Consider the following 60,948-nt stretch of genomic DNA (forward strand, 5'->3'; position numbering starts at 1 on the left):
GAAACAATCCACATGTATCTTGGTTATTTTATCCTGCGTACATGCAATCAGAGTTCTAAGAGACCCCAAAACAAGTACGTTGTCATTTCAATAACTTTACGTGATTCGCAAAAAAATAATCAACCTTCTAAAAAGTTAATTTCACAGAACTGAAAGTATTTTAAGTCTTTATAATAGGCAAACTAAAACAATATTAATTTAGCTAAATAACCAAGGTTTATAACATGAATGTTTTGATCGGTGTTCAAATCGAAACAACATAAAGATCATATTGCTTTGAACAGGTTCTTTCTACGCACATTCAAATAATAAATACTCTGACATTTGCCGTAACGCTTTCCTTCGTCGTGACGAGCGCACAATGGTCGATCACAAAGTACAAGTTAAATATTGTAATTTTAGAAAAAAAAGTTGTGGATTCACGCATAGACCTGCTGAAATGTCATGCTACGTCAGCCTTTACATTTAAAAAGATGACTTCCCAACAGAACACACGACACCTGTTTGCGTGATTGCTTATAGTTGGCTATGACTTATATAAAAGAAATATTCATTCCCATTGTAAGATTCAGCATTTTAAGAGTTGATTTGTCACAATCGCCTTCACGCAATGTAAGTATACCAATTTCTGTTTAAATCTTTGGTCAAACCAACTCTTTGTGAAAGGAAAAGGAAACTCGACTTCTTATCAGGATCAACACATATTTCAGTTTTTTTAGTTGATATTCTAAATTGTGAACATGATTTAAAGGACAAGATTACAATTTAGTTTAACCATTTTAAAGGCGTTCCTTTGAATTTGGTTGGCAATCGTAAAAAGGTATATTCACATGTTCAATGTTTACGTGTGCTTATTTCTAAAGGCTTCGAGGTCTTTCTTGTTGTGGTGGCAATTCAGTGGCTACCATTGAAATAGTTTGAATTTCGCCAAGGGTTGAATACCGATTGTCTTTTTACCTTCCGTAAGGAAGGTCTTAGTTTAGCGATGAAGTCTGTGTGTCTGTGTGTGTGTGTGTGTGTGTGTGTGTGTAACAATTTCCGAAAAAAACGGCTGCATCAATTTAAACGAAATTTCATAGACATCTTCCGTAGGGTAATGGCAAGAACTGATTAGGTTTTGGTAATAATCCGATGAATATTAATGACCAATTTGAGTAATTAATCGATCGAACGAGTATAAAGTTGGCGTCAGATTCAGATTCAGATTCAGATTCAGGTATTGTTATCTTATGAACGTTATATTGAGCGTTAGATGGCCTCAGATCCGAAGACACCCAACAGACTCAAACCTAAAATAATACCGTTGAGACTACAGGAAAGGATTCTGCTTCACTGCCGTCGGGTGTATTCGGATCTGAAGCTATCTGACGCTCAATATGACGCTACCTGAATCTGAATCTGACGCCAACTTTATACTCGTGCTCTACATAGCTCTACACTGAGAAAGAGTCTGTTTTCATGGGTTTCGTTTAGTACATGCCAACCTTATTTTGTGTTTCCCTTGGATCTGCAATCTGAATTGGCTGGACAAACACGAGAAAAAAGAAGACTGAGGCAGGGTATTTAAGTGATTCTAACTCACCAGAAAACAATTTTTTTTCTTGGCCTTAAATAGGTTTACAATGAGCACGGAGTCACAAGTTCACAAACAGGTGACATATTTATCATCGTTTCAATTTCGTCAAATATGGACTTATCATTTTCAAATTTCACACACTAATGCGCAGATGAATAAAGAGAAATCGCGTCTTTTTAGATTTTCGATTAGAAGTTTAGGAAGTATTATATTGACCTCGAACCGTCTCCTCTTTACCGTGTTCTTTTCCGATTTCTCTCGATAACAAACTACCGCTGTTTGTTGCAAGGCTTGTACATAATCATTTATCTAGCTCTGTATCACAGGATATAAATACACTCTCACATATTTATCAAGTGTAATAATCTATAATTTATACCCAAATCATGTGTGTGGTCAAAATATGGAAAATAGACCAAGCCTCACCTAGCCTACGAAGAAAATTTCGCGGCAATGTATCAATAATGGTGACCTATACATTGACCTCTATATAATTAGTGTACAGTGAAGGCGCGCCACTCAACAAAATCTTGACAATTTTCCCATAGTGATTAAAGGAATGTGTAAACTCGTGGTGGGACAGAAGGAAGTTCAACACGCACATGTCATATCCCGGTTATGTAGGGATCACGAAAGCCAAGTGAAATCGAAGATGGCAAGCTTTCCTGTGCTGAGAATAGGAGGCGTGGCGGGCATTTCAACTAACTTTCATTGGGACTTGACGAATCACAGATAAGCTTAAAGAGCTAGATTTCTTGCATAAATCATGAAATTTCTTACGGAAGGCATTCAGTTTAAATCTGGTTAAGTATAGCTCCAGCTTGTGCCATCTGACTCATTTGCCCATGGTACTGTTAACAACACAAACATTGAATATGTAATTATTGCAATCCGGTCAATATATTTTATGCATACATGAACGCAGTTGCGCACATGCATACATACATACATACATACATACATACATACATACATACATACATACATACATACATACTACGGCATATTCTAAGAAAAGACGCTATGAACCCAATGATTGTTGACAAACGTGTCCCACTTTGCTAGATGTATTGCTTAAAGTGTTGTTCAGTTTCAGATTACTATCAAATATCAGTTTGATTCTTTACATGATGACGTGGGTAACAATTACAAGTATCAGTCCTAGATCAAGTGCAGTGCACGTACGCTGCAGTGAAGGAAATTGAGTAACTTACTTTATCGAATTGCTCTAGGAAAAGACGAAATGATACCAATCTCACATCAGCGAAATACCTGTAAAGAGTCTGTTCACAATCAGTCACCGTTGTACATGCTCTTTACAGATAATAGGTACTGCTCTCTTAGTGACATATAAAAAGATGTCTCTTAAGAGCATTATGTGCTCTGCACAAGAATTAAAGGTTTCCCTCTCATAATATCAGTTAAAGCTCTAAGGCCAAAAAAAGAAAATGGCTATTTATTTGTTTAACAAACATATTCAGGGACAAAACACATCTTTTGTTATCGAAGAAACAAATTTGAAAAATAACCTTTAACAATCTCTGTTGATGTTTGTTGTGAACACTCAATGGCATTATCTTTTATCGCAAAATACCATATATTATAGGGGAAACCCGCTACAGGAAATAAAAGCATTTCGTAACCTTTGGATTTTAGCAACTCTTTTCGTAACTTCAAATAACATAAATTTCGCGCGATTACTACAATGCACCAAATGGAATATTTTTCACATACATTGTTCTGTGACTGTCTTAGCAGTGATCCAGTGTTGCCTCCTGCGAGTCACCAGACATATATGCATTAGATGTAAAATATATATACATATATTGACTCCTGAGTGCTTATTGAACCATATATACGAAACAAGTTTACATTTGGTGTTTCTTGTCAATCGCGCGAATATATGTGATGTTAATTTCAAAAACCAACCAACTGTAAATGTAACCCTAGCAGTGAAACAAGGTTTCAGGTTATCAAACATGTATCCCATAATTGAAGCCACCTGCCTCTATATATTCTCGCCATATGGACAATAATTTACTCGTTATTGTTCCTGCATTGACCGGGTTCGATGGAAATAAATATCAAGGAGGTCGTCAACATGCAAGGCAAAATATAGATAAGTATTTTGTACAACAAGATTTCTCTGAATTTGTCTGTTCAAAAGGATAATTAGACGGTATTTCTTTTATAATTGGCATGTTTATTATAAAGTTACTATGGTTATGAAACACTTAGGTGTAAGTTTGTGCATTGGTACATATTAGGAAATACTGAAGATGTTTCACATTTATAGTGTGGAGATAAATATTTCTCCATTTTCTATGGTTCGATGACTTTGATTTGATGGATTAGATGAAGTAAGCCGGGACTGCAGTCGATGCATTTATGTCGATCGAGTACTAACTCGGGGTGACTGCTAGGGGGGTCAGGTCTCAATCACAAGTAATTACCATAGTAGCAATCATCCTCCTTCTAGGCAATATTTTCCAATTGCTAAGTTAACTTGATGGAAACTGAGTGGGAATATCATCACTGCTCTGACTCGGCATGGCAAGTGAATACTTGCTTTCGAAGGTTGTGACTTCATATTACAACAATTCACAGCTTTCTGAAAACCAATATTAAATAATTACTAATCATTTCCCACTGTCATTTCTGACCCTAACATGACCAACTGTTACCTTTCTGAGAAAGTTCTGAAGAAAATGAGTAACTACCCCTTACAATTTTGCATGACATAACTGTGAGTTTTCTATTCTTCTCGACATCAATATATCAGTTCTAGAGCAAACCTGCATGCAATACTTTCAAAGCTAATCAAGCGTTTGATTGTGTTTATACGAACGTTCTGCCTTGTTAGCCCACTTGAATTTTCTCATGTAGGTATAGCAGCTGATGTTTTGATAGTACGAACGAATTGTAACTAGCGCTTATGTTCCTGCTTTCTGTTTAAAAAAAATCAATAGCAAAATTTACTACTTTGTGGCTTTTCTGGAGTATAGTGTTTATTAGTCGTCTGCTTGTAAGATGTAAATACAATGCTTGCTTGGGTGCTATAAAAGAAAATTTACAAAGTGGTCTTAAATTAAAGTGGCAACATGGATAAAGATTTGATATTTATTTTGGATTTTTAATTTATAAAAAGTATTTTTAGCATGGCTTACTACTTGAAAAATCAACGTGAAACGACATATGCCAAGTCCTTGCTTGTAGCTCATTAAATTACAAAAAGATTAATAAAAGTGTGAAAAGTTTATTGATGTGCGTACAATAACAACATAACATTTTTTTTAGCTATTTGCAATGTATTGAGCTACAAACAAGGACTAAGTCTATGTTGTTCCATATTGATTTTTTTAAGTAGGAGGTCAAAATACCAAATGTGATTCAATTTAAAATGCAAAATAAATACCCACTCCTCATCAATATGGCCACCATATAATAAGTCATTTTCATGTTATATGGTATCACAAAATGTTTAAATTAAAACCCACAATATAGATTTTGTAAACTTAAAAATTCCGGTAATGCTGTTAATGATGTCATATTATTCTTTTGTACAGATGTTTGTCCATTCATAAGTGAAGAACGTATGAGGGCGAAGTTGTATAGAATGTTAAAGGTGGTGATCTGCATCAAAAAGAGAATTTAAACACTTCAAGTCACTTGAATAAAAGAAGACAGCTCACAATAGGAGCACAAGCTTAAGGTTTCAATTTACACAATCTCACCCGACCTACGCACGTACGGACGGACGGATACAGATATATACCTCAAGTGACTCACTCAAATCGGAGGTGAAAAAGTGTAAACCTTGCTGAAGCGAACGGCGAGCTTCTCAACAGATGTTAATGGGCTCGGCACTGCGTCGGTTGATTTGTAATTTGCCTCTTAGTGTAATGGTTTCCATGGTCCAGGGCGTCCAGATTTAAAGTAAGCGACTGATGTATTGCTTTATTTGGATGCAAATGTATATTCAGAATTATAAGACGTGTTTAAATCGAATTCCCGAATCGTTATTTATTGGATCCGAAAGGTATCGGCTAGCAACAGGAGTAGAGATGCAGAGATGCAGAGATGCAGAGATGCAGAGAGTAGATGCACATTCTAAATGTGATGTGAGATCGAGAATAAATTGATGTTGAATTATATTACACAGCGAAAGTCGCAAGCATAGGCAAATCTCACCTCTCGTTAAAAATACTTTAAAATGGCGACAGCGTGTACGCTAGAATACATCTTAAAGGGCAAATGAATCAAATTAGCTTGATCGAGATTGACATTATGGCTAGTTGAAGTAGTAATTGCTTTGCGGTAACATGTTAATATTTACTCTTGTAATTTTCAATTTGATTTCAACAAATTGTATAATCAATTTACAATAATGGTTGTTTTAAGTCAATAGCTAAACTTTGAAATTTGCTTATACTCAGCCTGGCAACGAAGGAGAGTGTTCTTATTCATGTTGTCACAGTGAAATTATGTTTACTACAAGTACTAGCGTGACCTGCATATGTAATCGAATAATCGTAGACTCTTCTATTACTTGAACAAAATGTCAATTTGATTTTCATTCAAGTAGTGCATGAAATGTTTCAACACTCTTTATTACGCCAATTTGTTGAAATGTTCAGCTTTAGCAATTTTCTATTGGAGTGGTTATACTTACTTTGAAATTTCGAGTGTCAACTGTTCGTGATTACATAGACTCAGAATGAATTGAGATAGTAGTAACATTTATTTAAGCATTGTATAATTTGAATAAGTCCACATAGGACAATAACATAACATAACAAGTAACAGACTTTCTTTGTGGAAATTTGCCTAGTCGCGATTTCTTTCTGTGAATGGTTAGCGGTTTTTTCATTTCGTTTCATTGTACACATAGCGCAGTCTCTTGTCGACGATTCGTGCTTTATTAGATACGACAAAAAACCCATGCTAATTCGACTGAACGATACGAGATATTGTGATGTCTACACACTCATATAAGCTTTGCTGAAATATTAACATTTCAGTTGAATGATTCACGTTCGTCTCGGATTTATCTTTATTATTGCATCTTGGTAACCAAGGTTGTTTTTCTTATGTTCTTATAGGAATCCAGACCAATCCGACATTTGATGCCTTTTTAATTATTCGAGATTAAAGCGCAGCGGAAAAGATATTGCAGCTATCATTGCCTCACATGACATTTCCCTATAGAAATTCTACCATGGAGATTCAAAAGTGACGAATACATCTTACAGGATTAACTCGTGCGTCTTATTGACGAGACTCGAGCTATTTGAATCTTTGTATTCGCTTTAAGGAGAAACTACACCGACGTTAGTATTGGAACGATGTTGAAAGGAGCTTACGCAGTCATGGAGTATGAGAGTTATATCGATTACGACCTTATTCTAGAACGAACTAGAATACACGGTGTTAACTTAAGCATCATTGAGCAACTCCTAAATGAACTTAACTTTACGAATATTGAAGACTTTGCGGATCATTTCAACATTAATGTTCCGGTCGTTGTTCACGCGATGTCCTTAAGTTCTAAGATTACTTTAGGTTTTTTCTACGCCTTGGTCTTCGTTCTTGCAGTTGTTGGAAATGTTTTAGTGATTATGGCCGTGGTTTCTAACAAGACCATGCAGACTGTAACAAATGTCTTCATCGTGTCGTTGGCGATTTCGAATTTCATGATCGCTTTATTTTGTGTACCGTTTACTTTCATCGAAGCGACAACTGCCGAGTGGGTACTCGGTTCCGTGATGTGTAAAATATTGCCTTACATTACGACGGTGTCGGTGACATCAAACATTCTCACGCTAACCTGTATCGCCGTAAACAGGTACTATGCCGTCTGCTTTCCACTTCAGAACAAAGTTAAAATGACAAAGAGTCGCGCCGTTTGCATTGCTGTCTTCATCTGGTTAGTTGCTATGGTAGCCATGTCTCCGCAACTTTTTGTTCTGCAAACAAACGTCATCCGAGACACGTTTCGAGAGAAGGAGTATTTAATATGCATGGAGGAGTGGCCACACAAAGAACAGAAGAAGATTTTCACTTTTTTCATCGTTGGAGCATTTTACCTGCTTCAGATCGGTATTATGACAGGTCTGTATGCTAGAATTGGCCATCGCCTTTGGGCCAAAAACGCCGTCGGTCCTTCTCAAATTCAACCGGAATACCTCGCTGCATCGCTGAAGAGAAAACGCCGCGCTACTGTAATGCTCATCTTAGTGGTGGTGCTATTCGCGCTCTGCTGGGCTCCATTTCAAATTGTAAGCGTTCTTCGAGAATACCCACCTCTACCGGATAATGAGACAAACCGCCTGATGCTTGCCATCGTCCAACTCATTGCATTCTGTGATACCTGTATTAACCCGTTCATATATGCGTTCTTGAACGAACATTTCAGAAAGCGATTTCTTGCCTCACTCAGATGCAAACGTCGCAAACGTAAAAAGGTTATTCTGCAAGCCCAGAAACAGCTATACCAGACGAAGAATATCTATATCGCTGAGAGTATAATATGAAATGACCTCTCCCTTCCGCTCATTCCTTCCTCCCTACCATCAACGTACTCGTCATCAAAGAATCGATCTAAACGTCTTCGCAGTAGCAAGGAGATGTGGCATTCGTCCACACACTCTGTCAAAAGACGAAGAAACTCTGACATATCATTCAAATCTCGCCAACCTTCGTCATATACAAACTTGTTCCTGGCCCTTTTAAAACGATTTAAAGAAATTTGGGGTCCATCGTCTTTTTCCTGATATTGTTATACATTTTGGATTGAAAAATAGGCTCATTCTGTCATTTTGACCCTGTTTCAAAATTTATAAACAAATATCATTTACAAACAAATGATATTTATAAATTATCATTCGTGAAAAATTGTAACAACGAAATCATTTAAAATTGTTTGCCTTGCCTAGTATAATTGATACAACTAAAGGGTGCTTATGTGTTGTGAGGACTATACATCTCCCAACCGTCAAACTACAAGTTACTACAATAGTAGCAATCATAAGAGCTGGCTAATAACTGGTCATTTATTTGTATATAGAAAGAGATGTAACAATAGTCTAGTCTATGTTAACAATGTGTTAATGAAGAAGTTTAAAGAAGATTGTACAGTAGCTTTAAGAAGTGATATTGAATTGTATGAGAATTTTAATGCATATAATATTGAGTGGGTTATCATCACCCAAGCGGCTGCTTACACAAATGAGACTAAATATTGTTATCGCTTTTTAACTGAGAAACATGTATAATGTAATGCTATTTAACAAAAAATCAGAATTAGTCACCAAATGCCGCCAGGAAAATAAATATTTCCTCGCCGACTATAGAAGTAAACCTCCATAAGGAATAGTTTAGTGCGACCATCTTGCTTGTTACGCAATGTAAATAGAAACATTTACGTGTACACGTCGACCTTGACAATCTCGAATGATTGTATTATAATATTTCTCTGATGAATAATTCAGATGCGGAAATGTCTCGCTCACTCGAACACAAATTTGGCTTGAGCCAATGCTTCAACATTTGGACAATATTTTTTTACGTGCATCTTGTGTATATCGACAATGTAAAACCTGTGAAGATTAAAGGAGACAGGTTTTTTTTGTTTAGTTTGTCACCGATATCACGTGCTTAACTAATCATGTGACGTGCTACGCGGACCGTGTGACGTTTTACGCTGATCTTATATAGCGCCATAAAAAATTGCCAATAGAAAGTACACAACGTCAAGGTGTCCGCAAATATCTAGAGCAGAATCCGCGGTCCATTATTATTCATTTATTAATCACGTCAATGAATATTTGTTCTGGTATTTACAGTTATTGGTAAATTCATAATCACTCGCATGTACGTGCAGTACTTTGATTCTGCAATATACATGTATATCTATGTCGACGTTCATCTGAAATGCAGAGATTCTGAATTTAAAAAGAGATCACATGACCACGGTTTTTGAGAACGATGTGATGTCTTGCATTACAGCCAACTAATGTCTGAGTTTATATGATATATACGTCAACTTTGTATTTTCAATGTTATTGTATCTCAGGCAAATCTCTGTATCATATCGAATTATACGCATTAAGAACAGTGGTGCTGATGTCTGTGAAATAATGAGTAGGGTACATCTTTCATCCTTTCATTGCAAACTTGCTCCCACTTTTGCTATAGTAGTTTGTTTTAGATTTCTTTAGTTAGTATTGTATTATTCCTCCATGTTTTGAATCTTGTACAAATTTACGATTTGTGGAACCGTTATTTTCTCGTTTAGTTTTTTTGTTTTGTTTTGTTTCACAAAGAATGTCATCAGTTAACGAATTTGTTAATGCCAAACAAGTAAAAACACGATGTTATTCACATATACACATACGAACCGAATTAGTTTGACTTTGCATGCGACTTGATTAGTACTCACACAAAAAACACCCTGACCCAAACAATCGACAATTTCTTGCTAAAGTTGTTCGCTAACGTTAATGTTGCTAATGCATCCGAGTCCTACTACCGTAGTTATGTTTTAGCTTTACGGCGACCCTATTTCTGTTTCTGTTTCTCATTACCCGACCAACCCAAATTTTCGCCCGTCATCTACAGTTGGCAGCGATGACGACACCTGTTCACAAACAGAGAATTTCTTTCATGACGGAAGTTATTCAAGTAGAAGGGCTGAGAACATGTGTACTTAGAGAAGCTGGGAAAGGGCTTGTTACCAGGAATCCAATAAAAAGAAGATAGAGAGGGGGAAAAGGAGAGGTAGAGAAATATGAAGAAGATGATATTTTATTGTTATACTCGTGTTTTCAAATCGACCGACCTACCCATAGTTGCCATGAAAAGTAATGAGAAACAAAACAAAAATAGGGGCACCCTTACGACATTTGTGCACTTTTACTTTTCGCATTCCTAGCGTTTATATGCAAATTAGTCGAGTTTCTTACTTGGCAATTTCGTCTGCCAATTTTCCGTTAGAACGGCTTCTAGCTAATTCTGTAATGTGTGCATTTGGGCAATCGACACCCATGGATGTCACTCCGCATATGTACTTCAAGGCGCTGTGTATAGTCATGCAATTATACATACTACCCATCAATTTCTGAAACACTCCAGATTCATTTAAAAAAGTACTTTGAAAAACATTGTGTATTAATGCTACATAGTACAGGCCTAGGGAATAACATACTGTATCCTTTACATATGTATATGTATATGTATCCTAGAGGCAACATATATCTTTCGTTAATTAATGGCTACAGATTACATTTTAAAACAAGACGGTTTAGGTTACCATTACTATAGGGGTCTTCATGGAACGATGCTCGGATCTGGTACTCTGGTATGGTATTGAGAACCACTCTGTGTACCTACTATATAGCCAAAGTTTAGTCTCTGTAGAGGGGATGGATGGTCGATATGAAAAGCGTTCGCTACCTAAAACCCGCAAACTCGGTATTAAATTCAAATTTTGTATATTTAGCCCTGACAAGTGTCCTCCATTTCCTCGTATTATCGGCAACTGTTCATTGTGAGGAAAATTCAGCATAAATTAGCAAATCACCACTTGTTGACATGAAACGTTGTATGGACAAATAAGGTTACATTTGTGTTTACAGCGAACTTGGTCACATCTGGACAACTCCAAACAATCAATAAGTTTTTACCAAGCCTCGTTATCTGCAAATGTTACTCAGTTAGGGAAAATCAGCATACCACCTGTTGACGCTCAGCGTTGTTTTATTTATACAAAGTCACATTTCTGTATACTGCAAACTAGTCCGCACCCAGATAACTTTACACTATCAACATAATATTGGCATCATGTGACCTAATCAACATAATATAAACATCACGTGACTTATTCAACCAATCAGCTTCTACATATAGTATCCATGAAAAAGACTAAATTTGATTTACTGAGTTTGCAGGCTGTATGGAGATAACGCTTGCCAGGTCAACCATTCACTCTGCTATATAGAAGCTAGATATATTTATTTCTCGGTACCAAAACCCATAGTGACATAACATTTTCTTTTGTTCATGATATCCTACCGTTTATATTACCGGTTTATGTCAATCAGTCATAAACTTCTATCAGCGTATACATAAATCGTTACTCTTAGTGCGTTTCTTGAAAAGGTTTTATGACTCTACAACAATTTCATAAACTGCGTGATGAAGCAGTTAGCATGGAAACGCCTAATAGTCGTCCATCAAACGTCCAAATAAATGAGAAGCTAAACACTGAACTCAAACAGCCGCAGGGTATTCGTACCTGTCAAATGTAATCATAGTTCCGCGCGTTCTTTAAGCTGATTATATTCGTATCATGTTCAAATTTAAAGTAGCCTATATAGACATGTACAGTTACAACTAAGATCAGGGTTGTATGGAAAGTGTAGTCTACGCAACATTGTTATAATTGAAGCAACCTTTAGTTTTTACTTTTGAAAACGCCGCTAAGTTAGTACCAGGGCGCCGACGTATTGAGTCTCTAGTATTTTTTTTTGAGACCGTCATTGCAACATTGTATTACTATAGGTCATAACATTTTATACTTTAGTCAAAACAAATGTTGATATCAAATCTCAACTCATAATCTGTTGTGGAGGTTGTGTAATTTATATTAGTGAACGCATGAACAGTGATACACTGTAACTTACTTGTCTCATCATTATTCATACATGCGAAAACTATTGTCAATGACGGTTCCACTAAAGCGGTATACTCAAAGGGGAAAAAATGATGACTGGTGCAACTATATAACGATGTTGCCCCGATCTTGGTTGTAACGGTTGAGCAATGAATTACTTGTAGAATTAATTCGACGGCGACTGTTTGTCTCAGTTAATGGCAGTCCACAGAATACTAGTAGTTCGCTGAGAGAACTCTGACAAGAAAACAACTATAGTTCTGTTGCAATGAATGAGCAAGTCTTGCTAGGGGGCATTTTCATAACTCGTAAACGATATTTCGCAAACCTCAAAATAGATAAGTATCGTTAAATAGTTATGTGATGACTACTGTACATCAGGTTGCAGGTTATAGAGAATTCTTCTAAGCTACATCAGGCAATGGTTTTCATATTATATTTGGGGGCTTGACAGTTTGACCGATTTATATGTACCGGAATAATTGTAATAAATTGAATGTGATAATTGGAAAACAAGTATACAAATGTATATTAAAGTGTATATCTTATACATCATAAGTTCGTTTGTGTCGATCACTTCATTGTTTATAATTAATTAATTGTAAGACTAATAAACAAAACAAGACAGACAGACATTGGGACAGACACTGGGAGGGACAAATAGAGAGACAGACAGACAGACAGACAGACAGACAGACAGACAGACAGACAGACAGACAGACAGACAGGTGTGTGGACAGGCGGTCTGACTGACAGAAAGACAGACATGAACGCATGGCACACATGATAAATTGATGTTTTTACCCTCCCACCCACACAGAAGTCATTTCCGAAGCATTATCGAGAGTGTGGTGTGACTACAAGTATATCGGCCATTGATATACGACAGACTTGTCAGTCTTTACGATACTTGACAGACGTGACGTTATTTGCAGGTTAAATTGAAATACGCAGTGTATGCCCGTTACCGCACTCTAGTAGAATGTCAAATCACTTCCTGTGTGAAAAGACTGATATTTTTTTCCTTTCATAGTAAAACGTGGCCAAGCGTTGGTGTTAGCGCTGTGTTAGTTCCTTCGAACCTGTTTCCCTATATCACTCAGGTACGTAAACAATACTCTGGGTATCACAATAACATCTAGAGGAAAGATCTAGTACTCACTGAAAAGCGCCGTGGATTTGTTGTTGTTTTATTATATTTTTTTCTTCATTTTTTACATTGTGTACTCTATCCCTCTTACTAATGAAAAGAAAATTACAAATATCAGTGGACATATATGTTATACCTGACATCAAGACATGGTGAGCGCGAGTGGAGTATTTAAGTGAAGTACAAATGGCGCTTTAAGTATTATGATTTTACTGGTCAACCAACGAATCTCTGCAATACTACAGGTATATTTCTAGATCTAAAATTCTCTTGTCACTGTTTTGGTCTCTCACCCCCCCCCCCCCCCCCACTCCATAATGCTTATCTTGTTAACTTTATTCTTACGATTCCGGTTTTATGTACTAGTCTATTTACCTCTATCTGTCAGTCAGTCTGTCTGTCTGTCTACCCTTTTCTTTCTATGTGTGTCTATCTAGCTCTCTACCATCAACAGCCTCCCCAGGATCTCTTCCTCCCTCCTATATATCTCTACTCCCCTTTTACTTTCTCTTTCCCCTACCACCATGTTTTGTCCGTCCGTCCGATCGGCGACCCTCCCCCCCCGAGTCTCTCTCTCTCTCTCTCTCTCTCTCTCTCTCTCTCTCTCTCTCTCTCTCTCTCTCTCTCTCTCTCTCTCTCTCTCTCTCTCTCTCTCTCTCTCGCGCTCTCTCTCTCTCTCTCTCTCTCTCTCTCTCTCTCTCTCTCTCTCTCTCTCTCTCTCTCTCTCTCTCTCTCGCTCTCTCTCACTCACACAGCAAGCTCAATAAATGTTCATAAATGCGAATATCCGGATTGCTTTTTTCATACAGAGGGAGAAGGAAGAACCACAGCTATATTTCTATTCTACAATTTCAATTTCTTTCAATTTCCTGGTATAGGATTAGTAAATGACCCGTTTACACATACATATTGAAATTAAATATCCCTAGGGCAATAATGTACTTTCTTTAATGGGAAGAGACTGGTTCTAATCTTTTCTGTATGTGGGAGTTGGCACGTTTGAAGGCATAATTCAACATGAAAGCTATTTGCGCTGAGCATGCAACACTGGGGAAGAGGGTATATTTAGTAATATCGGTTTTACATGCGATGGGAATCGCTTTCCTAACATGGCTCACAAAATATAGATTCTGAAACTTGAAAACCACAACATATCATAACAAAAATCATAGTTAACACGGGTGCACCACACGACTGTTTGCTGACATTAGTTCTTTTTGTATTTTTACGAAAATGATTTGGCATGGGGAAATACTTAGGGCGCACGCGCGATGATCGAGAAATATGCAGATAATACAGCTGTTGTTGACAAATTTTATCGAATGAGTATTTGGCGTGTATTCAGTCTTTTTCAACACCTGGTTTAACGATAACTTTTGATGTTAAAACGAAAGAATTAGTCTGATTTATTTATTTATTTTTTTTGTAAATGTAAGGTTGTTCATTATACATAGAGTAATGATGGCAGTAATAATAATAGGAGGGCATTTTGTATACTCTGTCTTCTCACGTCCAAAACACAGCGCCCTCACAGTCGGAGTAACTCCGCAAGGTTCACTTTGAGCTGAGTTAACCTTCATTTTTTACTAGTTCGACTATATTTTGACTATATATGTTTCTTCAATGTTACCACAATATACTGTAATGGTATTGCATTATGGGGGCTCAACAGGATGCTTTCAACGGTTAAAAAAAATGATATGTTGAGAGACACAGGGGGACAAAACACCGTGACCTCAGAAAACCAAGACATCCGATCCGCGAGCTACACTGATTTACTGAAAGTGTACAAACATTTAATGGCTATTTTTACTCGGGTTGGTTCCGCTGTATTTGCACCAGAGTGCTTTCAACGGTTTAAGAAATTGATGTGATGAGAGACACACGGGACATCGTGACCTTACGAAACCAAGAAATCCGAGCAGCTGATTTACTGAAAGTGTACAAACATTTTATAGGCAGCTTTACTCGGGTTGGTCAAGCTGTATTTTTCGAAGTTTCTACCTCTAAAACGAGACAACATGCATATGGTTTGAAATCACTCAGACTTATTTATTATATGTACATTAGATATGCGTAGAGTAAGGAAAGCTAGAGTCAGAGACATTTGGAGAGGACTACTGTACATAAGGTACTCGCATGAGTACAAGCTTAAGTTTAAGCAATCTCATCAAAATCTTATGTGGTGAAAGCGGCTAGTGCAAAGTACTGTGTGTGTGTGTGTGTGTGGGGGGGGGGGGGGGTACTAGGTTTGTGCATAAGCCTCAGCAGTTAATATCTCCAAACTTTGCCAAATGTAAGTTTGTTCTTTACTGGTCCTTTTGACATAACAAAATAAATTTAAAGGTTCAAAATCTTGTTTATGAGGAAATCAATAACGTTTTATTTTCCCATAACGTGAAAAAAGCGTTTTGGATTCTAAAATTGTTTACTTAATCCTAGCCGGATCCTGCTTTCATTTGATCACTATTTCAAAAAAACTGTTGTTTTTTCTTGTGTTTTCTCGAACAAAGTAACACGACCCGTTTAAAACCTTTATTCTCGAAGCACGTATTCGTTCATCATTTTCAGTTATGTAACGATAACCACTTCAGAATAGCAAGCTTTTTAAGAATCTTGAAACTATGCAATATCTCGTGTAAAATTCACACACTTTTTATCATGCACACTCCATCAGTGGTGGCGCCCTACCAATGATGAAAGAAGAGCGCCGCCACTGTTGGAGTGTGGACATCACTGTGACTGTTTGTACAGACCATGGAAGTATAACTTCCATGTACAGACTATACTATTAAAGTAAAATAACATCAACATTACACAGTATATTTATTTTATCATTACGATTTTGTTTAAAGCTTTAAATACAAACATTGTTAGAATATCTTCTAAAACTTTTAGACTAAAAGCAGTGTGTGATGCTTCAACTACTTTGTTATATTAAAGCATCTGCAGTAGGTAAGAAATGGTTTCCTGTTTGATATGATTTGATTTGAAGATCTGCAAATATTCAGGCCTAAGACAGAGCAAGACTGAAGATACTTTGATTTGCTAACAATAGGGAACTTGCAAACCCGCCATGTTGAATGTTGCATCATGGGAAATGTGATAATAAATACTAATCAAATAGTATTGTAAACAATAATGTTACATTGTTTTTTACCACCAATAACCAATTCATAGTCACCCTGACCATTGTGGGTGGTTTATTTTATTGGTAGCTCCAGATTAGATATTATGATAACCACAGATAATCCCATAGTCCTTTGCGTCTGAGCATGCTCAGTCTGAATTGCAAGTTCCATATTAAGTCTGTATGCAGTGTCCATGATGATGTTTTACATGTAGAACCAACGTGATTTGATATTTGATGGTTAAACAGACACGTCCAACAAAAGCCCCTCTTGGTGACACCATATAGACAATAGAAAGGAAGATATTCTAGTACATCCAAAAAGGATTATCATTACACAGGCATAATGCTGGTTGTGTCCGTTAGATCTCACCTGTGTTCAGGTAAGCATGGTTTTATGAGACCGATGGTATCAGTGCCGGACAGGGCAGGTTTAAAACTGTCTACACTGTATTGCCTTTGCTTGTTGAATGGATAATGGTAATTCTGTAATTGTCAGAGGAATAAGTGAATATTTATAGCAGTTTTTCTTCTCTCTGAAAAACACAAAACTTCACCTTGTACATCCCTTTCAATGTACAGTCTGACAAACACTATTTCATACACAATCCCATGTACATAAGAGGTGAACCCAATTCATTTGTTTTTTTTATAAAGCCACACTTTACTAGCAAATAATAGAGACAAGAGTACATATCTTTTCTTATTTAAAAAACAACCCACGATATGATTATATCACATGACAATGTAGATCACACACTGTTTAAATATATATTATGCAAATTTCACACAAAACAATAGCACTGACATGTAACATGCTGCATTTGACATCATGTCTGTCTTATCTATCCCTGCTAATGTCCCATTCCCTATTGTTCTGTATTTATTGCTACAGAGTATCCATGCTGTCTCACTTTGCTGACTCAAATGCTGCAACAGCTTGGGTTGATGCTGCTTCTTTCTGTCTCTGTTCTCTTCCACCTAGATGCCTGAAATGCATAACATATGTCTTGTAAGATACGCATAACTGCAGACATCCGAAAGGAACTCTATAAACATGTACATCACAGGCCATTATAAAGTAGTGGGTTCTATCCTGAGATTTTGTTCATGGTAAAAATTTTCCCTAGGCCATAACAGACCAATAGACCTGTTGCAAGTTCCCAGATGCATCGTGTGTCTCCCCATACAACACCATGTATTATGTGGATGCAGGGGTGGGGGTGGGGTTGGGGTGGGGGAATGGGTTGCATGCACTACTTAGGGGGATGGTTGTCACCTGACCATACCCTGGCTTTACCATTAAAACCCACCTCTGTCATTGATGGGGGTTTAGTCATTGTTCTATAAAATCACTCACAATCAAAGAAGTCAACATGTCTTTCCATAATTTCACGATTAAAATATTAAATATTATTTGAATTGTAATAAAGACAATACAAGCCTGAACATAACAACATAAATGACATTGTCTCCCACACTGAATCTTTGAACCAGAAAACTGACTATAGGTTCCACTCTGCTGTGATTTTGCCTAGAACAGTTATCTGGTTTTCCCAAATATGGATGTACAGTTATGGCTTCTGTTCTGTTATTTCACTAACATCCTAATCAGTGTTCTCTTTCGATTTACAGGGTTCTTTCCAGGCTACTATCAAGTCATTTCACCTAATAAAATTTCAGGGTTTCATTTGGTTCTACGTCAAAATGTTCAAAATCACTATCCAACTTTTCCTAAATATTGCTTCATTAAAACACTAATGAGAACTGAATGGTCTCAATAAAACTCAACTCAAAGGGTTCCCAAAAGTTATGTCCATCTTTCATCCTGTTAACAGACAATCATTATGTCAGTAAATGAGACTTGAATGATGAAAATTATTACTTTATTAAATGATATTATTCCCCAACATTTTTCTTCACTTAGCCAAAAAATACTTGTGACCTAAGGGGCTTGTCACTTCTAGTCTTCAACATATTGTGACAGGGTCCCTTAAGTTAATCAGATTTTCTTTCGTTGAATGAAGAAGGATATCGGGGAATAATATTTAAATAAGTAAATTGTAAATGAAAAGAACATTCTAGCTACAAGTAGTGTGAAGCCTTAATTAATATTATAGTATCTATACATAAGGTAGTTTTCTACGATGTCTCTGTCCATCGTATAGTCAAATGGCTTTCTTTAGCACAACATTCCATTCTAACCACCGACAGTGGTAATTCACTGCTATTGAAGTGTAGATTTAAACATGGTGGCATTATCGCATTCTCACGTGACTTACTTTAAATTAAGATGGCCGAGTTTGTAGTAAAACTGGATGAAGTCCCCAATTACAACTGCCTGTCTGTGGGTAATGGATTACCACTGACATGTGTTGTTCACCCTTTTCCATCAGAAGATTTAGCTAGATTTGTGGTAGATTATGTTCATTTGACTATAAATGAACAACGAGATCATAGAAAATGACCACACATGTATTTACTAGACTTGTGCACCCTTGACCATTCTACATTTTGAGAAAAAGTAATTAAATTTGAACTCACTCATGATGTATAAGTCGACATCCCTGCGTTATCTGTGCTGTTTCATTGGTAAAATGGCAGGCTAAAAGTAATAGATTTCTAGGTTGAACCTTCCAAGCAAATCTCATAAACAAAGCAGAGTATATACAAAGTGCTGTATAAAATAAAAGGGAAAATACAAACATATTAAATAATACAGAAAGGAATATAATGTTAAGTGATAATAGATAAAGTTAAATGTTACCATACATGTAGAATGCACCTCTGAAATTGAAATCTGTACCATTTGATGTTTTCCTTTGACAGTTATTTACAAATAGTTGACATACAAATCTATCACTATGACATACTGTTGCAAAGCTTTGCAAACAGAATAAAAAAAAGAAATTAATATATATATATATATATATATATATATATATATATATATATATATATATATATATATATATATATATATATATATATATATATATATATATATATATATATATATATATATATATATATATATATATATATATATATATATATATAACTCGGTGAGTATCAATCTGCTAATACAGTGCTCTACACCGCAGTGGCAGAGCGTAATAATTTTGGTAGTACTGGAACTCTTTCTTGGTTGTAACTCGGAGTTTCACACATAGTGCGATCGTCAGACAACATCTTTATGAATGTTGGATTGTTTGACTGACAATCACACTATGTGTGAAACTCCGAGTTACAACCAAGAAAGAGTTCCAGTACTACCAAAACTATATATATATATATATATATATATATATATATATATATATATATATATATATATATATATATATATATATATATATATATATATATATATATATATATATATATATATATATATATATATATATATATAGGAAGTCAGTGGTAAGATTTATCCGTAGTACAGTGCTCGATACGTCTGCACGCAGAGCGGAGTATATGTTGAGGGTAGAAGAAAATCAAGTCGGGTTTTTCGTCTCTACAAGCCTGTTTCGTGAGTAAATCACTCCTGACGAGTGATTTACTCACGAAACAGGCTTGTAGAGACGAAAAACCCGACTTGATTTTCTTCTACCCTCAACATATATATATGTACATCAACATCTCCTGACGAGTGATTTACTCACGAAACAGGCTTGTAGAGACGAAAAACCCGACTTGATTTTCTTCTACCCTCAACATATATATATATATATATATATATATATATATATATATATTATACACATATATATATATATATATATATATATATATATATATATATATATATATATATATATATATAACAAAAAACAAACTCCATCTGTTAAGGAGGGAGGGCGGTCTGACATCAATGTGACTGGTAGTTTTCACTGTTACACTTCTATCAAAACAGGTTCTGTAGTTACTAGTGAGATGTTGATAAGTTGGTTAAAATTTCAACTGGTAAGGTGATATACAGTGCTGGGTTTCAGGTTAGTAATTTAATGTGTTTACCATGTTTTCACTTTGTATCAATTGCTGTGGTATGACTGCTCATGGTTTCCCCATGGTTTATATCATGTTGATGTCACACTTGTGAACATTCGCTCAGGGGGAGAGGGAGGTTTTTAACTTAAAGAAACAAAATTTGTTTATTGAGCTTGTATGAAATTGTGCAATCGTTCCTAAACGTGTCTTTGTCATGTGATATTTCTAAACAAGTGTAAATCTTGCTTACCTAGAGTCATTTTACCACTAATAATTTCTGGATCTTTTTTCATATCTGCTATAGCTGCTAGTGGAATTCCCCAATTTGCCACTGAAAAGGTTATAAACAAATAAACAAATCAACATTCATTAACATAAATGTGGTTCCTTTGAAATATTAACTGAAATTTGGGGTTCTTCATCTTCGTCATAAATATTTTATTTTCCCATTTAATGAACAGAGTAAACAGTAACCATACTGCATTCTAAATATAACTAAATTCTTTTAACAGCTATTTCAAAACTTATATGATAACCCCAGACTTTTTTTTATTGACTTAAAATGAAAATAAGTTAAATCTTCTTAAACAAATTAACAGCAAAAGTTGAAAAAGTCATTGGGGACTCATCCCTACATGTAACTTGAGTTAACAGATTTTGTAATATTACTCACCTGGTCCCCAGAAATGCTGTACAAAGAAAATGAAAAAAAAAAGAAAAAAGATGTAAAATAGTAAATATCAATATATTACATTGTTTTATAACAACAAATAACAACCTGAAAGACTATATGTATAAGCATAATTTGATTAATAGAATTATATACATAGAAATGTAAAAAATGTCACACTTCTCGTTTTGTTGTGGTTACTATACATGTGCATATGTGTGTATGTGTTTGTGTATGCTTACATGTACATACATGTATGTATGTATGTATGTATGTATATATGTATGTATGTATGTATGTATGTATGTATACTGCATGTATGTATGTATGTATGTATGTAATTATGTATGTATGTATGGATGTATGTATGTATGTACGTACGTACGTACATACGTACGTACCAGTGTACTGGGATGGATGGATGGATGGAAGGATGGATGGATACATGCATGCATGTATGTATGTGTATATGTATGTATAAACGTGTGTGTGTGGGGGGATGTATGTGTGTGTCTGTGTGACTACATGATATGCAACAAATATGTAATACTTACAGTACTGATGATAGTCATGGTATGAATAATAAGGTGACCATTGATGCATGGAAGAAAAAAAAAGAAAAAAACAAAGTTAACCCAGCCCAACCAGCTATCAATATCATCATATTTCATTTGACATTGTGAATCAAATCTTACTGTTTTTATTTGGATAGATGGATTTGTAGTACCATGAAACATTGGGGGCGCTATCACTTCAAAACTTCTCATTGACAAGTCTGAAAATACTCTACATGGATGTCACAACATACCAAAGCTTTAGTGTATTAAACACAAATATGTTGCAACTACAATCGATATATAACACTTTTATTCCTTTGTGGCCCCAATGTAAGGGACACACAATACTTAAATGCAGTGTAAGCATTAACAAAAAACAAAGGGAACAATGACAGAAATACCTTGGAAACATGATCGCTTTTACAATATACCTGTACCTGTACAGACATGTACACAAACATTTTCGTTCCCTTAAAAATTTACCATTTGTTCCAGAGGTGCAGTGCTGCACACAAAATATCACATTTTGTACATTTTTGTACATCTTCAAGCTTTGTCTACCATACTACATACATTGCATGTACATTTGTATATTGTACATATTTTTTAATGCCTGTATGTATATTTCATTGCATAGTCACTATCAAAATATCATGAGTACATGTATATTCACCAGAGATAATTTCTGAACAACTGGTGTCTATTTCAATTTGCATTAATTAGCATTCTAATAATAGGTGCCTGTACATAACACATATGCCACATAGAATCACAGTATTCAGATCCACAAACAACCCATCCAATCCACAGCTAAAATTGTAGTAAACAGCCCAGGGCGCCCCCCCCCCCCCACCACCACCCCCCACCACCACCACCACCACTTTTCCCGGTGAGACACGCTACATGTCTGCCAATTGAAAAGCTACAAAGGGCCCTTTTCGAGCATCAGTGTCTGAAACTGGGTGTGTACATGTATTTTTAAATAACTGTTGCATACACCCCAGTGAGCCATTTCCCCTTCCCCTCCCCAAGTAAATGTAGTATTTACTTTAATGTACAATTCTACATGGACAAAGAGCTTGTACAGACATTGTATCTCAGGAATGCAGTACACTGTAATATTATTTACCCTTCAGACATATGACCCTTGACCCCCTCCCCCCCCCCCACACACACACACACTCATCATTCATTCTGCAGTGTAAGTACCACTACATAAATTATGCCTCATGTAGAAGATCAGACTTATACATGCATGTACATGTACGTCAAACCCAAACTCAACCCTCTCCCCCTCCAACCCACACTCCAATTTCATGACTCCCCACAATATGAACCCTCTCCCTACTGACCATACATCATAATTTCAATTTCATGTACATGTAGCATTCATTTGAATGTGAACTACTCATTTTTCTCCTGGGTGCCTGTACATTTATAACAAATGGTGTCCTATGATTTATGAAACACAGTCACCTCTGACCTCCAGCGACTCAGTCAGTTGTTCCAAATGTAACATGAGGCTGTGTCAACACTGTTTTTTGCTCCATCCATGATACCTCAATTCTTGTTTGTTCTGTAAAAAGCTTCTAATTTGGCATACTTTAATTTAATCTTTATAGAATGAAACTAAATTCAACACTAATTGCAAGTTGGCTAAAAATGAACAAAAATAAGGTACCTGTCAGTTCAAAATAAATGCAAAAATTTTTCTTCACATTTTATTCCACAGTGTTGTAGTACAATATCTCTACAAGATTAAATTATTTGGATCACACACATTACATTGTATGTACAAATTACTTTTCCATCACACATTGTGTTTGAAAATGAATTAATGTAATTGATTTACAAATACTTCAACTTGGTTACATCACAATCCCTCTGGGGCTTGTGGTTTCAATTACATGAGTATACATGTATGTATTATGACATCATGCTTTGGCTATCTGACACAAACAACGAAAATCACAAACCCTGAAACAAAATGTCGCCTGGTTCAACAAAAATCTCACTAACATTGCCACTGTTTTGTCTGGCCAGACAAAATATCTCTGTTCTTGTCTGGCTCCACAAAAGTCTAATTAATATTTCCACATTACTGTCTGGCAAGACAAGAACTGAACTACAATTGATACATTTTAGTCAACTGACTGTCTCAAAAATATCAAAAAATGTGCCAAACCAGGCAGGGAATATGAATTTGGCATTGATGTCTCCTAAGATAATGGTAGCTCACAAAGTGTAACAATATCGGTAAAGATGTTTGTCACGCCAAACAATTGACGAAATGCTGTTGATAAGATTTTTGTCTAGCCAGCCGATAAAATGAAGCAATGAAGAGATTTTTGTCTAGCAAGGCGGTTTTGTTTCAGGGTTTATGATTTTCATTGTATTGTATTGCAATACCTGTTTTCCATGCTGAACATTCTACATATTCTGTTTTTAAAATCTCCACAATTTTAGAATTCTATCACTTCTGAATGCCTTATTCCTCATTCGTGTAGAGTTCTCGTGTATATTAAACACAAAAGGTATAGGGGAAAAATTACACATAAAAGAGGAAAAATCAAATGCCACCCATTCTGAACCACATTGTTATATTCAGTTAATAACACCAGCAGTGCTTTTGCTGGGGTTTTGAACACGGGTAATAGAAAAGGGTTAAGTGTAAGTTAAATTGGAATACATGTATTTTCCTATATAATGTAATATAATTTAAAATTTTGTTTCGGAGAAACTGGTCAAGTGACTGGGGAACATGGTAGAATATACATGTATCTACATCCTTAAAAGAGCCAGACCAACATTTTCAATAACTCTGCCAGACAAATGTTTTTCACACCTTTATCTTGATCCTAACACAAATACTGGGCCTCTAACACAAATACTGTACAATGTAAGATGTCAATCAAGGAGTCTTGCCTTCTTACACTTTGTACTTTTAACCTTGAATGACATCGACAGATCACATGATCACTACACAGAATGTGGTCAGCAGCACCTGTTATGATTCTGATATGTTGATTAGGATGGACATATATATATATATATATATATATATATATATATATATATATATATATATATATATATATATATATATATATATATATATATATATATATATATATATATATATATATATATATATATATATAACTCGGTGAGTATCAATGAGCTAAGACAGTGCTCTATACCGCAGTGGCAGAGCGTAATAGTTTTGTAAAATATATATATATATATATATATATATATATATATATATATATATAAATAGACCCTTGAGTGAAGCACTATATATATATATATAGTGCTTCACTCAAGGGTCTTTGGGGGATGACAGCACAGGTTAGCAAAATTTACAACATTTCCAAGGCACTAATTACATTCATCGATGTACTAAAGATAGTGAATTTTATTATCAGATTTCCAAATCACTGTTACAAGAGATTCTTGTAACAGTTGCAAAATCACTGACATACATTGAACATCTGGGGGAGTCATGCTGAGGTTCACTGCACAGTGAAGAGTCAAATATCTGAATTACACAGTGTTGTTTCCTAGTTATGGTAGCAGAAATGACAGCATCTTGAATCATACAATCCAATATGTGTTTTCATCAAAGTCATACAAGTTTGTAACTTTTACTATGTACACTTTTTTCCTGACTACTGATTTGTTGATGAATTTCCATCAAAACTTGTCAATACTCTTGTGTTAACTTGTCTACTATGCTATTATTACATAATCACTAAAATGGCAGTCTCTGGAAAAAGACTATAGATGCAGATGCAGATATCATTCTTTGGTGACAATGTTTCTACGTCTCTACTCAAAAACTTGAAACTATATCGATTTCAGAATGCTGAATACAAAATGACATTACATGTACAAGTATAATAGAAACACAAGTTAAGTAGTTAAGTTTGACATTATTAATGAGTATAAAATTTATGATTTATTTACAATGAATGAAATAGTATTTTGTAGAGAAAAGAACCATTACCAAAAAAGATATTTTTTTTTATTCAGATATGGCCACTGTCTGAAGGAAGCAAGTATAACAAGTCATTCAGATTGCATTATTTCTGACTCCTGTCTGAGTGTGACATGCATACAGTTTCCCTGGTCATTTATATGAACTATGGCTACTGCATGCAATACAGGAGTTCATGGCATTGGCTGTATAGTGACTTGTCTTCATTTACCAGTACCATGACAATGGCAGATATCATTTACACAGAGCCACTGAAAAGTGTGCTGCATAGTGGACCTATCATGATATTTTATAGGTCCACAATGCACCACACTCTTCAATAATAATTTAATACTATCTACCTGGGGTGGGGGTATTTATTTATATATGCAACTAACTACACATTGAGCAGAACAAGATTAAATCATAGATCCTCCACCATGTCTAGACTATGATTAAATACAATAAGAAGTCTGTGATTTATGTATAAAGTGTAAAAAAAATTTATTACTCGACACTGTGTGAGAAGAGCCATTTGGCTCAACAGTCTATCGAGTTGAAATAAAGTGTAATAATAATAATAATATAATTTATGAAACTATGTATTTTGAAAACTTGGACAACATGTGATAAGCACCACACGTCAGCTGACGTCTGACTTTATCAGATTTGAGACTTTGGTCTGCAACTATGTCGATTGTATTTATCATATACCCTGGTAGTACTATAATGCATTACAATTATTCACAGGGTGGTATAGCAATTGCTAGTTCTGTTTGTACACCGAGTTAATTAGGACTTGATTCTGATAATATCTTTTCCTGGAAAGGGAAAGGTCCACAAGACTCCACATATAAGAGTGAAGTCCAGACTTACATGTACCATGTGTACACCGTCTGCACGATTAACCACACACAGACATGTAATGTGTTATGTCAATTGGTATTCACATAGTACATGAACTAGTCCTGCTTGAATATGAAGTAAGTCCTCCCTTCCTTCTCCGCTGTTGAGGGTCATGTCAGTAATCTAGACCATGCACAGTCTGCAAGCAGGACTACATGTATACATGAAGTTGATGAACATGCACTGCACATGGTTGACAATTTTACAATTATACAAATGTCTAGCCCCAGACATTTAGTTCACTTTCAAGGTTTTGACATGACTAATTGGGTCTCAGCACTCGAATCAATGTGTAGAAAAAAAATATGTATGTAAATAAGTCTTATTTACATACATATTTTTTTTCTACACATTGATTCGAGTGCCTGTGAATTGGGTCATATACTTCTAGCCTCCGCACATGCATGTAACAAAAGTTCCCTGGTGGGTCTGTGGTATGATTGACTGGCATAATATGCAATTTGTTAACTGCATGACCGGTCAGTGTCAGGCGATACAGTTCTTTTCGTAATAATAGTACTGTAGGTCATTATCTCACACCCCCCGTTACTTCAAAGAATTTATAAGCCAGTATATATATCACTGTCCTGAAGTAAGGTCATTCTATGAACATTTTTTTTCCAGAAAGAGACTTGGCATCACCTTGGAGTAATTATACTGACAGTATGATTTACTCCAAGGCATCACGAACCAAGTGAGAAATAGAACAGTGGGCAGTTGTCATTGCACATCTATATATATGTCGCCATGCCTGCATGTTCTACAATCAGTCAACCGTTTGAGACGTGAATGCAGAGTACTATCTCTGTTTAGTGGTCTGAGGTACTATACAACTATCAACACAGCCATAGCTAATCATTTATTATACAATCAGTATTAGTACTAGCATGCTATCTGCATGTAACTGTAATGGTTCTTCTGTCTGTTTTTATTGAAGTATTGCATTATGTATGCTGATCGCGATCGGACGAGTCAGTGGAACGTACGACAAGAATATCGCACGAGTTAACAATTCACCAAAATGCGCATGGACAAGAAGCCATATTCATACAATGTTCAACCCCACTAACCTCATCAAATACTCCCTAAACTCCTTGCTTCTCACGCTGTCCCAACCACGACGAAGTAATCTCGACGCCATTTTTCTGTTTTAGTGCCAACCGGTTTCCACATAAACCTCGTTGTTAGCGCCCTCAATGGCCCATTTTCGCAGGATGCACAAACAGCCTGACGTCACGCCAGACGAAGATTCGACGTGACGCACGCGTGATCGTGACCGACCGCCGCCGGTGACCGTGACGAAGACGTGACGATGTATCACTTTTAGGTAAGAATGTCTCTTCTCTATTTAGTGTTCATGCAGAGAGAAGGACTCGTCTTCCGAACGCAATTTTTTGGGGGGATGACACGGAAAGACGGTCAAATTCGACAAGTCAAGTTGTCATTTTGTAAATATGTTTAATTTTCTGTGAAGCACTGTATTTAAAGCTTTCCGTGACACAAACTAAGTTTATAAGCTTTTGGCTGAAGTGAAAATACTTAAATAAATCCATATTCCAGTATTTGATTTGATTTGATTTGATTTGGCAAAAAAATATTCAGGAAACCACAAAAGAAAAACGGAAAGAACACTACAGCTTTCACAAACAAACAAATACAGCACGGAATACCTTTGCCGAGGATAACACAAAAAAAGTTTTAATAACTTATTTCCATTGTGGTCCTCCCACACCAAACATTACATAGCATAAAAAACGACGAAAAAACAGTACATAGCAGACAGAATATACTAAAAAAATGACCGGTTACTACATATGGTGCGAGGCCAGCCTACAGTAAATAAACGAACTCACTTTCTTCCAATTCAGACAATTTCTCGTACATATATAAAAGCTTTAACATTTTTCTTAAAAAGTTGCAAAGAGCTGACATTACGAATACACGAAGGTAGACTGTTCCAGATTTTTGCGCCAGAAAAACGGAATGAATATTGACTCTGAGTATTGAAGGTTGGAATATAAATAGAGGAAGAACTAGATCTGGTGTTGTATGAATGCCTACTACTGGTTAGTCTGAAATGATCGGAAAGATAACTGGGTGCATTACCGCTCAGCACTTTATAAACATGATTTAGTTTTAGCTGTTCAACTCGTTGTTCAATAGGAAGCCATCCTAGTTGTTTGAAGTGTGTGTAGGATATATGAGTTCTTGGATGCAAGTTTAACACAAATCTGATCAGTTTGTTTTGAGAGATTTGTAGTTTAGATTTTGTACGTCGGGTTAGGCTTTTGTACCAGTAGGAGCATACATAGTCATAATGGCAATGAATAAGGGCTGAAGCCACAATTTCCTAGTGTTAAAATCCAAAAATTTAGATTTTCGATACAGAAATTTCAGTCTGGCATATACCTTTTTGAGAACCTTTTCAGTCATACCCTCACCACCAAGCGATTGGTCTAATTCTGCTCCCAGGTAATTGACTGATGTTTTGTGAGTGATTTGGGTATTGTTACATACAACATTAAGTTTAGTGTTGGAATTAAGTTTACGTTTTGAGCCAAACAGAATTGATTCGGTTTTTCCTAGATGTAAAAAAAATGATAATTTGTTGTATAATGCATATTATGTTAATGTCGAAGCTTGCAGCATTACGACCATTTTCTGGCATTGTTATAAGATCTTATTTACAAATTTCCCGAACATTTTCGTCTTGATACGTACGTACGATAAATTACGTCATAGTATCGTTTATGAGATTGCAAGTGATGGTTTAAGTGTGTGTGTGGAACACCACGAGTATCTTTTTGATATGCTGCAAAAACTACGCGCCCACATACAGATACATTCAGTTTGTGTCGTGATCGGTTGAATATTCCAGTTTGATTTAAAAACCAGAAATTATAAGTTTGCAAAAGCTTACTTTTCCTTTCTTTCCATTTTCCTTTTCAACAAAACTATCAAATTAACTTAGCGTTTAGCCCGAAAGTGACATTAAAATACTGGAAGCGCAAAACTACCTCGACTTGTTTGGGAAAATCATATACTGTCACTGTTACCATGGGTATATTTATTATGGCAGGGTTGAGAAAATTTCTAATTTCCTTTTTTCAAGTATAAAAAACCCTCAAAACATGGTTTTTCGACATGGATGACACTGTCGCCGCACGACGTGGGGTCTTTCAAGTTGTTGGCGCCCTCACAACAGCGGGACAATCTGTCAATCATGATAACAAACTGAACAGATTTTATATTAAAATATGGTAACTCCTCGCTTATCGAAGTTACTCTCAATGAATGAATGTATTGTTTGATTGTCATGTATCCTTATTACCTGAAAAATCGTATTGAATCGAAATGGCCAACATTTCATACATCATATATTTAAATTTCGGCAATGAGCTATAATTTTTGCCCAGATAATTAGTGGTTGTGGGTCGCCATCTTACCATCAGCGTTATTATAAAATGATATTTAAATAAAAGGCACCCCTGAGTAGCAGGATAGTCGGTTTTTATATCATTTAGCAAAATTGCAGAAATTTGGGATCGGTAGGATCGTGAAAAACATACAAATGAAAGAGGCCACCCTAAAGTTGTGAAATAAATTGTCATGCATGTGTTTCCTCCTGGACGTCAGTTGTAGAGAAATCGGCCATTGCATACCAGAGCTATGGATATGTACTGACGGACGGACAGACAGACAGACAGACAGACAGACAGACAGACAGACAGACAGACAGACAGACAGACAGACAGACAGACAGGTGGAACTCGTAATATCCCGGGCCCCAACACCACCCGAGTGGGGGGGGGGGGTCTTTCAAACCCTACCTGAACAATGCAGTATATTAATCCAACCAATCTTCACACAAATACTTTCTTGTTTGTTATTCTCGATCATACGTAAAGAGGTTTATCCACATTTCACTATAGGGTAAAGACCAAATAATCAACCGTCCTTTAATAAGTGATGTCAGGATTTTGATGTGGTTTATTTGAAGATATATCGTGTTCACATCGGTTACCCCTTACCCACCACACACACACACACACACACACATACACACACACACACACATACATACATACATACATACATACATACATACACACACACACACACATACATACATACATACATACATACATACATACATACATACATATATACACATACATACACACACACACACACACACACACACACACACAAATGAATGAATAAACGCATACACCCCTAACACGCACGTACATACATACATACACACATGCACGCACACGCAGGCATGCATGCATACCTACGCGCGCGCGCACACACACACACACACACACACATACATAGTATTACATACACACACACACACACACACACACCTCAATGTGATTTTAAAAACCGCTGCTGCTCCAGCCAACATTAATGACAGCCATCAACAGGTCGTTGTTGATTTAGAAATAAACCATATCCCCAGTTCCACGTGTTGCGTCAATATGAAATTACCAGTTCCCTTCGTGATCTCCTACCTCTCGTCGTTAACGCGATGTCAAACCTCTCGTCGTTAACGCGATGTCAAGCCACGAACGGTGTACGTTCCATATTATTGTATATCGATCGGCAGCTTTGTGGCGATAGTAATGGCTGGGACATCAATGCAACTGAAACAAGGACATAGAGCTAGCATAATATGCATATATCGTTTTATTTTAGAATTGAAAAAGGTAGTGCCTACCAGTATAGTAGCTGACGCCAGATACTATATATGCAAAATATGTCTTGTAAAACATCTGATATCTATACATATACAATGGTATTTTGCAAAAGTTGTAAAAATGTATGAATACTGCACTGTACTTACAGCGCAGTGCCTTGGTTACGATCAATGTGATATTGATACCGGCAATATCATTTGATGCCATGGCACCTATTCTAAATCCAAAACAGCTTGCAGTACTGTAGTAGTTTAATCAAGAAAACACAAGGTATCGTGATTCATTTATGATTTTAACGTTGAATGGAAGGAGGGGGGTATCTCTAAATGCTTAAGTACCACTTCTTCTCTTATTTTGTCATTGTGATGACGCAAAACCCAAATGTAAATTATCCAGGAATGTTTAACCAGTGAGGTTTATACCTCCAAGGTTTGACTGGCTCAGACCTCGTACGGTTCTAGTAAGGTAAGCCGTGACGAGGCGCCCTCACACATCGGTGAACCCTCCCATCGATATATAAATACTACAATCATGTGTATATCGATCGAAAATACTAACAGCGTTAGCGGAAACCTATCTCTACATGCATGTATTCGGTGAGAGGACGCCGGTGAAGGCGGAACGACACGACGTATCTTTTTCGCTTAAATTATAAGTGACTCAACTTTTGTTTACAGTTTACAATTAAGCATTATTTAAAAGATCAAACTGAGCTGACAGAGTAGTCGTGTACGATTATTGCTTTGCTGTCATCTGTTTGCGTTGAACATTTAACGTTTAATTCGGTCTCCTTGTTTGTACTACAAGATTGTACACACGATGCTATAACAACGATTGTCCCACTAGTGATCATCAACGTTCCGGCCAAGGAAAATGCTACGTCATAGTGCCCAGCACTGTCGTACAGCCAACCTGAAAGTTGTATAAAAATAATCAACGTTACAAAAACACGTAAAAGGGGAAAGCTACTCCAGGAAGTGAAAGTATTTTAATACACTTTGGGTTCTAAGAGAGCCATTTCATGATTTCACATCACATAATTTTCACTCCGTTGCCGCAAGAACCACCATGGCCAAATTGAAACTGTTTCACAACTATTGTTCTTTCAGAGTGATGCACCATTGCTTCATTGGCATTTAATATTTGTGACTATTTATCTAATGGAAATAAGCTTTTAGGATTCATGAATATTCAGTGTTCACCTAATAAATATTCATATATATTAAGACCCATGCTAAGACCCTTTGTGTATCATATAAAGAATAGGGATGAAGTTTAAATTCGGTGTTTCTTGGCAACGGAGCGAAATTACGTGATGTGAAATTATTTGACTCTTCAGAACATAAAATTTATGAAAATACCTTTATTTAATGGAGTGAGTGTCGCCCTTATTAAGAGTTATAGTAATAATCAATATTGAGTTTAGGCCATAAATTAGTACCATGTTCTAAACTAAAACATAGATAGACACACATTACTTTCACGACACTATTTTCTGATACCTGTGAGACAGGAGTTTATCATTTCCTTCTTGGTCATAAACTCTGTGTATTTACTAACTTCGTTTAGTACAAACTATAACCTGTATGAGATGGGCGAGCTGATAGGGCAAACAATAATATCAACAAATTGAAGTTCATCGATTTTACACGTGGCTTTCCATACATCAATCTGCAATAAGATTAACATGCAAATTTTCCACGACCATTGTAAAAGCATATCAACGTCGTAAACCACGCACAGCCTCTTTTACGGCTCTGCGTCCAAGACGCATTTCGCATGCAGTGTCTCGGAAGGAATATCAACTTTGGTTTGCGACAGTGAAGCATATTACGTGGGTTGCCTAATACCTTACCTGCAACGGGGGGACCAACAAAATATCCAACACCCATAAGGAAATAGTCCCATCCGAAAGCAGCACCCATATCCTTCTCACCAACACATTCCCTCATGCTAACTGGTATCAAAGCTTGGTACATACCACTGCTGATTCCAAGAAATGCCGCCAGTATGGCTAAGACTGCATACTGATTAGTTGCCAGGAATATCAACATCACTATCCCGTACATTGCTATGGCAATACCGAGGAGACGTGTAGGAGATATAATTTTAAGGTCAACTAGGAAACCATGTCCGAGCCGAGCAGTTAAACCTGCTCCTCCCGTTATTGTTAAGAGCAAGCTAGCGTCCATTTTTGAAACTCCTGAGAAAACTACACGTGCAACGAGATGCGCGTTTGTAACGCTGTACCCAAGTCCTTCTAGAAATTGGGCAAAGCAAATAAGTGAGAATGTACGGTTTTCGATAAACAGATTCAACCCAAAGTGAGTGCATGCCGTACGCAGTCTTCTTGACCAAGTTTCTTTGCAACGGTGGCACTCAGAGATTTGTATACTACAAGAATGTCTAAGAGCCCTTGTACTTTTCACGTACTGACAATTTACATTACCATTAAAATCCTCATTTCTTAAGGTCTTCTCCTTTCGATTGGATAACGTTAGTTCATTCTGGATTGGGAGCATCAGGTTTTTCTCTACTTCCTGTTCGTGGACTTCAATCTCGTTCTGTTCATCAGATAAGGTTTTTTTCGATAGTTTTATAGATTTTCGATACTTCGTGGTTTTCAAAGGTCTCATTAGGGCGCCACATACTAATGTGTTAGCATTTATAGAACCGATGACTAACATAGAGCCACGCCATCCATATGTGTCGATCAGGTAACGAAATAGCAGTGGGAATATTAAAAGTCCGCTTGCATATCCTGAAAAGACCAGTCCATTCGCAATAGCGTACCTTTTCCTGAAGTACTTGGTCAGAAGGAGAAGGGATGATATAGACGAGAGTCCGAAGCCTGTACCTGAAAAAAATATGAACAAATTAGAATCAATGGAAGTACGCGAGGAGAATTCAAAGGTGGCCTAGAAGCATTATCATTGCGAAAAGACAAATCTGTTGATTACGCCACAATTAATTTCTAACTGCATCTGTCTGTCTGTCTGTCTGTCTGTCTGTCTTAATATCCTCACACTTCTTACAAAGTTCATGTTTTCGCGCCAGTTTGTACGTCAGAGTATATGCTGTTTGTTTGTCTGTCTGTCTGTCTGTCTGTCTGTCTGTCTGTCTGTCTGTCTGTCTCTCTCTCTCTCTCTCTCTCTCTCTCTCTCTCTCTCTCTCTCTCTCTCTCTCTCTCCCTCTCTCTCTCTTCTGTGAATACCTCTCATGGTAGTCGATATGGCGTCCAATCTGACAGTATATTTCAATATATATTCGTAGACTTGCCATTCAATTAGCTTCAAATCATATAAATATTATAATCATATCCCCCCCTCCCCCTCCCTATCCCCAGTCACTTGGAGTCTTACCAACTAGCAGTCCATAGGTGAAGTACAAAACAACTAAGGACGGGGCAAATGTCGACAGAACGATTCCAGTGGTGGAGAGAACACAGCCCATCGCTAAAATCGGACGTGTTCCAAATTTACGTGTCAAAGCTGATGCCGGTGGACCTGAAATACAATTGAAAATAGAACTAACAAATAAAAAAAAATATGTATATAAAAAAATAGCGCCAATGGTGTTGTAGCACAACTGTATAGTTTGTCTTTTTAAAAAGAATGCAAATAAGAACTTGGTGTTCTTAACAAAACTCAGAAGGGTTTCCAAGTTCTGATTGCTTTTTAATTTTTTATATACACCATGCATAACTGAACTGTTGGTATGTTGAACGTGATGAGATAATGAATTACCTGTAAACATGAACACAGAACCGTAAAGTGCCCCAATCCATGAAGCTTGGGCCGCTCCCTGCTGGAAATACTCTACAAACTCGACCAAAAAAATACTACTTGCATAATACACTCCGCCGATGATGATATGTGCCACCATCCCGGCAATAGCAACCACCCATCCATAGCCACCGTCTATTGGACCACCACCATCATTGCGTGGCTTCTTTTTAGTCATTCTGCAAGAAAGGGCAATGTTTTAGTGAGTGACTGCAGTCGATGCACAGTATTTCAGACCTATAATAAATACGACTTTGTGTACATTTACACAGTACTAGTATTAAGGGGCGAGATCAACAGTTCAATGTTGGATAAAATTATGCTAAATTCTTCTAGTTGGGCATCATATCCCCACCCCCACCCACCCTGACTGCAAATATACGTCGTGTCGTTCCGCCCTCGTTGACCAATGTGTGAGGGCGCCCCGTCACAGCTTGCAGCGTACCTTACAGACTAACCCCACCCGTACCCAACCGCTTTTTTCTTTTAGTTAGGTATTAGACCCATCCCCTCTTTTCAAACTTAATTGGTCTAAATTGATAATTGTTTTTAGACAGCACAATCAATATCGCATGTGTATGTAGCAATGTGTACAAAGCCCTCGATCCAAACATGCATATTTTAGTGCCAAACATTTTTCGATTTTTCGATTTGACGACATTGTTAGAAATATTTGTATCTAGGGGTACAAAACTGATTTCCAACGAAAAACGTTCTCGTCGGATGGGAATTAAGGAATTTTGTTTATTTTAACCGACACTGAAGCATTTTTCTCACCCCTTATAGGAATAACTGCATAGATTTACTAACGAAGAGAATCAAAGGACCACGAGCTTCTAGGACATCCTAGGTTATGGATAACACATCATTCACGATAAGTTACTTCTGTTTTATTTGAACAATTCAACACTGTCTGTAAAGGTAATTTGGCAGTATATGATGACACAGTCTTGTAATGTATGTCATATTCGATATTTGGTGTCAAATCTACTAAGTTACAATGGATTTACTCAACATGTGATAGCTTGGGATGGGGTGGGGGGGATCTGTAATTTTAAATCAATCAACAACATCCCACTTGTATTAAAGCCAGAACAAATATTTCTGCTAAAGCAACGACATATGGCTGTGGTTCACGACGATGAACAAAATGTGATGGGGTCATTCTCTTTTAGAGATTGGTATCAGAGACTTTTTGTTGGACTCTCACCCGCATTCCCCCCCCCCCCCGGTTAAAGACACTGACCTGTCCTACCATATATATACATATATAATATTCTGATTCGTGTGCAAATATCGACGAATAGCTAGGCTATCGGTAAATCATAATTGGTTGGATAGTTTGGTTGCACGGCCAAAAACAACCGAATGCGGCCCGATCGCTCTTTCAGTACTCGTCTTGGTCTAGGTCCTGACAGGGACCGTATTACGTACTACAATCCCGATCTGACGCTGATGACCTCGGTGAGTACCCGATGCTTTTATCCGTTTTATTACCATTTGCGTCATTAGTCTTTCGTTCAAACTATCACTATTTTTTAAAATGACCATTACGAGTGTAATGCAACATGGCAATAGTGTTTTCAGTTTTTATAGTGTGTCTAAAACGAACACGAACTTTGGTACTCGACAAGTCAATGTTATCCATATCTACATTTCTGTGTTTTTCACCTCGGTCGTTTTAACACAAAATTATGTTTTTGTGTATGCTTTTGTCACTTTTCTATTAATTATCGTTGTGAATTTCGTTGCTCTGCAGCGATCTTCCCAATACCCCGTCGTATAATGTGTATAAATTTTCATTACTTTTTGTTGATTTTGGATGTTTTCAAGATGGCGACCCATTGTGCATACGTAGTGGCTTGGCCGTTGACGGCTGTCCTACACTTGCTGGCCGGGTGTGCTTGTTGACACTCCCGTGTCGTGCAATGATCGTTACCCGTAACACTAATTTTCAGCATTTTCTCTTGTATCCTTAAAATTTTGCCCTTTTCACTCTTATCAAGTCATTTTTCTGTTTATTTTCAGATTCGTCGCTATGGCTAGTCGATTTGCTGTGCCAAATCTGGACTTTCTTCTGTTCTTCATGTTACATTTTGTTTCGTATTAAACCATCTCTGTGTTGACTTCTATAAATTTGTCTTGCGTGAGAAAAAGACCTGAATGTAATTTAATGTAAACCCCTTTCCTACCCCCTGATGATAGCTAAAGAAATAATTTAGCTTACATCTTACAAACTAATTGTTAAAAAAATTAATGTACAACAACGTCATCTATTACAAGTATGATAGACAATTGAGACCTCCAAGACCAAGGCCTATTTTATGTCTAAGCTTTAATATGTTCAGTAAACACTCATATTACGGATCCATGTAGTGAATAGTTTCCTCTTCACATGGCTTTCATGCCAGTCACTCGAAATATCAAAGGGTATATGTCAGTATCTACAAATCTCGTCATTCCAGCTCAAAATTACATATATTACATCTACCTTGCTAGTTATATAATATTTCGCAATGCCTACATGATCAAAAATACCTCATCATACGTTACCACAATTTATGTAGCCTGAGCACATTTTGCTACACGTGTTTGTCGCATTGCCAGACAAGGGAGCAAAACCATGTCGGATTAAAATATGCGAAACTGAGAGACTCGCACAATTTATGGCAATAGAAAACTTTATAATAAAAAGTCCGAAGTCTTGTTGTTGTTGTTGTTGTTGTTGTTGTTGTTGTTGTTGTATTTATCTATTCATTTATTATCTTTTGAGCAAATGTGTGTATTTTGGAAGGTAGACATGCATCTACCGTTGTTAGCTACGTAGACTGAGTAAAGTCGAGGTGCTGTACTCAGGACACTGCACTCAAAAATACGACCTGCTTACGCGAGTTGCCTTTATTCTGGTGTCACTATTACACACGATTGCAGGGTGATATCGAATTTGGCAAGTTACATTTAAGCTTGACAATATCTCAACATGTGCGAAAACAGACCCTTTCGTGTAGGGTCAATGGTGAAAATGGGTGTGAACAGTGATATTAATTACTGTAGTAGTTGAGCAAGTTGTGAGAAGCTCGCCTGTCACGTCACGTCACATCACTTGTCAATGGAGGTCACCTTCGACTCTGGGTCGGATGACCCGCTTTCTACCGAAAATCTTGAACAGACCTTGTCTATTTCTAACAATAGCCATTTAAAAGTACACAAGAATACATCTATTTAGCAAAATTTGTAAATTTGGGGCGAAAAACCGGGCCGAAATTTCCGACCTCAGCGGGGTCAAGTATTCTTCACGAAATCGCCGAAAAATCACAGTATTCCTATCAATAATTCCGAAATCGATTCTTCTAGCACGGAGGGAGAAATATCAGTCAAGATTTTCGCTTTAAAGTATCCAAAATCATGAATTGTTGTGAAAGTTACGGCGAGTTGAAAATGCCCCAAAATACAGCTGGCTGGTGAGCACTGAGCCAGCCACCATTGTAAACGTACCACTCATCATAGTCGAAGTGTACACAATAGCGGCTCACTGCGTAAATGAGCTATCACAGTTGTTTTTACACATCATGCTCTGCACCCCTTCCAGCCTCCTCTGGTTCCCTGTCAGGACCTAGACTATGCTCGTCTAGGCAATTTAAATACAATGTATTAAAATAGAAATTGACAAGCGTTGGTATCATGGCATGCAATCAACGAACAGTTCCGTGACCTCCATAATAATTTAGTGTAATGATGAACACATGCGCTAGTTTTTCTATGTACCGGGGTGTACGTACATCATCACTGAAAGTAGAAACGGCTCGTTTCGGTATGGTAACTAGTAGGCAAGGCCCCGGGGCTAGCTAGGCACGATGAGGACACAAAATCATGAAGGTTGTTGATTCGTTTTGAGTCGTTGTTTATCAATAAATCTTAAGACAAAGATGACACTGCTTTAAAAAATATGCAATATTACTAACAACAATAGCTGTTGCTAGTTGCAAAGGATAATCGCGTGTCATATTGTCTGTCTGTTTGTTCGAACGAACGCAGTGACATTGAAAGAGAGGGACTTTGGGTGGTTCGAACATCGCAGTCACCATTCTTATATATATATGTATATCTAGGCCAGTTGTAAACAAAACAACACTACTGTGCTATTGACAACCATTAGTGTAAGTCGTGGTGTGTTTGGGCGGTCTAAACCACTGTTTAAACAACTGGGAATAAAAATGGATATTACAAATATCATGTCATACCTGAAAATGACCACTCTGTAGGCCTGGAAAGTCTCACCTACACACCTACAGAGCTGTTACTTCTTCCACGATACGCATACACTGTGAAATAACGAAAATAACGTCTTGGACGGTGCCGAAAAAGAGGCTAGCGCTGTGGTTTACGACTGTGCGAAAACATACAACTTTTGACGGCCCCTATGATATATGATGACGTTGTTCGTCCGGCCCAAGTCGTATATTTGCTCAGTAAGGAGAGTCACTGGCATAGATCAATAACGGCCAACCTAAATACATATATTCAACGCAAGCCGTAAACTCTCAAGGCCTTTCACTTGAACGCGCTCAGCGTTAAAATGCAACTCGCTCAGTGTTAAATGCGTAGCCGCGGGGTGGCGGGGTGGGGGTGCACGTGGCAACTTCCATAGACGACCATACGGGGAGGGTCCTCTGGAAAGGGGTGGGGTTTTTTTTGTGCTCACAAATATTAATGTATGAGAAACGGTATACTTTTCAGCATGTACAGGTATCGTAAAAAGTATGTGGTTTTAACCCAACCCCCCTAACGAATTTAGATACAACTAGTCCATTGGAAAATTAAAAAATACCCCGGGAAAAGTAAAATCTAATAAAATAAAATGAAATGACCCAAGCACGGTCATATAATGACAGTAACATTTAACGTTATCCAGTGTCAGTACTACAAATTGTAAATTAATAGCAATGATTTAATGGAAACTTCGTTGCAACGTTGTGTTTTGATGTCTTCTTGTGGCACTTGTTTTGAAAATACATTGTATTTTATTAGTCACCTTTGGCGATAATAAGATGAAAACATCACTATATTACCACAGTGTCTCCTGTTCTTACAAATGGGACACTTCAAAGCAATCCATAGTATCTATTTTGTGCGATACAGTTGGTATGAGAAAGGGTCTCTCTCTCTTTTTGGATATGGTACGAAAACAGTTTGGGTTTGGAGGCATCATCAGTGAATCGCCCCCCCCACCCCCCGTGCCCAATCCCCAAACTCCCCTGAAATCAAATGGTTTACCCCCTAATGAGTCAAACACGGACCGAAAAACCTGCTGAGAGACGATGAGTATTTAATCGCAATAAAACCAACTCAAGGGAGACACAGAGAAAAGTAATAACGGTCATAGAACAGTAGTCAATTATATTCTAGTATAAGAATATATTACAACATCATTTTGTGACAAAACGAGGAATTCTTTGCATCCTGAGTGATATATGCCTAATAATTATGTATTGTGAGGGTAATTAAAATTTGTAAAATTTCATCTTTACTGGAAGGAATGAACTCAGTGAACTTTCTTTTGGCCATTGAATCGAGGTAGGGAGTTGTTTCCAGAAAATCGAAGTTCAGCTTCGCAACATCGACACCCCCCCCCCCAGTTAAAAATAAGTTCTATCCCTGACGACATTTCCGATGAACAACACGCGAGCGAGATTCCTGGGTAATACTAGTACAATACTGTAAGCTTAATTATTCTTTGACCGAGAGAGGCGTACCACCACCACTGTCAAACCACAATGATGCGAAGGAAAAGAGCTAATATTGACAGAGATCCACCAGACGGAGGCTATGGCTGGGTGATAGCCTTTACTGGAATGGTCATAAACATGATCATTGGTGTTGTGTTCTTTTCCATAGGACTCATACTTGTAGAATTTGCTGAATATTTCGACAAGGGGACAGAAGAGGTGGCCATGATTGCATCTGTACTCGGGGCGCTAGCCTGTATGTCAGGTAGGTAATGGTACCTGATTAAACTCATATTAATTTGGTGATGCTTACACTTGCCATATGATATTTCTCCTATCCACAAATCACGATTGGGATTATTCGGATGTTTTAAATAATACACGCTCTTATTTCTATGTGCGTTGTGATTCAGGTTTAAGTTCCAAGGTCAAGTTTTGTAAATATGATATCCGGACAGAGTCACTTAAAAGAAGGAATATGTTTACTTGGCTTTCTACACTAAGGTTTGAAACTATTCCGAAAAATGTTGTTCGTAAAATGTTATTCGTACTAAAATGGCTGCTGGCACATCATGTTGTCGCATGTTACTTCGTGATGAGGGCTATATAGTTAGTCGTGTATGTACCACGAAATAATTTACGAGGGCGTTTTTACTTTTTTTTAGAACGAAACCGTTGTCCTTTGTTCAAACACTCAAAAAAAAACCGTGCGTATTCCTGAGTGAAAGGGAATTATTTTAGTCAGTCAATTATTATAATAATCGCTGATGTTTCACCCATGAATCGCAATTAATATAATGCATATTATATCAACGATTCAATACTGCTTGTTTCCAGGTCTACTGGCGGGAAAATTAACCGAAAAATATGGATATCGTATCACAGCGATGATCGGTGGTTTTCTATCCACCACTGGAGTTGTTTTATCTACTATGGCCCGTAATTTGTATATTTTATACATCACATATGCTCTTTTAGTTGGTAAGTACTTTCTCCAAACCTTTCTATTCAGTGTCTGATTCTTGTTCGTGCATGTGCGACAAACAGATAGAGTTTGACCTCATTTCCCTCGGGTTATTTATACTCAACTATTGCTGATGTACACTCGACTCACTCTCAGTTCCCTTGCAATTGCTTCGCTAAATTTAGTATTTAATATTTTGCATTACCTTGAACAAACTAGATGTTGCCAAGTGCAGCCAACGAACCTATTCGTGCAAAAAATGTTCGTACACGATTTTGTGACCTTGAAGGGAAAACAGCCAGTATTTCAGGGGGCAAAACTTACATTTTCAGGAGACTGTCGTGATGAAGGGGCCGGGGGAAAAATAAAGGTACTGACAGTACAACAATTCAATACTAAATGATGTGGAGAGGGTAGTGGAGAGTATTCCGATATGGGGAGAAAGAAAATGAGAGATGCCATGACCACATTTTTAGGAGTGGGCATTATATGTGGATACAGTGGGAAAGCATTTTATGAAATTTTGCAGGGGGAGGGGCATCATACGAACAGTTTCCACTTTACCCTTTAATCGACAATGAAGCCCAAAACTGTGTCAACATAGTCTATCCACGTTTGTTTCACTTTCTAAAAAGAATTCAGAAAATTGACTTGTTGACAGCACTTGTGTAGATTGTGAACAAATTAATAGTTATATATATATATATATATATATATATAGAAATATATATATATATATATATATATATATATATATATATATATATATTATTTAATCATTGAGAGTATACCCTCAATTTGAAATGAAAGTTATTGAACTCACAGCTACACAACATACTAACATTCAATGTCTTTTATAAGTAAATGTCCAATTTCTAGCGAAAATAGTCTTAGTTATGATGAAATAGATGTGTCAGTCTCAATTACAACTTGGGCAGGTTTTAATAACATTACAACCTTTGCAATATATGGTTTTGTAGTTTACTTATTATATTGTATCTCAGATTCTTTCTTTCTTCACCTGTAGGCCTAGGTTTGGGATTGGCCTTTGTCGCAGCAATTTTAGCGATAAACAAGTATTTCAAGAGAAGACAGGGCATTGCAAACGGCATAGCTTTCTCCGGTTCGGCTATCGGCATGCTTGCTTATCCCCCACTCGGACACCTATTAATAGAATTTTATGGTTGGAGAGGAACTCTGTACATAACAGCTGGAATGTGTGCTCAGGTTCTTGTGTGTGGAGCACTAATGAAACCTATGAATTTTGTAAAACCTTACAAAAAGAAGACATCACAAGTTATGACTAAAGTATCTGGAGATGATGATGCTGAACATTGTATTATAATATCTTCAGACGTCTCCACTAATTCTTGTCAACCAAGAAAACCCATCAAGGTTGATGTTTTGAATGAAGAACAAACTTTCACTGAACTTCAGAGTCTAGTCAGCAACAAAGATACTGTAAAACATCAAAATGGAAGCTTACTATTTGCAAATACAAATTCTTCTTCCAAGGTAAACAAAGCTGTTTCAATACTTGGTTTAAACTTGTTTTTTGAAAATACGATCTTTACTGTTATTTGCATCGCCCAATTCCTCGAGGGATTTGGCGTTAGTGCAGTGAATGCACATCTCTTTGCTCGCACAGTTTCTACTGGTGTCTCCAAGATGGATGCTGCATTTCTACTGACTATATTGGGTGCTTGCAGTCTAGCAGGACGTGTATGTCACGGATTCATAGTGGATTCTAAAATCATATCAGCAGCACATTTTCTTGGCATTGCGATTAGTACATTCGGCGTTTTTGTATTGGTTAATCCTTTGACCAATGTCTATACTGTTTTATTGATATTTGCTGGCATGATTGGATTGTCTAGTGGAACGTATCAGTGTCTCATACCAATCGCTATAAAGGAGTGTGTTGGAGAGAAAGACATGCCTGTAGCCTTTGGATGGGACTACTTCGCAATGGGCATTGGATATTTGTGTGGACCTATTTTTACTGGTAAGAAAATTATACAGCTACTTCTATAACCCACACTGATTAGCTTATAATAAATGATTATGTGTTATTATCACCCTTTCTTTTCCCAAGATGTGTAATATTAGTAGGCCTTTCCAAAATGTCCATGGTGTCACTCTACTTCCAGTATGTCTGTACCTTGGGTGTATACATGGGAGAGGTTAAGTTCTGGGTATCATAGAGCACTGCTGCTTTCTTCGATGTCTGATCAATGCGAAAAACATCCCTGATTTACACTTCTGCAGAGTTCCAAGGGAGAGAGCTCTTAAGAAAGTACAAAAAATATAAATTTACCGGTTGAACTTAAAATATATGGCTGTGACTGCATTCATTTTTCTCTCAAACAGACAACAGTTATATAGATTAAGTATAAAAATCTACTTGTTATGTATCACAACAGACACTTGTTAGAAAGTATCTCTATTCATCACCTGCACTGTCATATTCCATTCTAAAAACCCATAAATGAAAATTATAAATTAATTCTTATTCAAACATTAGCCTTGCTGTGTGAGTTCTATTTTGTCCAGCTACTAGGAAACCTTCACTGTTCAAAATAGTGGGTTTGACTGATGAAAAAGCAATTCACTTATTTATTCCATTACCAGACCTTACATTTCCAGTAGTTTAAAAAAAATGAAGATGCCACATACTCTTAACACTCACCATTACTGTTATATCAGAGAGATTAGAGGTATTATCAATTTTATTTAAGCTTTAATACCGTACAAAACACACAGTTTTGTTCTTGTTTATCAAATCCCAATAATGTGGGATCTCGGACAATAATACTAAACGTTCTGTTTGTAATTTTGGATATATTTATGGTAAGTTGATACAGGAAAGTGGAGTTTTGATGTATTGGACTGCACATTAATAATAATAATAATAATAATAATAATAATAATAATAATAATAATAATAATAATAATAATAATAATAATCTTTATTTATACTGGATAGTTCTTTAAGCATTTAAACACTTGTCTCCCAAGAAGTCCAGTGAGGGCCATCCCTCATGGGTTCAGTGTTAATGCAGGAGGAAACCGGAGTACCCGGGGAAAACCTGCGTTGTTCGGTAGAGTCAAACTGAAAGACACTCTTCTCACTTACTGTGTGGTACATTCAAAACATTTTATATTCCAGTAAGACACACGTACATGGGAATCGTTGTCCGTATCTTTTTCTCAAAGACACACAGAGGCTAGTGACATCGTGTTGTCTGTATCTTTTCTCAAAGACACACACAGGCTAGGGGCACCATGCTGTCTGTATCTTTTCTGAAAGACACGCACAGGCTAGGGGCACCATGCTGTCTGTATCTTTTCTGAAAGACACGCACAGGCTAGGGGCACCATGCTGTCTGTATCTTTTCTGAAAGACACACACAGGCTAGGGCTAGGGCACCATGCTGTCTGTATATTTTCTGAAAGACACACACGGGCTACGGGCATCATGCTGTCTGTATCTTTTCTGAAAGACACACAGGCTAGAGGCATCATGCTGTCTGTATCTTTTCTGAAAGACACATGGGCTAGGGGCATCATGCTCTCTGTATCTTTTCTGAAAGACACACACAGGCTAGGGGCATCATGTTGTTTGTATCTTTTCTGAAAGACACACACAGGCTAGGGACATCATGCTGTTTGTATCTTTTCTGAAAGACACACACGGGCTAGAGGCATCATGTTGTTTGTTTCTTTCCTGAAAGACACACATCTGGACAAATTGATTTCAGCGATATAACAGATCACATTGAATGAAATTTGTAATTTATATATTCCAGGTTGGATTTATGGCCAAACACAGAATTTTGATGTCGCATTCTACATCACTGGTGGTGTGTCAATGGTCAGTGGTCTACTAATAGTATTAGCACCTAAAATTGGATCTCGCAAAAGAAAACAAAACGACGAAGAAAACATCTCAATGAATACACTACCTAATAATCATTTAGAGGTTGTTGTAGATTGGACGACATCCCTTTGATTAGTCATTGGAGAGCTGGTTGTCTAATTTTGGTAGCATTATGTTGATAGCTCACCCAACACCGCTATTAACAGCAAAGTCCAAATTTAAGGGAATATAGAAGTATGTGTGTATTTACACTATGTAGTGAGACGGACATTGGTGCATGCCGCTATATTGTTTACAAGTTGTCTCGATCAGGTATCCAATCAGAAAACAAATATGGCAGTTACTGATGGTGGCAATGCTTAGGCGTAAAAACAAATGCATGGTTCCGATTACATTCAATTTTAAAATAGTTGTGGGAGGTAGATTTTTATTTTATTTTATTTTATTTTATTTTTTTTTCATGTGTGAGTGTCTCGTTCAGGTTTTCCATTATTTTCCTATTGGTCTCTGTGTACTTGTTTAGTTCTTAGATGTACAGCCATTACAGATTGGAAGAATAGTTTTACATTGTCTTTCTAAGTTGATGTCAGTGTTCACACCCAGTATTTCTTGTGAAATGTCAAGATTTTCGCGATTTTATTATTATTTTTCTCGAATAAGTAAAAAAAAAGAGTTTAGGGTCGGCTTGAAAAACTAGGTTGGGTCGGGAACCAAACAATTTTTTTTTATTTGGCCTTATCGATATGGATGCTCTGGATGCATTGTGATTGACTAATTACGGTTTTAACCGTAGGCCACCAAACGATGTTTGATGGGGTCTGAGGTTTACCCACAGGGGATTCAGGCTCAGTTAGTTTTGTTTATGAAAACAAATAAAAACAAACAGACACATAAATAAATAAATAAATAAATAAATAAATAAATAAATAAATAAATAAAACATACTAATTCTTGATACTGCGAAACATCATTCTTCTTGATACTTATTTGTGATTACTCTGTTGTTGATGTTTGTCAGTATTTATTTATTTATTTATTTATTTATTCATTTATGTGGGTTTTTTGTTTGTTTCTTTGTTTTCGTAAACAAAACTAACTGAGTCTGAGTCCCCTGTGGTTTCACGCTTGTTCGGGAGTGTCTGCTCTCGTCACCTTTCGACTTCATGATCACAATGATAATGTGATAATAGAGGCTAGCTCAAGTTCACATATAAGATGTATAGGTTATACGTCACTGGAATACATGATAATACATACCAATTGATCATGAATATTTATGTGTATTTTTGACTTTGGAAAATTATTATTAAATACTCATCTTAGCAGTGATTTTTTTATTTTTCAATTATGCATGTGCTTTTACAAAAAATATTTCTTTCTGTTGAATTGACTGCGCTGTAAGGTAAGATTATTCTGATATATATTTGCTTTTCACCACATCAATAAGGTATATTTTCTTATCTCTAATCATTACTATACTAGCACATACTCAAACACCAGATTTAAACTGAATGCCTCCCGTAATGGAATCACTAATTATGCAAATAACTCATTAAAATGAAATAAAAACTATGGTAACAGGCTTTCTTTTTGGACAAACGTGCTTTCTTAAGTTAATGTATGTGCCAAATTATACGGAATTTGAAGAGTGCATGATACTGCTTAATTACTGAATATCGTTCATTATTCAAAATACTCATTAAAAGGTAAACGTTGTAGCAACAAACTTCATAGGACAGGAGCGTATTATTATGGTTGATATATGTGTCATATTTTACGAAATTTGAAGCTTGCATTTTTAAGATATAACGTAGTTACCTAAAATCATTAATTATGCAAATTATTCATTAACACTGTAAGGTACATCAACTAACTTTATAGGATATACACAATTTGTTATGGTTAATGTATGTACTGAATTGTATTGAAATTGAAGTATGCAGTCGTAAGATATAGCCTAATTACCAAGAATGATTAACTATGCAAATTATTAATTAACACTTAAAGGTACATCAACAAGCTTTACAGGACATGTGCGACTGTTATTGTTAACATGTGTACTGAATTATATTGAAATTGAAGTATGTATTCTTATGATATAGCCTAATTGCCGAAAATCATTAATTATGCAAATTATTCATTAACACTGTAAGGTACATCAACTAAATTTATAGGACATATGTGTTTTCTTATGATTAACATATGTACTAAATTATGTTGAATATGAAGAATGCATTCTTAAGATATAGCCTAATTACAAAAAATAATTAATTATGCAAATTATTCGTTAACGCTGTAAGGTACAGAATCAAATTTTATAGGACAAATATATGTTGTTATAACGAATATACAAAATTATATTGAAATTGAAGTATGCAGTCTTAAGATATTGCTTAATTATTTGATTTCATTAATATGCAAATTTCTCTAATTAAACAATAACCGATCTTGCTGAAAACCCAATCAGGTCTAGCTATTACCCAAAAGATTATATATTCCAAATTTCATTACAATTGAGCCAGCCGAATTTTAGAAAATGATGACACAGACACACAGACAGACAGACAGACATTTGTATTTTAATACCTCCCGTACCCTTACGGGAGGTAAAAATGACACTAAAAATGATCACACATTGTCTTAATGAGTTTTATGGGTTAATTACTTACTTTCCAACTGATAACCAACAGGATTACTGACAACTAAGCAAAACGGACAGTCAATTAAATCTCCTAGTAAAAAGAAGTCATATCCCTGACGACATTTCCGCTTCTTGACCTGAACAACGCGCGCGAGACTCATGGGAAACACGACATTGTAAGCTAGTATATGTAGCTTTGACCTAGCGAGGCATACTACTCCAATCAAACCACAATGATGCGAAGGAAAAGAGCTAATATTGACAGCGATCCACCAGACGGAGGCTATGGCTGGGTGATAGCCTTTACTGGAATGGTCATAAACATGATGATTGGTGTTGTGTTCTTTTCCATAGGACTCATACTTGTAGAATTTGCTGAATATTTCGACAAGGGGACAGAAGAGGTGGCCATGATTGCATCTGTACTTGGGGCTGTAAACTGTATGTCGGGTAAGTAATGGTACCTGATCAAATTCATATTAATTTGGTGATACTTGCAATTGGGAATGTTCTATGTTCATTGTGAATAAGGTTCAAAGGTCGAGTTTTGTAAATACATTGTATAGTATCGAGACAGAGTTGCGAAACAATTCGCAGGTCATGACACTACAAAAGAACGAATATATTTACTTGTCTTTATAAATACAGTCAGATTTGAAAGTATTCCGGGTAATTCACCACACATTTGCCTAATTTAAGCTGCAAAATGTTGTTCGTACGACTGCTGACACATCACGCTGTCGCATGTTGCTTCATGATGAAGGCTATACTGTTAGTCATGTATGTAAGTCTTACCACATAATAATTTACGAGGGTGTTTTTACTTCTAGAACGAAACCTTTGCCCTTTGTTCAAACACTCAAAAAAAACGAAAAAAAAAAACGTGCGTATTCCTGAGTGAAAGGGAATTAGGCCACGTTATTTTAGTCATTCAATTATTATAATAATCCCTGATGTTTCACCCATAAATCGCAATTAATATAATGTATATTATATCAACGATTCAATACTGCTTGTTTCCAGGTCTACTGGCGGGAAAATTAACCGAAAAATATGGATATCGTATCACAGCGATGATCGGTGGTTTTCTATCCACCACTGGAGTTGTTTTATCTACTATGGCCCGTAATTTGTATATTTTATACATCACATATGCTCTTTTAGTTGGTAATTACTTTCTCCAATACCTTTCTATTCTGTGTCTGATTCTTGTTCGTGCATGTGCGACAATATGGAGTTTGACCTTATTTCCCTCGAGTTATTTATACTCAACTGTTACTGATGCTCGACTCACTCTCAGTTCCCTTGTTTCGCTAAATTTAGTATTTAATATTTCGTGAACAAAACTAGATGTTGCCAAGTGCAGCCAACGCACCTGTTCGTGCAAAAAATGTTCGTCCACGATTTTGTGACCTTGAGGGGAAAACAGCCAGTATTTCAGTGGGCAAAACCTACAATTTCAGCAGACTGTTCGTGATGAAGGGGACAAGTAAAGGTACCGACACTGACAGTACAACGATTCAATTCTAGATGACGTGGAGAGGGTAGTGGAGAGTATTCCGCTATGGGGAGAAAGAAAATGCGAGATGCCATGGACATGTACACATTTTTAGGAGTGGGCATTACATGTGGTTGCAGTGGGGGGGGGGGCAATTTATGAAATATTACAGTTGGATGTCATATCCACTTTACCCTTTAAATCGACAATAAAGCCCAAAAACTGTGTCAACATAGTTTATTCACATTGTTTCACTTTATAAACAGAATCCAGAAAATTGACTCATTGACAGCTCTTGTGTAGATTGTACCCCCCCCCCCAGGCTGAAGGAATTGACCGGTCCCTTTTGGATAATATTCATTATTTTAACACTTTTCAGTGAATATATTGTGGATGTGCGGTCGAACAATGATACTACAGTTTACAACTAGTACAGTTTTAACATAGCGACAGGTTCTAAGCCTAGCTTTCACTCAAGATTTAAACTTGTCAGTACATGTACACTGCCTACAGATAATATTGACCACCAATTCACAGGTAACTCGGAATCGGCCAATTTTTAGCGAATATAATATTTGTTATTTGATGATCAGAAATAAATGTGACAGTCTCAATTACATCTTGGGCAGGTTTAATAACATTATAACTTTTCCAATATATGGTTTTGTAGTTTACTTATTATATTGTATCTCAGATGTTTTTTCTTTCTTCACCTGCAGGTCTAGGTTTGGGATTGGCCTTTGCAGCAGCAATTTTAGCAACAAGTAAGTATTTCAAGAGAAGACATGGCGTTGCAAATGGAATAGTTTTCTCTGGTTCGGCTATCGGCATGCTTGCTTATCCCCCACTCGGACATCTATTGATAGAATTTTATGGTTGGAGAGGAACTCTGTTCTTAACAGCTGGATTGAGTGCTCAAGTTCTTGTGTGTGGAGCACTAATGAAACCTATGAATTTTGTAAAACCTTACGAAAAGAAGACATCACAAGTTATGACTAAAGTATCTGGAGATGATGATGCTGAACATTGTATTAGAATATCTTCAGACGTCTCCACTAATTCTTGTCAACCAAGAAAACACACCGAGGTTGATGTTTTGAATCAAGGACAAACTTTCACTGAACTTCAGAGTCTAGTCAGCAATAAAGATACTGTAAAACATCAAAATGAAAGCTTACTATTTGAAAACAGAAATTCTGCTTCCAAGGTAAACAAAGCTGTTTCAATACTTGGTTTACGCTTGTTTGTTGAAAATACAATCTTCACTGTTATTTGCATAGCCCAAATCCTCGGGGGATTTGGCTTTAGTGCAGTGAATGCACATCTCTTTGCTCGCACAGTTTCTACTGGTGTCTCCAAGTTGGATGCTGCATATCTACTGACTGTATTTGGTGCTTGCAGTCTAGCAGGACGTATATGTCACGGATACATAGTGGATTCTAAAATCATATCAGCAGTACATTTTCTTGGCATTGCGATTAGTACATTCGGCGTTTTTGTATTGGTTAATCCTTTGACCAATGTCTATACTGTTTTATTGATATTTAATGGCATGATTGGATTGTCTAGTGGAACGTATCAGTGTCTCATACCAATCGCTATAAAGGAGTGTGTTGGAGAGAAAGACATGCCTGTAGCCTTTGGATGGGACTACTTCGCAATGGGCATTGGATTTCTGTGTGGACCTATTTTTACTGGTAAGAAAATTATACAGCTACTTCTATAACCCACACTAATTAGCTTATAATAAATGATTATGTGTTACTATCACCCTTTCTTTTCCCAAGATGTGTAATATTAATAGGCCTTTCCAAAATGTCCATGGTGTCGCTCTACTTCCAGTATGTCTGTACCTTGGGTGTATACATGGGAGAGGTTACTTAGTTATCATAGATCACTGCTGCTTTCTACGATGTCTGATCAATGTGAAAAGCATCCCTGATTTACACTTCTACAGACTTCCAAGCGAGAAAGCTCTTAGGAAACGGTACTATGAGGTGCTGATACGTCACTTTTTGAGTGAGGGCGCTGTATGCTCAATGTATCCTACTACTAAAATGTACATCTTCCAGTAAGAGTGCTTCAGGCCAATGACCTGGTCCCAATTTGAAATCCAGAAAAGGGTAAATTTACCGGTTGAACTTAAAATCTATGACTGTGACTGCATTCATTTTTCTCTCAAACAGACAACAGTGATATAGATTAAGTATAAATACCTACTTGTTATGTATCACGACAGAGACTTATTAGAAAGTATCTCTATTCATCACATGCACTGTCATATTCTATTCTAAAGCCCCATAAATGAAAATCATAAATTAATTCTTGTTCAAACATTAGCCTTTCTGTGTGAGTTCTATTTTGTCCAGCTACAAGGAAACCTTCACTGTTCAAAATAGTGTGTTTCACTGATGAAAAAACAATTTACTTCTTTATTCCTTTACCAGACCTTACATTTTCAGTAGTTTTCGACATAAAATGAAGATGCCACATACTCTTAACACTGAACATTACTGTTATATCAGAGAGATTAGAGATATTATCAATTTTATTTAAGCTTAAATACCGTAGAAAACACACAAAACAGGTTCTACAGCTTTATTCTTGTTTATCAAATCCCAATAATTTGGGATCTCGGACAATAATACTAAATGTTCTGTTTGTAATTTAGGATAAACTTATCGTAAGTTGATACAGGAAAGTGGAATATTGATATATTGGACTGCACGTTACACATTCAAAACATTTTATATTCCAATAAGACACACGTACATTGGAATCGTTGTCCGTATCTTTTCTGAAAGACACACACAGGCTAGGGGCATCATGTTGTCTGTATCTTTTCTGAAAGACACACACAGGCTAGGGGCATCATGCTGTCTGTATCTTTTCTGAAAGACACATACAGGCTAGGGGCATCATGTTGTCTGTATCTTTCCTGAAAGACACACACAGGCTAGGGGCATGATGTTGTTTGTTTCTTTCCTGAAAGACACACATCTGGACATCATGTTGTCTGTATCTTACCGGCAGACACAGGTAGAAGCAGAACTATTGTGCTTCCTCTTTCTTTCCCGCAACACACGGTAGGGGCATTATGTTTTCCTTCTTTCCGGCAAGATCCATATACGCGCAATATGATTTCAGCGATATACCAGATCACATTGAATGAAATTTGTAATTTATATTTTCCAGGTTGGATTTATGGCCAAACACACAATTTTGATGTCGCATTCTATATCACTGGTGGTGTGTCAATGGTCAGTGGTCTACTAATAGTATTAGCACCTAAAATTGGATCTCGCAAAAGAAAGCAAAACGACGAAGAAAACATCTCAAGGAATACACTACCTAATAATCATTTAGAGGTTATTGTCGATTGGACGACATCCCTTTGATTAGTCATTGGAGAGCTGGTTGTCTAATTTTGGTAGCATTATGTTGATAGTCCATCCAATTCCAACACCGCTATTAACAGCAATGTCCAAATTTAGGGGAATATAGAAGTATTTGTGTATTTACTCTATGTAGTGAGACGGACATTGGTGCATGCCGCTATATTGTTTACAAGTTGTCTCGATCAGGTATCCAATCAGAAAACAAATATGGCATCTACTGATGGTGGCAATACTTATGGATATGGATGGATTTGGATGCATTGGTGATTGCCTGAACAGGGTTACGTTTTAAACCGCAGACCACCAAACAATTGTTACGGATGAGAGAATACAACTTTTTGATATTCGCTAAGTTTTGATGTTTTGCGAAGTCACCGTGAACTCTCAGCTGTCATGAATTAATACTTAGAACAAATGTTTGCATTTCGCGAATAGTATTCTTCTGTAAGATGACAACATTAAGTTATTATAAGATCAACAGTGTCAAATAATGACTGATTACAGACAGTTGGAAGAACAATGACATGATCACATTGTTTGGCTAGTTTTCATATTTGTCAATATCATTTGCATTGAATTAAGGCGACGGCAATACTTCCGTTTTAGTCATTTATGGTGCTGATTACTTTATCACCCAATCATTTGAGTATTGTATATTTTATGTTTATAAGAATTTGATGGAATAATAAAATGATGGATTCAGTCTTTGGAAGAGACGGTCTGAGGTCAGGAGCTTCGATCTGCTCCCTGACTGGTCACTTCCACATGATCCAGGTTAACCATGAACATTGTGTGTAGTCTGAGCTAATTCCCTAAAAGTCCAAGTCGATCCCGTGTACAGAGTGGAGAGAGAGAGAGTAACATTGAAGGGGGTTACCTAAACAGAAGAGGTCTCCACCCCCCTAATGTGTTACACAATGTTTGATTGGCCTGAGGTTTCACCACGGAGGACTTATGCACAGTTAGTTCAGTTTAGTTTATGAAAACACACAAACAAAGACATAACTAAATAATAAATACGGACAAATATAAACAATAGAGTAATCGCTAATCAGTAGTAGCAAGCATGAATGTTTCGCAGTATCAAGAATTAGTGTTTTCCTATATGTATACAATTCCATATACACTATTTTGCATTTAGGAAAATATACTAATTCATGATACTGCGAAACAGTCATTATTGTTGATACTGTTTTGTGATTACTCTATTGTGGTGTTTGTTAGTATTCATTTTTTCTAAAAATCGAGTCTGAAGGCATGCAAACAACGTAATGATGTTCTTTTCATTCATGACCTGTGAGAGATCAATCGAAAGGTCAGATTGTACTTCGGGGATTAGATTGGACTGTGGTGTTTCAGCCAAAATATCGGTTTTAGCCTTGTGATGTACATGTGATATTAAATTTTAGTTTTAAAATGTAAGTAAAACTTTTGAAAACATGACATTAACATTGATTAAACATCCAAGGATGAATGTAAAGTAATATGAGCATTTACCAGTCTGACGACTTTTCAAGGAACATAATGTATACGATAATGTGATCGTAGCGTAGAATGACAGGAACACGTCATTCTGAACAGTTGAAAGACCATTTTCCGGTAGAGCAGAGGCTAGGGTGATTCGGGTTCGTGATCTGTGAGTCCTGTTTGACGTCACATGGGTATCTTCACACGTTTATGCGATAACAACCAAACATACTTCACTGTCCATGATTTCCTGTTACTTCAACCATTCTTGAATCTCAGTATTAAATGCTGGCAATAATATTTGATGGAAAATGTTAGATAGCACTCTTACAATTTGTTGTCATATGCTACACTTATAATAGGCCTGACAAAACAAATGTTTGGTTCTGGTTACCCTCCACCCACCTAGTTTTTCACGCTGACCCTAAACTGTTTTACGTATACAAGAAAAAAATAATAAAATAGCGAAAATTATGTAGTCTAGCAAGAATTATGTAGTGGATACAGAAAGTGACATCAACTTAAAAAGATAATAAATTATAATATTGTTCTTCTAATCTGTAATGGCTGTACATCTGCTGGGAAGAAACCAATAACACAGAGACCATATGGAAAACATAACTACCTGAACTAGACACATGTCATACATACATACACACACACACACACACACACACACACACACACACACACACACACACACACACACACATATATATATATATATATATATATATATATATATATATATATATATATATATATATATATATATATATATATATATACACACATTTAACAATCTACCTACCCACCTATTCTAAAATTGAGCATTATCGGAATCACATAATTTTTTTTGTTAGGCCTTACATGAAAGTTTCAAATCAAATTCTTCTCTACTTTTATTCTTCGCCCATCAACCTAAAACAGAACTTCATGTTACTTATCAAATATTTAACATTTAATTTAAAAGATCATAGCTACTATTAACTCTACTGTAATATTTCATCGTCTGGCACAACAAACATGTTTTTACAACCATTGCTACAAATTTTACGTGAAAGGGTGACCCTATTTTTGTTTTATTTCTCATTACCCGACCGACTCTTAGTTCCGACGTTAGTCTCGGTTACCCAGCCTGTCGCCGCTTGGGGCCCTGCCTACGAGACCACTCCAAACGAGAGTCTGAGGAAAACCACGTTTCACCTATCCCGCGCTGGGGTCACACAGTACATTTCTTCAAAGTCATAAAAAAGTGGGCTTACGAGGCTTGTTTGTTGTAGTTTAGATGTATGATATTTGAGATAGAAGTGATAACTTGTCGCGAAAGTATCTAAATCGTTTAGCCTACAATGTTGGAGGTGAAGTATTCCCCAGCATGCACTGCTTCGATCGGTACTTCCTGCGTTGGCGAGTTGGAATCTCGTTTCTCCAGACTCTCGTTTGGGGTGGTGTCGTATAAGAGTCCCCAGCATCGAGAGGCTGGGTAACCGAGACTACTCAGACGTCAAAAAAAATGTTTGGCCCACCCTTAATATTGTGTGGACCAGTACCGCTATGGCAAGAATAAGCAAATGTCTGGACTGTCGACATCATCTACAGTCATGGCGGCAACGACAACACTTATTCACGAACACGGCATTGCTTTCATGACGGAAGTTATTCAAACCACATAATGTTCTGTCCCCTGCGAGCTCACTTTTTATAGTGGAAGCAATGGCAAAGCATGCCATTGTACACTAGGCACTTCAGGAGTAACCAGTTCGATATCGAATGACCTCTTCATTCAGCAATTTATCAAGTGTCCACATTTGACCTTTCCATAAGGTAGTCTTTGGCACGAAACGTCATAGACAGTGTACATTTTGTATCAAGTATTGGCAAATAAAACAGATAGACTTTGACCAACTTGTTTTGCTGTGATATAAAATTGGCAGAATGGTACAGAGAACAAGAGTCGTTGAAACCAAAAGCCCAGATGGAGGCTATGGTTGGGTAGTAGTTCTGGCTACAGTGGTCATAAACATAGTCATTGGTGTTGTATTCTTTTCCATAGGAATGATACTGTTAGAATTTGCTGAATACTTTGACAAGACCATAGAAGAGGTGGCCATGATTGCATCTGTATTTGGTGCAGTAAACTGTATGTCAGGTATGTGTATGGCAGTATGCATGATAAGCTTTAACATACGGTTATGCCACACAGTGGTAATAAAGACAAGCATTTATTGCTCTTTTTCAGGTCTACTGGCTGGAAAATTGACCGAAAAGTATGGATCACGTGTTACTGTCATCTTCGGTGGTTTTCTATGTACCACTGGAGTTCTTCTATCTACTATGGCCCGTAATCTGTATATTTTATACATCACATATGCTCTTTTGGTTGGTGAGTACATGCATGCCACGTTTTTCTTCTGATCACAGCTAGCAATTTATGAAATGATATTGCAATCAATATACATGTAATGATATTGATAAGAGTGAAGTGTAGTAATACGAAGTTAGTACCCGGTCTCAATGTTGTGGTCATACGCGATTTATAACATCAACGTCGAACATCGACCACAATTATTGTTTGTTTATGTTCGGAATCGCTGTGTCTTGTCCAATCAGAAAGCCGTTTTTATCATGACGTTTATGTCACATGTCAAAAGTGATATGTCACGTTAAACGTCATCAAGCATGATTGATCTGGGGCTCTGGGCACAGGTATATAATAATCCATATTAAACGTTTTTATTTCTGAAAGCACCATTTTAAGAAGGGGGGGGGTATTGGATAAAACCATTTGATTTGACAGACGTGTAACTGGTACGCCAATATCCATGCAACATTATTCTCGCAAACCCCTAGACCTGTTATTTCTTCTGCGGCACTGCAAAATAACGAACTCTGGACAGACGGTCTTGCACGGTGCAGTAAAAGAGGCTGTGATTTATGAGAAATAGGAATGCTGTATATGTATGATTCTTATAAAATCCACGAACGAGAATTTTTTCCTTGTAACACTAGCTTTGTGAGCAATGTAGGTTGGATATTTATTATTTAATTATTTATTCACCTTGAGCATTACTGCTCATCAGTAACATACAAAAATGAATAACAGGGCTGCTACAGGTCTAGGATATGATTCCAATATAGGATACTATATGCGATATACACAAGATGAGGGAGTTTTGACCAATGGTAAATCAGTATATGCCGGGCGACCACTCCCAAGGCCGGATTAAAAAGGGTGAACATTCTAACAAGCTGGATGACCTCCTCCTAGTGTTTTCCACCATTCCATATTCTTCAACAAGCCACTTGTCGCATACATGTATGTGCCACGTCTCCAAAGACTTTTGTATATAAACTTATTTTGACCAATCACAATGTTTCCCTGAAAACAAGCAAATGTATGGGTGGATTAGTATAATTCCGTTTTCTACACTACTTTTCATATATAGGCATTGGTTCGGGACTTTCCTTTGTACCGGCCATTTTACTAATAAGCAAGTATTTCGAGAGAAGACATGGCTTCGCGAATGGACTAGCTTACAGTGGGTCGGCTATTGGCATGCTTGCTTATCCACCAGTCGGACATCTATTGATAGAATGTTATGGTTGGAGAGGAACTCTGTTCATAACAGCTGGACTGAGTGCTCAGATTGTTGTATGTGGAGCCCTAATGAAACCTGTAAATTGTGATAAACCATGCAAGAAAAGGGTATCGACACCTCCACCTGCCTTACCTAGGGATGGTCCTAGTTCTACACTATCTTCTGATGAGCCCAGCAGAAGATCTTGTGAGTCAAGAAAAACATTGAAAACGGGTTCGTTGCATCATCATGAGAATTCTAAATTCAAAAGTGTAGTCAGCGATGTACAAGGTGTCCAAAATCGAAAGAGATACATCCACCTTGAAAACAGTAAATCGTATAACTTGAGCAAGGCTGTCTCTATTCTTGGTTTACGCTTATTTGTTGACAATCCGACTTTCACTGTTATCGTTGTTGCCCAATTCCTTGAAGGATTTGGCTTCAGTGCGATTAACGCACATCTCTTTGCCCGTACAGTATCCTCTGGTGTTTCAAAGTTAAACGCTGCATTCCTGATAACTATTTTTGGTGCGTGCAGTCTAGCAGGCCGTATATGTCACGGATTCTTAGTGGATTTCAAAATAATATCAGCAGCACATTTTCTTGGAATCGCCATTGTCACTTTCGGAATCTTTGTATTGCTGAACCCTTTGATCAATGTTTATGCTGTTTTATTGATATTTTCTGCCATGTTGGGATTGTCGAGTGGAATCTATACGTCGCTGATACCAATCTCCATAAAAGAGTGTGTCGGAGAGAAAAACATGGCTATAGCTATTGGATGGGATTACCTTATCATGGGGTTTGGATACTTGGTTGGACCTCTTTTCACTGGTAAGGATATAAAATTTAATCCATGGAAATAAAGTAATATTATAATAGCTAATAGTCTGAAAAGCACATAATTTCATATTCCTAGTAACTAAGATTGCACTGTAAAACAGAAAACCTTACATTACAATTTATTTAATTTTCGGTTTTACTTTGGTGAACCATGCATGGGACACGGTGGTGATTTTGGGTTGGTTTGTTTGTTTGTGTTTGTTTACATGTTTGTTTGTTTTGGGTGCGCATAAAGATAGGTACTTTTCAACTCCAGACTAACAGTAACAAAGACACCACATACACAACATGAGCCTTTACCTTATCACACCATGAAAAGTGATAAGTATTGCTATTCTTTTACAGTGCAGTAGAAACAGACCACAGCAGAAATGACTGCGTATGAACTTGATGATGTTTATGGTTTCAACTGTTTACTTTCATAACATGATTATTTATCTGTGTCCACATTTCAACTGTGTGTAACACCTCTTTGTTTATTCCGCAGTTTAAGTTATCTGACCGTAAATGTCATGCCCCATAATGAAACGCCAAGTTAACTCCAATTTCTCTGTAAATTCCGGGTTTATAATCGCTATGTTACAACATATACAAATTTAGTAACATATGTAATTTACTTCTAATAGGTTGGATTTATGGCAAAACAGAGAACTTTGATGTCGCCTTCTTCATTACTGGTAGTGTGTTGATAATCAGTGGGTTAATGATAACATTGGCACCAAGTGTTAAATCTTGCAATAGAAGACGAAATGAGAACTCTGACATCTGAAAAAATCAATTACCACATCATCATTGTTAGATATAAGAATAGAGTATGTCTCAAGCACCCAAAATGCTAAGTAGTTATGACAAGGAGTGTAATCCCCGTTCAAATAACCTGTATTCGATATGAAGAAAAATTTGTCTTTTTAATATCTGAGAGGTCATAGATACTAAAATATTGTTACTTAATGTTTTTCAACACTCAGCTGAGGAAATTCGGATGACCTCAGGGGCCTTGTCACTACGATTCGCTAGACAAGTAGTGACAAACCTTTAGTATGCGATTATTTTCCGTCTGAATGAAGTAAAATATTGGGGAATAATATAATTATACCTGGTAAAGCACAATGTATGGGGAAAATGATGGCGATTTACAACGTTTTCACTCAATATTTTGAGGACAGCAAAACCAGTGATGTAGACACACGTTGTCGTGACATAACACGACCAGGGTATATATTCCATATTTTCTGTTTAAACACAATAACTTGGCTTGAGTATGGTATAAAGGGGTGTATATTGATCCCTTGCTCTGCAATTTCCTTAAACCTTCATTAGCTACAACTGGGATATTTTGTCATCAAGTAACCAAAAATACATTAATTCTGATTAGTCAATTACTTATTTTAAAATATATATTGTATATGTTAGTGGTCAATATTATCCATAGGAAGTGTAGTGTACCAAGTTTTAAATCTTAAGCAAAAGCTTTGTTTTGAATCTGTCGTCATGTTATAACTGTACTAGTTGTAACTTGAGTAGCCTTTTTAGATCAGACAACCACAATTTATTCACTGAAAATTGTTAAAATGCCAATAATTAGACAATGTACATGTTAATCAGTGGTTGATATTATCCATAAGTAGTGCTGAAATCAAGATCACCGTCGAGGGCGCTGATTTTTGGATGCGCACCAATCAATGAAATATTTCATCTTTCTGACAATTGAAATATGGCATACTGCAACTTCAGATAGATTTACTGGCCGGAATGTGACACGGGTTGCTTTTCATTACATGATTTTAATAAAGTAGTTTTCTTACAAACTAATATATGTAACTTGTGAA

General features: G+C 36.7%; 5 protein-coding genes and 1 pseudogene across 5 annotated transcripts; 4 read left to right on the plus strand and 2 right to left on the minus strand.

The window, feature by feature from the left end:
• Positions 1-6,945: 6,945 nt before the first annotated feature.
• LOC144453919 (QRFP-like peptide receptor pseudogene) lies at positions 6,946-8,109 on the plus strand (annotated as a pseudogene).
• Positions 8,110-17,216: 9,107 nt separating this feature from the next.
• On the minus strand, positions 17,217-27,811 carry LOC144432768 (mitochondrial pyruvate carrier 1-like). Its single transcript, XM_078121045.1, has 5 exons — positions 27,697-27,811; positions 21,192-21,207; positions 20,769-20,849; positions 19,073-19,205; positions 17,217-17,517 (listed from the first exon to the last, which is right to left on the minus strand). Exons 1-5 carry the CDS (start codon positions 27,769-27,771, stop codon positions 17,439-17,441), a joined length of 384 nt encoding a protein of 127 aa, XP_077977171.1. The 5' UTR covers positions 27,772-27,811; the 3' UTR covers positions 17,217-17,438.
• A 4,228-nt stretch (positions 27,812-32,039) lies between these two features.
• Positions 32,040-35,299, minus strand: LOC144433190 (monocarboxylate transporter 12-like). Its single transcript, XM_078121499.1, has 4 exons — positions 35,083-35,299; positions 34,699-34,842; positions 33,192-34,193; positions 32,040-32,248 (listed from the first exon to the last, which is right to left on the minus strand). The coding sequence occupies exons 1-4, from the start codon at positions 35,297-35,299 to the stop codon at positions 32,040-32,042; spliced, it is 1,572 nt and encodes a 523-aa protein (XP_077977625.1).
• Positions 35,300-40,895: 5,596 nt separating this feature from the next.
• On the plus strand, positions 40,896-45,823 carry LOC144433191 (monocarboxylate transporter 12-like). The gene is made up of 4 exons (XM_078121500.1): positions 40,896-41,112; positions 41,685-41,828; positions 42,839-43,816; positions 45,621-45,823. Exons 1-4 carry the CDS (start codon positions 40,896-40,898, stop codon positions 45,821-45,823), a joined length of 1,542 nt encoding a protein of 513 aa, XP_077977626.1.
• Positions 45,824-51,241: 5,418 nt separating this feature from the next.
• On the plus strand, positions 51,242-53,952 carry LOC144433408 (monocarboxylate transporter 14-like). Its single transcript, XM_078121713.1, has 2 exons — positions 51,242-51,527; positions 53,026-53,952. Exons 1-2 carry the CDS (start codon positions 51,383-51,385, stop codon positions 53,226-53,228), a joined length of 348 nt encoding a protein of 115 aa, XP_077977839.1. The 5' UTR covers positions 51,242-51,382; the 3' UTR covers positions 53,229-53,952.
• Positions 53,953-56,633: 2,681 nt separating this feature from the next.
• Positions 56,634-59,888, plus strand: LOC144433193 (monocarboxylate transporter 12-like). The gene is made up of 4 exons (XM_078121501.1): positions 56,634-56,847; positions 56,938-57,081; positions 58,145-59,110; positions 59,746-59,888. Exons 1-4 carry the CDS (start codon positions 56,634-56,636, stop codon positions 59,886-59,888), a joined length of 1,467 nt encoding a protein of 488 aa, XP_077977627.1.
• The last annotated feature ends 1,060 nt before the right edge of the window (positions 59,889-60,948 follow it).

This window comes from Glandiceps talaboti, chromosome 3 (assembly GCF_964340395.1).
Source record: "Glandiceps talaboti chromosome 3, keGlaTala1.1, whole genome shotgun sequence".
Classification (NCBI taxonomy): domain Eukaryota; kingdom Metazoa; phylum Hemichordata; class Enteropneusta; family Spengelidae; genus Glandiceps; species Glandiceps talaboti.

Bases quoted from the DNA above. Each gene is read 5' to 3' on its own strand.
- LOC144432768 (XM_078121045.1), bottom strand. From the start codon at position 27,771: ATGGCGTCGAGATTACTTCGTCGTGGTTGGGACAGCGTGAGAAGCAAG. The intron at 19,206-20,768 runs GTAAGCAAGATT...TATTTTATACAG, and splicing joins TAGTGGTAAAATGACTCTAG to CACTTTGTATATACTCTGCT. The intron at 17,518-19,072 runs GTGAGTTCAAAT...TATGCATTTCAG, and splicing joins TGTCGACTTATACATCATGA to GCATCTAGGTGGAAGAGAAC.
- LOC144433190 (XM_078121499.1), bottom strand. From the start codon at position 35,299: ATGACTAAAAAGAAGCCACGCAATGATGGTGGTGGTCCAATAGACGGT. The intron at 34,843-35,082 runs GTAATTCATTAT...ATTGTATTTCAG, and splicing joins TTCTGTGTTCATGTTTACAG to GTCCACCGGCATCAGCTTTG. The intron at 34,194-34,698 runs GTAAGACTCCAA...TATTTTTTTCAG, and splicing joins CACCTATGGACTGCTAGTTG to GTACAGGCTTCGGACTCTCG.
- LOC144433191 (XM_078121500.1), top strand. From the start codon at position 40,896: ATGATGCGAAGGAAAAGAGCTAATATTGACAGAGATCCACCAGACGGA. The intron at 41,829-42,838 runs GTAAGTACTTTC...CTTCACCTGTAG, and splicing joins CACATATGCTCTTTTAGTTG to GCCTAGGTTTGGGATTGGCC. The intron at 43,817-45,620 runs GTAAGAAAATTA...TATATATTCCAG, and splicing joins GTGTGGACCTATTTTTACTG to GTTGGATTTATGGCCAAACA.
- LOC144433408 (XM_078121713.1), top strand. From the start codon at position 51,383: ATGATTGGATTGTCTAGTGGAACGTATCAGTGTCTCATACCAATCGCT. The intron at 51,528-53,025 runs GTAAGAAAATTA...TATATTTTCCAG, and splicing joins GTGTGGACCTATTTTTACTG to GTTGGATTTATGGCCAAACA.
- LOC144433193 (XM_078121501.1), top strand. From the start codon at position 56,634: ATGGTACAGAGAACAAGAGTCGTTGAAACCAAAAGCCCAGATGGAGGC. The intron at 57,082-58,144 runs GTGAGTACATGC...TTTCATATATAG, and splicing joins CACATATGCTCTTTTGGTTG to GCATTGGTTCGGGACTTTCC. The intron at 59,111-59,745 runs GTAAGGATATAA...TACTTCTAATAG, and splicing joins GGTTGGACCTCTTTTCACTG to GTTGGATTTATGGCAAAACA.